Source organism: Wyeomyia smithii, chromosome 1 (genome assembly GCF_029784165.1).
Source record: "Wyeomyia smithii strain HCP4-BCI-WySm-NY-G18 chromosome 1, ASM2978416v1, whole genome shotgun sequence".
In the NCBI taxonomy this organism is placed as follows: Eukaryota; Metazoa; Arthropoda; class Insecta; order Diptera; family Culicidae; genus Wyeomyia; species Wyeomyia smithii.
This window is the reverse complement of record NC_073694.1, coordinates 6,604,413-6,675,909: the sequence shown is the minus strand read 5'-3', so window position 1 is coordinate 6,675,909 and position 71,497 is coordinate 6,604,413. Positions and strand designations below refer to the sequence as shown.

General features: G+C 39.0%; 7 protein-coding genes across 11 annotated transcripts in view; 2 read left to right on the top strand and 5 right to left on the bottom strand.

The window, feature by feature from the left end:
* LOC129720579 (uncharacterized protein K02A2.6-like) overlaps positions 1-1,485 on the bottom strand; it is a 4,975-nt gene extending 3,490 nt beyond the window's left edge. Inside the window, exons 1-3 of the mRNA XM_055672068.1 lie at positions 1,272-1,485; positions 127-758; positions 1-70 (exon numbers count right to left, since the gene is read on the bottom strand). The exon at positions 1-70 is cut by the window's left edge and continues 246 nt beyond it. Of these exons, the coding sequence (XP_055528043.1) occupies positions 1-70; positions 127-758; positions 1,272-1,274 (705 nt within the window). The 5' untranslated portion in view covers positions 1,275-1,485. The remainder of the gene's footprint in view (positions 71-126; positions 759-1,271) is intronic.
* Positions 1,486-12,303: 10,818 nt separating this feature from the next.
* LOC129729132 (uncharacterized) lies at positions 12,304-13,947 on the bottom strand. Its single transcript, XM_055687618.1, has 2 exons — positions 13,663-13,947; positions 12,304-13,388 (listed from the first exon to the last, which is right to left on the bottom strand). Exon 2 carries the CDS (start codon positions 13,302-13,304, stop codon positions 12,627-12,629), a length of 678 nt encoding a protein of 225 aa, XP_055543593.1. The 5' UTR covers positions 13,305-13,388; positions 13,663-13,947; the 3' UTR covers positions 12,304-12,626.
* A 161-nt stretch (positions 13,948-14,108) lies between these two features.
* On the top strand, positions 14,109-49,474 carry LOC129717644 (G2/mitotic-specific cyclin-B3-like). Of its 5 annotated transcripts, none has more exons than XM_055667705.1 (6): positions 14,109-14,380; positions 35,503-36,006; positions 46,761-47,073; positions 47,127-47,918; positions 47,979-48,309; positions 48,378-49,474. In XM_055667705.1, the coding sequence occupies exons 2-6, from the start codon at positions 35,939-35,941 to the stop codon at positions 48,710-48,712; spliced, it is 1,839 nt and encodes a 612-aa protein (XP_055523680.1). In that variant the 5' UTR covers positions 14,109-14,380; positions 35,503-35,938; the 3' UTR covers positions 48,713-49,474. The 5 variants fall into 5 exon arrangements, with proteins under 5 accessions (XP_055523680.1, XP_055523679.1, XP_055523682.1 ...); XM_055667704.1 differs by lacking the exon at positions 14,109-14,380 and adding an exon at positions 22,402-22,678; XM_055667707.1 differs by lacking the exon at positions 14,109-14,380 and adding an exon at positions 22,743-22,881.
* On the bottom strand, positions 49,461-50,507 carry LOC129717646 (steroid receptor RNA activator 1-like). The gene is made up of 3 exons (XM_055667709.1): positions 50,299-50,507; positions 49,752-50,240; positions 49,461-49,693 (listed from the first exon to the last, which is right to left on the bottom strand). Exons 1-3 carry the CDS (start codon positions 50,330-50,332, stop codon positions 49,527-49,529), a joined length of 690 nt encoding a protein of 229 aa, XP_055523684.1. The 5' UTR covers positions 50,333-50,507; the 3' UTR covers positions 49,461-49,526.
* An 18,501-nt stretch (positions 50,508-69,008) lies between these two features.
* Positions 69,009-69,385, bottom strand: LOC129733178 (histone H4). The gene has a single exon (XM_055694806.1). The coding sequence runs from the start codon at positions 69,345-69,347 to the stop codon at positions 69,036-69,038; it is 312 nt and encodes a 103-aa protein (XP_055550781.1). The 5' UTR covers positions 69,348-69,385; the 3' UTR covers positions 69,009-69,035.
* A 390-nt stretch (positions 69,386-69,775) lies between these two features.
* On the top strand, positions 69,776-70,281 carry LOC129733003 (histone H3). Its single transcript, XM_055694537.1, has one exon. It carries the CDS (start codon positions 69,805-69,807, stop codon positions 70,213-70,215), a length of 411 nt encoding a protein of 136 aa, XP_055550512.1. The 5' UTR covers positions 69,776-69,804; the 3' UTR covers positions 70,216-70,281.
* An 889-nt stretch (positions 70,282-71,170) lies between these two features.
* LOC129733079 (histone H2A) overlaps positions 71,171-71,497 on the bottom strand; it is a 451-nt gene continuing 124 nt past the window's right edge. The window contains exon 1 of the mRNA XM_055694647.1: positions 71,171-71,497. This exon is cut by the window's right edge and continues 124 nt beyond it. Coding sequence (XP_055550622.1) covers positions 71,211-71,497 — 287 coding nt within the window. The 3' untranslated portion in view covers positions 71,171-71,210.

Sequence of the window (71,497 nt, the reverse complement as noted above, 5' to 3'; positions counted from 1 at the left end):
GTTGCCTGCTGCCCGTTCTCCATACTTCAAATTATTCGGGAAATTTTGACGGTTCATTGATCGGGGATTCCTCGCTTGTATTTTATTGAATAAATATTACGATTGTCAGTTGGTTGTCGACGAGACCATTTTTGTTTCACTGATGCTATTGTTTCCTCTTGTTTAAACGATCTAGTCTTCTCCCTCTGCTGCATCAGAATCTCTCTATTAATCGCATATCCGGTCAAATCATCAAGGTCCATGACACTCTCCAGACCTTTATCCCGAACTCGCTCATCTCGGGCACCCATAGTAATTTGATGCAGAATTTCCTTTTCTTCATGTTCTCCAAACTCGCATCGGGCTGCTTGTGCACGCAATCTGAGCACGAATTGGTTGAACGATTCGTCTCCCGTTTGCTTCAAGGAACGAAAAACTTCGAGTTCCACACGATCATTTCGTTTGCCCACAAAAAATTTGTTGAGTCTCTTGACCGCATTGTCATATTCCGGGAACTCTGGTGGCATCAAAGGTATTTTCACTGGTTCAAAATTAACTTCCTCTGGGACAGGTTTCAGGTTATAAAAGATACGTTGCAATCCTCTGCCACCGTATGTCAACATTGTGACCAACCTCTCGTGTTGGGATTGAATGTTCTTCATTTCAATTAATAGCTCGAAGGATCTGTGCCATTCCTCCCACTCTCTTCTTAGATCTTGTGCATCCACTGTAGCGTTGAACGCTGCCAACGCCCAACGTTGTCCTTCATCGCCATTCATCTAAAACGATTGCAAATAGAAGAAAAACAATCAATAAAAAAACTTCTTCATTTCAGAATTTTTTTCAATTTTTTTTTTGAACTTCGCATTCGACCCGTCTTATTTGAACCACCTTCAAATTAATCTGCTTTTCATCCACATCTATATCATCCACTTCGTTTTTTTTTTTTTTTTTTTTTATCCACATCAGGTAAATTTACTTCATATAAATCCACTTCATATAAATCTACTTCATATAAATCCACTTCGTTTGAAACCACTTCGCTTCAATTCAAAAATTTGGCATTCAATTGAACTCGTCAGTATCTTACATCGTCGCTCCGCTTCAAGCAGATCCGCCATCTTTCATGCCAACTTTGCTTGCAAAAATACGCCATTTGTATTTTTTCCTCTGTCGGTAATGCGGATTTTCCTTTTTTTTTTTTTAGCTTTATGCAACTATGATTTTCATCGTCAGACAACTATTTCATAAGCCAGAAAATGTTTTGCTTAAGAAAAGAAAAGAAAACTTACCATTGATCCTACCGACTGTGCCAAATTGTAGGTTTTCTCGTTACCGGCTTGCTTCGTCTAATCAGGACTCGCGACCGTTCACCCTCGATATTCGCTTTTAACTCCCCTGAACACTTCTGTGCTTATTGCCACCACCTCGTTATTCTAGTACCACCAAAACTCTCCACATACACAGTTAGCGTTACTCACTCAATTTATCTTACAGCATATACACATTGCTGAGTTTGTTTCATCACAACTCTACACTCCCACTTTACGTATTTTCCATGAGCGCTTATCAACTTCTCAAGAACTGCTTAGCAGTGCCTACTTCTTCGAAAATGCTCGTAAATCAATTATCGCTTGCAGCTCAAATCACCCTATGTCCGCCCCTGCGATCAACAATGTCTAAGTATGGTTCACGACAGGGGAATGGCAACATGCTATCTCTTTCTATGTTGAATGAGTGAAGAGTCTTCCCGACTAAAGTAAAGTAAAGCCTGCCTCTGGGCCAGCGATGCCAGATTGGAAGACATGTCTTCAAATGGAAGACATTTACCTTGCGGTGAAGACATCTTTGTTTGTGAAGACAAATGGAAGACATTCGAAAATATGTGAAGACATTAGAAAATATGTGATATGACCCGCATTTTGCAGAGGTGGTGACCTTTTTTTTTTTTGCTCGACATTTTTTGATTTGCCGGTAACTTTTTCAGTCTTTGGTGGGTCCTAACGCGCCATCTCGGGATTGGAAGACATGTGAAGACATTTTTTACTAGAACGTGAAGACATGGAAAAATGACCTGGCATCCCTGCTCTGGGCTTTATTTTTTAATGTGGCCCCGATATGTTGGCTACTGTCAAACGTGTAGAGTTTAGATAGGGCTGCCATCCCCTTGGGTTCACGAACAGGGATGCCACATATACAGATTTTTCTGTATTTTACAGATTTTTGAACTGAAAAAGATATACAGAATCTGTACTACAGAATTACAGAATATTGCCAAAAATACAGATTTTTTTGTTATACCGACGAACTGAAATCAATATCAAAGGTAAAATTCGATTATACGATTTTTTCAAAGTTTTGTAAAAAAAATAACAACATTAGAATTATGTTGGTATCGATGCTGAAAAAGTGGAATATGACTTGAACGAAGCGCGAAAATTAACGTTTCGAAATATTTGTCAGGACTTCTATGCAAAGTTCGTGAGACAAATTGCAAAGAGATGCGTTTCCACCGATCCTGTTGTAAAAACGGCAGCCTTAAGTAATCGCAAACCGTTCGTGAAATTTGAAAATTTAAACGATTTGATGCGTCAATTTACCAAATTTGTAACAGTAACTGACTGACAAGGCTATCTAACGAATTTTGCACGCTTGAAAAAAACTTTTTGACCGGAAGATTCATTGAAACAAATGATTTAACTTGGTCTGAGTTGTTGAACACCACTATAGGCGGTATGGCAATTTCAAGTTTCCGTTACAGATCATTTGTGAGATTTGTTTTAATAAATACACACTCTTCTTCTTATTTAGAACGCATACTTTTAATATATAGTTAAAACCAGAAATTGTATGGCCTCTAAGCTAATGATCTCAATTTTAAAAGGCTGAAAGCTACGTTGCAGACCAAGGAGGAGATACTTATATTAAATAAACGAAAACTTTAAAAAATGAATTTAACAAAACCTGTATTAACATCACGTAGAGAAAAATGAATCTGTTTAAATATATTCTGCAAGTAAAAATGTTTCCACCCAACATTCTGAGTTTGCTCGATACAGATTTTTAATAAAGATTTTTTGGCCCGAGATACAGATATATAGATATTTTTAAAGGAAAATACAGATATAAATGTGACAACCCTGTTCACGAACTCCAGTAAATGACTGAGAATCAGCTTTTCGAACAGCCTCGAGCTGAGTGATAATAGGTTGATGGGGTGGCTTTCAGAGGGTTTGTGAGTTCATATCACTTTAGCTAACTTCCAGCGAGCTCCGGACACTCTGGAAATCTCAGATTGTGTGAATTGACAAAATTTTGACCAAGTACACTGTTTTTTTCAGCCGATGTTAGAAGGGAATGTCCGTGGATTTATGTTAGTAGTGATAGAGGAGAAGGACTCGGGTCTCGGCTTATTTTTCAAGATTTTTGAGTTGAGACTGAACGGGAGCAAAAATGTTGAGAAAATTTGAGACCATTGATGTTAGTCTTCAGGTGATGTGGACCAAAACACTGGAACTGCCGTCTCATCGTTTGGTTGTGTTGTCTAGGTTCAGAGGGTCACTTACCAGTCTGGAAATCGGCACGTGTTGATCCCGGGCCTGATGGCGTTAGCGATCGTAACGCCGAGAAGCTTAAAATCGGTTTTCTGAGGAACCAATTCCGACTACCACTGGGAAGTGGTTTGAGCTCAGTTCCTGGATGAAAGCTTACGCTCAATTTCATAACTTTCTCACAAAATCTTCTGGTTTCCGTTTCTGTACTGTAGGATTGGTGACAAAGGGTCGAAAATAGGCAATGTCCATCTCCCGGCATTTTTTAACTAGCACAGCACTTTCACTCTATATCACAACTTCCAATTTTGAAGAACGTTAAATCTCGTTCTAACATGAAAAAGCAAAAGAAATAAATTCATGCATTAGTAATATGTGATAGTTTAGTATGAGTAGCAGCAGAAATAAAGTAGGAAGATGTTTTTGAATAAAAGGGTAGATATTAGTTGATTGTCTTTTTTTGAACCAAAGATGACCCGTAGATAAGCATCATGTTGAAAGATTTGTGACTATGCAAATACATGAGAAGTCATTCCGTCCCGAACGCTCGGCAATAACGGACGCATTAAGTGGTTGTCTCGCTATAAAACCGATATTGTGTAGAAAATAACAGGAGGGTTGTGTGCAAAGCCACGACCGCAAGGTTGAAGTAGTATACTTTTACAAGAAAGATAACCCGGCTGCTTGCGTGTCAGTCATTTTTTCTACACAGTACCAAAATATGAAACTTACAACTAATACAAATGAAAGCACATAATGATTTCTAGCACATAAAGTGAAAAACATATACAATTTCACACCGTTAATAATGCACAATACAGAATCATTTTAAACCATGTAAATTTGTACGTTAATTGATATAATTGTTATAAGCTGCGAATATAAATATGCATGCAAATTCACAATATATTCATTTACTTTGCATGTGAATATAATGCCACACGGAATATTACATGGTTTCCAATGCTCCATTTATGAGCATTTAAAGTAATGTAACTTTTTTACTGTGTAGTAAATAAACGTTGACTAATCAGATCAATCGAATTTTGCGCTTCAACAAGGATTGATAATTTTCAATAATATCCCGATCAGATGAGCATAACTAAAAAATTACAAAATTCTATCAACGTGAGATACAAATAACATATTTTGATACAGTTTTGTAATTTTCCATATAATTTTGATAACAAAATAAAATCTGAATGAGTTATAATAACAAAACGTGGAATGAAAAAGTTCTAAAATAAGTCTAACTAATTTTTCGTTTTCATCAGAACCTGTTGTTTCTAACAATGTTTGTTATTATATTGTTCTATATACTATCTTATTTTGTTAGTAAGCTGATATATTAGTAACAAATTTTAATTTGTGTTTGATACTAGTAGAATCTTTCGTGTTATAATTTCTGTTATTTTAACACCTAACGGGACCAAATTGAAAACACAGCCTGTAAGGTTTTCCCAGTAACAAACTAACAACTTCTGTTACATTTTTGTTTTTTCTTTATGATCGGGATAGTAAGTTGCTTGTCATGGTTGGGGCTTGACAATTTATTAAATTTTGAGATGAAATTTTTTCGGATGTCGTGCTCATGACTGAAGGAAAAGGAAAAGATAATTCAGTACGTTTTGAGACACGGAGATGAAGTAAAATTTATAACTTTTACAAAATTAAAAATGTGAATTAACTCATTATAAAATATTAACTCTTCAATCAAGTTTTTATTTCATCCTGAAAAGGACAATTTGTTGTTCATTTTAGTTTCAGATAAGATGCCGATCACATCTTTGCGTTATCACTGAGAGTGTGAATAAAATAATCCTCGTGATAAAATAAACAGTGGAAAGCTGATTTAACACTCAAAACCTTCTAGCTCACGTGTTGTCAAAATGAGTCAACTTTTCATTGAATGCATTTACTAGTGCCCACTATCGCACAGAGACTGCATTTCACTGAAGTGCCTCACTGCATCAGCCGCTTTCGATGCTGAGATCCGCTGCAACTAGTCCGCTATCCATAGCCATGCCACAGTTGTGGCCGCTATACGCTGCTATTGGTATCCACTGTCCCTGCATCAGCTGGCCCAGCTGCTATCGTTGCTGGAATCCGCTGCAACTAGTGCGCTATCCATTGCTACGCCACAGCTGTGGCCGCTTTCCACCATCGCTGATATCCACTGCACTGCTGTGCTGCTAAGGGAGAATGACTGCTGTTGTCGCTGTCTAGAACTATTATGAGCGGCTTCGGCTGAAACAGGCTATAATATAGGCCAAATAGCATGTTTTAAATTGTAAGGTATATGATTCTGTCGACCGTGCTTGGGAAGCAATCATACAACGACCAATCAGAGTTCGAACTTTTCGTTTTGACAAGGCTTGACTATTTTCAATAGTATAATAGTGTGAATAATTGAATTACAATTATCTTCTTTTACGAAGAATCTTAGAAGATTTTCCAATCTATTGCTGCAAGAACGAAGGAAATCCATCGAATACTAACCGATTTATTAGCATTTGAAATTGGACATATTTTTCACTTTTTTCGGTTTTAGATTTTCATTTCGCATCCCTATGTAGCCGAACTTCCTGAGAGAAGTATTCTACTTCAAAATCGAAAAAGGCATTGCTTACCTTGTCGCGTTTCAAAGAGTGCGAAGTGCGGTGTGGAGATAAGCTGATAATCCGCATTGAAGGTCATCCAGCTATTGTGCTTTAGTGGTGTCGCTGCGCAGCTGCCCGTTCCAGCACCGAAAGACTCGGTGATTGTTCTATTGAAGAAAACAAAGAAGAGGTACGTGTTTCTTTGCCACTGTACTGTTGCGCTAGTTTGAGCGCAATGGATGTGGATCCCTTAGCCCCCGATCCCCCGTCTCCAAACCCACCCGACCCTGTCCCTCCTGTTCACCCCCCCTCTGTCCCTGCTTTAGTCAATCCTCGTCCCAGGCTTTACCCAGACGGATCAACGGGTCCACTGGTTCTCTACATGAGGCCCAAACCAGGAGGAAAATCACTGAACACGCTACAAATCGCGAAAGATCTGACGTCACGATACAAGGCCGTGACCGAAATCGCAAAAGTCAGACCAAACAAGCTCCGTGTCGTGGTCAATGATCTGGATCAGGCTAACGATATAGCTCGCTCTGAGCTCTTTACACGCGAGTATCGCGTGTATGTACCTGCACGAGACGTGGAGATCGACGGTGTAATAACCGATTCGAGTCTGACTGTTGAGTGTATTCTGGGAAGCGGCGTCGGCTGCTTCAAAAAATTCACTACCGAGGCGAAAGTATTGAATGTTAAGCAATTACGGTCCATGTCGCTCGTCTCCGGTAAAAAAGTATACACTCCGTCAGACTCGTTTCGCGTTACGTTTGCCGGATCTGCACTCCCTAGCCACGTTTCTATCAACCAGGTTCGTCTGCCTGTGCGTTTGTATGTGCCCCGTGTTATGAATTGCACCAATTGCAAGCAGTTAGGCCATACAGCTGCCTATTGCTGCAATAAGGCACGGTGTGGCAAGTGTGGGGAGACTCATGCGGAAGATTCTTGCAGTGTTAATGCTGAAAAATGTATTCACTGTGGGGAAAACCAGCATGAGCTTTCCGCATGCCCGGTGTACATGCAACGCAGAGATAAAATTAAACAGTCTCTTAAGGAGCGCTCAAAGCGTTCTTACGCTGAGATTCTTGTGAAGACCGTGACCACTTCTACCATAACATCGAACCCCTTTGATCTGTTGTCTTCAAATGAAACCGACTCTGACGAACCACTAGAGGGAACTTCTTTTGCCTGTCTTGGGGAGACTAGAAGAAAATCTTTCCTCTCCTAAGCTTCCCAGGAAAGGACCTAAGGTTTCTCAATATGGAATGAATAATACGAACAAATCTAAAAGTGCTGCGGAAAAGCCGAAGCAAACTCCTCCTGGGCTTGCAAATTTAAAGTCCCAGAAGGAGTTCCCAGCACTTCCTGGAACATCTAAAACCCCAGTTGTTCCTTTTGCACACCCAGATAATCAAATTAACTCTGGATTGGTGAATTTTTCTAACATCGTGGACTGGATTTTTGAAAACTTCAATATACCTGATCCAATTAAAAATTTCCACACAGTACTTCTCCCAACAGTTAGATAATTTTTGAAGCAGTTGACTGCCCAATGGCCCCTCCTTGCAGCGATTGTATCCTTCGATGCCTAATTCAACTGCGTATATGAAGGATTCTATCTCTGTCTTACAGTGGAATTGTAGAAGTATTTTACCAAAAATTGATTCACTTAAAGTTTTGATAAATAAAAACAAATGCGATGCATTTTCCCTTTGCGAAACATGGCTTACTTCGAATACTGATCTTAACTTCCATGATTTTAATATTATTCGCCTTGATCGAGACACCCCATATGGAGGAGTACTTCTAGGGATTAAAAAGTGCTATTCTTTCTATCGTATTAACCTCCCCTCGATTCCAGGCATCGAAGTTGTCGCATGTCAAATGACAATACAAGGTAAAGAGCTTTGTATTGCCTCAATATATATTCCTCCCAGAGCACAGGTAAGGCAACGGCTGCTCTTTGATTTAATAGAACTACTTCCCTCGCCACGTTTGATTTTGGGAGACTTCAACTCTCATGGTGTGGCTTGGGGTTCCCCTTACAATGATACCCGCTCCTCTTTGATCTATAACCTTTGCGATGACTTCGACATGACTATTTAAAACAACGGTGAAATGACACGTATCCCGAAACCTCCAGCGCGCCCAAGCGCTTTGGATCTATCCTTATGTTCGACGTCGCTACGGTTGGATTGCACATGGAAGGTAATCCTCACGGTAGCGACCATTTGCCTATTCTTATTTCAATTACTAACGGTTCAACTCGCATGCGACCAATTGATATTCCGTATGACCTCACACGGAATGTCGATTGGAAGTTATACGAGGAAATGATTTCAAAAACGGTCGATTCGATTCAACATCATCCACCGCTTGAAGAATACAACCTCCTCACGGGCTTGATTCTCGACGCCGCGTTGCAAGCCCAAACGAAGAAATACCCTGGCGTAACGATCAAAGAACCGCCTCCCACTCCGTGGTGGGACAAAGAGTGCTCCGATGCCTACACGCAAAGATCCGACGCGTATCTGACCTTCCGGGATACAGACGATGCCGACGACTTTAAACGTTATTCGGAGCTTGATACCAAGTTTAAAAGCTTTACTAAGGCAAAGAAACGCGGATATTGGCGTCGGTTCGTGAACGAGACGTCGAGGGAGACATCGATGAGCACTCTTTGGAACACAGCCCGAAGAATGCGGAATCGCGTAACGGTCAACGAAAGCGAGGAGTCTTCGAGTCGGTGGATATTTGATTTTGCCAGGAAAGTATGTCCGGACTCTGTTCCTGCGCAAAACTTTGTTCACGATACGTCTCCGGGTCACGACGCGATAGAATCACCTTTTACGGTGGCAGAATTTTCAGTTGCCCTCCTGTCCTGTAACAATAACGCGCCTGGGTTAGATAGAATCAAATTCAACTTGTTGAAGAATCTACCCGGCAATGCCAAGAGGCGCTTGTTGAACTTGTTCAATAAGTTCCTGGAGCAAAACATTGTACCGCAGGATTGGAGGCAAGTGAAGGTGACCGCCACCCAAAAACCAGGGAAACCAGCTTCTGATCACAACTCTTATAGGCCGATTGCAATGCTATCCTGTATCCGGAAATTGATGGAAAAAATGATACTCCGTCGCTTAGACCACTGGGTTGAATCAAATGGTCTGCTATCAGATATTCAGTTTGGCTTCCGCCGTGCCAAAGGGACGAATGATTGTCTTGCGTTGCTTTCAACAGATATTCAGCTGGCGTATGCTCGCAAAGAACAAATGGCGTCTGCGTTCTTGGACATTAAGGGGGCTTTTGATTCCGTTTTAATTGACATTCTTTCGGGTAAACTTCACCGACAAGGATTTCCCCAATTTTGAACAATTTTTTGCACAATTTGTTGTCCGAAAAGCATATGCATTTTACGCATGGTGATTTGGCAACTTTTTGAATTAGCTACATGTGTCATCCCCAGGGCTCATGTTTAAGCCCCCTTCTTTACAATTTTTATGTAAATGACATCGACGAATGTCTGGCAAATTCATGCACGATAAGACAACTTGCCGACGACAGCGTGGTCTCTGTTACAGGAGCCAAAGCTGCCGATTTGCAAGGACCATTGCAAGATACCTTGGACAATTTGTCTGCTTGGGCTCTACAGCTAGGTATCGAATTCTCTCCGGAGAAGACTGAGATAGTAGTTTTTTCTAGGAAGCATGAACCTGCTCAGCTCCAAGCACAATTAATGGGTAAAACGATTTCTCAGGTTTTGGTACACAAATATCTTGGTGTCTGGTTCGACTCTAAAGGCACCGGGGGTTGTCACGTGAGGTATCTGATGAAAAAATGTCAACAAAGAGTGAATTTTCCTCGTACAATAACCGGACAATGGTGGGGAGCCCACCCAGGAGACCTTATAAGGCTTTACCAAACAACGATACTGTCTGTTATTGAGTACGGGTGTTTCTGCTTCCGCTCCGCAGCAAACACACATTTGATCAAACTGGAGCGAATACAATATCGTTGTTTGCGTATCGCCTTGGGTTGCATGCAATCGACCCATACGATGAGATTGGAGATCTTAGCTGGAGTACTACCATTGAAAAACCGCTTCTGGAGCCTGTCTTCTCGTATTCTTATCAAATGTGAGGTCTTGAACCGTCCCGTGATTGAAAATTTTGAAAGGTTAATCGAACTTAATTCTCAAACCCGTTTTATGACATTGTATTTCAATCACATGTCCCAAAATATTAACCCTTCTTCGAATATTCCAAATCGTGTCGACTTATCAAATACTTCTGATTCTACTGTGTTTTTCGATACATCCATGATAGAAGAAACTCGTGGAATCCCGGATCATTTACGCGTGCAGCAGATCCCCAAATTTTTTTCCAATAAATATCGAAACATCAACTGCGACAATATGTTCTACACTGACGGATCACTTCTTGATGGGTCCACTGGCTTCGGTATTTTCAATAACAATTTAACCGTCTCCCATAAGCTCGATAATCCTGCTTCTGTTTACGTCGCAGAATTAGCTGCTATTCAGTACACCCTAGGGATTATCGAAAAAATGCCCACGGACCATTATTTCATCTTTACGGACAGTCTCAGTTCTATTGAGGCTCTTCGATCGATGAAAGATGTTAAGCACTCTCCGTATTTCCTGGGGAAAATACGGGAACATCTGAGTGCTTTATCCGAAAAATCGTTTCAGATTACCTTAGCGTGGGTCCCTTCTCACTGCTCGATACCGGGCAATGAGAAAGCGGACTCTTTGGCTAAGGTGGGCGCATCAAACGGTGAAATTTATGAAAGACCAATTGCTTTTAATGAATTTTTCGCATTTGTACGTCAGAATACGATCATCAGTTGGCAAAATTCTTGGACCAGAGGGGAACTGGGAAGGTGGTTACATTCCATTATACCCAAGGTATCGACGAATCCGTGGTTCAAGGGGTTGGATGTAGGTCGAGATTTCATTTGCGTGATGTCTCGGCATATGTCCAATCACTATAGATTTGATGCGCATCTCCGTCGTATTGGGCTCGGGGAAAGTGGTATCTGTGCCTGTGGTGAAGGTTATCACGACATAGAACACGTTGTTTGGTCATGCCCTGTACACCGTGACGCCAGGTCTAAATTAATAACTTCCCTCCGGGCCGAGGGTAGAGAACCAGCTGTCCCTGTTCGTGATGTCTTGGCGAGTCGCGACCTACCCTACATGTCCCTTATATACATTTTCCTGAAATCCATCCATGCCCAAGTCTAGTCCCATTCCTTTCCACCCACATTCAACAAAACGGCAAGAACACGTCGAAGACCTCGATTTTGGAACCAGCAATTGAACCCCACACGAACTCGCCAGGAAAACCCGAGGCCTTTTTTTATATCTTGGCTCAGCGGCACACGCCATATGGCAACTTGAACACCAGCGAACAACAACAACGAAACAAAACCAGCAACTAGACCCCGCACAATACCCTCAGAACCCGAGGATAACAAGCCCCTGTCCCAGCTAATGACATCGTGGCTTAGCAGAACAAATCCATACATGCTGCATATTCATTCGATGATCATCAGACGACCATTCAACTACAAAACACTGATTGAATAATACATGCTAGTTTTAAGATAGACTTAATTTCAGCTCGTGGTCGGCAGCGAGGATAAAAAATTTGCTTATAGTTTTTAAGTTATCCGATATAATTGGCGCCGTTAAACATTGAATTGTATTTGTGCCGTGTCAAATAAATGATTTGTGAAGAAAAAAAAATACATGAGAAGTGGGAAGGGTTAGGAATGCAGCTTTATGTCTATGAGTAGATATGTCCACGGCACGAGCCACCCCGGCTCTAGGCTGCTGAAGTAAGTAAGTAAGATATGTCCATCGGTAGTTTCGATGTTTGGGTTAGTAGCCCTCGATTGAGCCCGTTATGATACCACCAATATTTAGTTTTGTGAAGTCATGCGAGTTCAAATAGCTATTTAATGCAATATTGATCAATACCATCATCTATAATTATTTATCATTTTTTGGGTTTAAAATTGAGTACTTTTCTTCTCTCCGAAAAATCTTGTGACTGCGAAAAAAGCGTTACTAAAAATGAATCAAATTATACGATACAAGACGGAGTTTTCGGCATCAAATTTTATTTCGTGCAAGCTAATATAAACTGTCGATCTATATGTTTTAACCAAGCTAAAGCAGTTATATATCTTAAATTTATTCTATTAACCATCTACTGAAGCCTTATTCTAGCAAACTCTATATTGTATATGAATTTCTCTGTATAACTCCACGCTGGTTTTTCACAAAAGTACGCAAAAGTTTAACTTTCAGTAGGCAGCAGTTTGTAGAGAAACTGGTTTAAAGCTTTTAGCAAAGAGAATCTGAAATATTCTACCTATCACTACTGGAATTGTATAACGATTATCTTTTTTTAATTCTTCTAGAGCTATAAACAACGTCGTGGAACGAGCTTCAGGTTCAGTTTTTTACCTGCTACTGTATGACCAACTCGAGGCGGTAGAGATCGGCATCGACAACCACATTGACGGCGAAGATTTCGAAAAATCCTAACCCGTACGTGTAGAGATCTACAAACGGAACGCTGTAGCGAGCCGCCAGTCCTGGCAGCGAGAAGTGCTTCATCCCGCAGGACACCGCCAGTCCGATGCCCCAGTAGTTTTCGTTAACAAACGAAAGCCATACCAGCGTGGCCAGGTTAACGAGGGCTGTAGCAGTCGTTACGTACTCGCTTTTGTGTCGTTGGCTCAGTTCCGAGTAGAAAGATCCGGCCAGGAAAGGCACCAGAATACTGGTCAGTAAGTATCCGTAAACTAATAGTTGTGATTCGTTCGTTTGATACTTGAGGTATAGTTGTGTGTTTAGCAATGGCAGAGGGCATACCGTAGCCAGCAGTGCGGACAGCTCGTAAAGTTTGCGCAAGTTTTGTGGTGGGTCCGGGTGACTGTACCGGAACATTCCCAGCAAGCTGTGGCTTAGTAGGAAAATTAACAGTATCAACATGAACGGAATTGTGTTGTCCGCTGGTAACGCACTGTTAATCGTTGGGGCGGCACTGCCGCTGCTGGGAAGATGCTTTAGGGACCATCCCGTTACGCCTGCCAGAATTAAATGCGCCAAACAAGAGGTTAGAGAGGGCTGGGTATACGTCATTACGGAGCTTAGGTTGATTCGCTTTTCGTGATATTTTGAATGGGGAGAAGTAGTTGAGGAAGCAATCACATCGAGAGAGAAGGTCTAAAATAAAATATTCAGGGGTTAGAAAAAATTGATAGATTTCAGGGAGAAATAGTAATTTAGCGAGTAAAAACATAAAAGAAAATGTAAATTGATCTTATGAAATTATAAGGTAATTTTTTTCCGTGTGGTTTAGTGGGTTCAAAGAATTAATGGGTGCAATTGGCGACCACCTGTTTTTGTTATTTATGAATTTAATACACTTTTCATCTAAATGAACTGTTTTCATCAATTTAAAGCGTTTAACAATGTTTGGTGGTAATATAATACTTACTGGCTAGAGAATTCTGCGGTCTCCTTTCTTTGTGCTTAAAACAAAATCACCTACATGGAGAACCAATGGAATGCAAACTATCACGATAACACAAATCTTCTGGCTTGATTTTATCAATCGCACAAAATTTCGAAGTCTCCACGGAACCGGATACATAAATTAGAACTCAATTGTAAATCACCGAAAGTTTCTAATTGTTCATTTTACGAGAAATAAAAAAAAACAAACACTTTCCTGGCCTCTACGGAAGCCGAAACGAAACTGTTGCGCATTTTCCTTCTGCAGCAATCAAAACAAAGCAACAGGAACAATTTGACAGTTTTTTTTCTCTTCTATAACTAGCACCCACCTAAAGTCTCGCTCACACGGTTCGTTAAGCTTTTTGCTTTCGAGCTTTCCGCTTCATTACGGATCAAAAGAGAACAGACGAAAATAATAGAGCAAAAAAGAACGAAGATTGCGCTGAAAATCGTCAACCACAAGCGGAATACGAATGGAATAAAAAAATAGCAACGGTTTTCTATGCTATTTTTCGGGTGATTATTAATATTTTAGAGCATTTTTTGTGAGTTAGCAATAGAACATTTTTAATCTTGTACGTGAGACAAGTGTGGGAACAAATCGAAATAATAAAAAGTGCTAAACACCGCAAGAGTTCGAAGTTAGAATATAGAAAATTTGCTCCAGTTTCTCGATGTCTTTCGTCGTTCTTAGATGGGTGAGTGATATTTAATTAACTTTTTCAATCCAATGTCTAATCTGCTAAAGCATTTAATAAAATGTGCGCTCGTCAAGCACTAAAGCTAAAGCCTTTATTGAATTCATGGTTTCACAAATCTGTTGGATGCATTTAAATTTCGCCTAAACTCTAAATCAAGTAGCACACTGAGCCAGATTATTCGTTATTGGTTGAAATAATTTATATGTTTCGATATAAAAAGTGAAAAAGTTTTAAGTGAACATTTCACATATCAGCTATGGAGTTTTACTAATAATTATATAAATATTTTAAAGCTTAACTTTCTTTTTATAAATATATTGAAAGTTTAATTTGTTTCGACTACAGTGTTATTATAGTTATTACCAGATGAACACAAAAAATACTAGAAATTAACAGATGATTTTGTTGTTAAAAAGACAAGAATCAATAAAAAAAAATCCTATATGAGAAAAAATTTTGTATAACAATGTTCAAAATTTGTTATAACAGCTCAGGTTCTAGCATTTCGCTCTTGAAACATGACCTTTCTATTTTGACTTTGCAGCCAACTAATAAGTATACAGGATAAATTTTAAAATCCTTCGTAAAATATTATTCGGGGTATCTAGCGTCTAAAAAAAAATCAATGATTTTACCTGACAAAAAACTGGAAAAGTCAGGTAGTTCCTAGCTATTAATTCGGTACATTTAGTGCATGTTCTGCTAAAAATGCTGAATCCGTTTAGGAAAAACTCAACACTTCATTAAGGTTAGAAATTACGCAACATAACAAAGCTAAGAGAATGGTTTATCAAATTGAAACTGTGATCAGATTCCGCTACAGATACGCAATAGTAACATTCATCGCAACTCGATAGTACTGTGAATCAAGAAAACTTCATTTAAAAGTGGCCAAAGAGTTTTCTTTTGAATTTCAAAATTTTCTAACTAAAGTTAAAGTAGCCGAAAAGTGTGAAGGGGAACGTAAACGAAAATTGGGATTGAAAAAGTTAAACCAACTGCCTCTACGAAACAACAGTAGTAGAAAGGCAGCCAAAGTACACCTCATTGACGACTTTGTTGCCAATAGGTCTTCGTTCGAGTTTTCACAACCCCAGCAAAATCTTTTGAATATGGGTCTAAGTTTCGCAATATTGAAAAATCGATCATTGATATCAAAGCTGGGATGGACAGTTGTAAACTATCCACAGAACAAGTTGGTGAAGTACGCCAATTTTTTTCGAAAATTACTAAGACGCTTCCACGTCATGAAAATTCATGGAAATGATATAGAGACATTTGAGGAATTACGTAAAAAACATGTTTTCTATTTAAAAGCAGATAAGGGGAACAAAATCGTCATCATGGACAAGTCTAACTATGATGAACAAATGTACCAAAAAAATTGATAAAGGTCCATATTGTCAACTGCAACTTAATCCTCTTGCTGATATGGTGAAACGTGTCGAAAATACAATCAAAGAATGCAAACCCGTTTTGGGTAATGTTTTACAAAATCTTCGTGTTTCAAATCCAGTTCTTCCAAAAATAAAGGATCTCCCCAAAATTTAACAAACCTGGAAATTTAATGAGAGAAATTATCTCAGCAGTAGGAGCTCCCACAGAAAAATCGGCTAAATGGCTGGTAAAAGAATTTCAAGCTACGCCAAGAAATTTTCAAGTCGATCAGTTAAGAGCACCGAAAATTTCGTTGAAAATTTAAGATCCTCGGGTAACATCGATCTGATTCCCTAGCGTTCCCGTGAATGAAACCCTAAATCTTTTAGAGGACTGGCTTCTTTCCCAAAATTCTGATAATACTTGGAAAAAGAAAGTTGACAGTTTATTGAAGCTTTCACGCCTTTGCATGAGAGAAAACTATTTCACATTTCGTGGTCAATTTTACAAACAGACTAAAGGGGCACCAATGGATAATCCGCTATCTCCTTTGTGAGCTCTTCATGGCAAATATAGAAAGTATACAGAAGTATGTAGATGATATTTTTTGTGTTTTGAAAGGGGCGGATCCTTAAACTTTTTTCATATCCCTTAATAATACCCATAGAAAAATAAACTTCGCAATTGAAAAGGAACTCAACAACAGACTCCCTTTCTTGGACGTCGTTGTAGTCAGAAAGTCTACGAACTTGGAATTTGAAGTTTATCGAAAACCCACGAATACAAAACGGGTAATACCTAACACTTCAAACCATCCCTTCCAGCATAAAATGGCATCTTTTCATCATATGATTCACCGCATGGAAACTTTACCTCTAAGTAAAGTACCCTTACTAACACGCAGAGAATCCTGAGTAAGAATCCCCAGGATACTTTTAACTCGGTGACGGAATCGTGAAAGGAATCGCAAACACGATCCGGAGGATTTCCACTCAGGATTCTTATTCAAGAATCCTAGAGCCATATACAGGGCATTTCTGAGGATTCTTCTTTCAGGAATCATTTTCAAGGACGCTCACGAATCCAATGTGAGGAATCCTAGAGAATCTATGCGAATCGTATGTGTTCGTTTGGTAGCCAAGCAAAAGGAACTGGAATATATTTTCGAAATTGCCAAACTTAATGGCCATAATGAAAGTATCATTCAAGCCATTTTTGATACAAAGAAGCGTGCTCAATTTCGGAAATCTTTTACAACACTCACCCTAACAACAGAAGATCTGAAAAGGGCAGCCGTTGAATATGACGTAAACTTGACACGCCCACTTCTTTTAAAAGTTAGAAAACAAAATTGGGGTCTACCAAACACCTTATTGATACCCTGAACAAAGCTGGAATTTATAAAATTGCATGCAGTCACTTTGATATGGTTTACATTGGACAAACTAAACGTAATCTAGGGATACGCTTCTAAGAACATTTTGCAGAAGTCACAAACCACACCTTTTCAAATCAACAGTGGCTGAAAATATTTTTAACGAGGAACATCCACTAACGTCGGATAACATTCACCTGCTCCGCCCCGTTAATAATTTATGGAAATTAGACGTAGCTGAAAGTTTAGAAATTCACAAACAACACTCATCAACGCTTCTCAACAAAGACGCAGGTAACCACCCCTCATGGCTATTCAATCTTCTTTCCAAAAACCCTAGACATGATACGGTAAACGACCGACCGCATAATTCACTACCTAACTCCAATTTAGAGGGCTAAATTTCATTTTTTATCTACTACAAATAAGAAAAACTGGATTTACGCTTTGCTCTTTACCAGTCCGCATAAGCACTGATGATGACGGTATGTCGCAGTCGAAATATGTATTTGTACGGACTAGTAATATTTTCAATATTTACTTCTCAAATTTCTAATAGAAAGGAAACTTACAATTCTTTTTTCTGAAGAAATTGGTGTTCATAAACCGTTCAGTGGCTATAAGAATTTTAGCATAACATCTGTTTCAGCTACAGTTTGTGATGCGGTGAAACTTAATTAGCCAGAAGTACATATCGCAATGTTCTTCCTGCTCGTCACAGCTACGAAGGGGAAGCGAGCTTGAGATTGGTCGAATGTACACAATTTGAACAAGTTTGGTATTGTAAAAATATTTCAGTTATTTGGGCAATGGCTTAGCTGTCGACCAATATATCGGTGTCTTAAATCTAGTCTGTGACAGAAACACTGTAACATTTGTTACCGCTACAGTGTGCGACGCGACCTAATCTTTGAGAAGTACACATCCTAACGCGGCTCAGTCGTACAAAGTGAATTGAGTTGATTTTTTTACATTGAATTACATTTTAAGGCTCATCTTTATTTCAATTTCACCAGTTCTATAGTACAATAATTGATTTTTTGTTCGTTAAACTGCTCTGTTTTTAGCTGCATAGCTATTAATTGATTGAATTACTAGTTATATCCTATGTAACTAACTCATCAAGTGTAAAGCTCTTGGATGAATTTAATACTCTATTTTTAAAATTTTTCATGTACAAATCTACAATGTTTTCTATCAGATTGACGTTTGCTCGTTGATGAATGTCTACCACTCTTGTTTGGAATAGAAGGTTCAGAATCATCTGAAAGAAATAATTCTGTACTCTTTGTAGCTTCAGAAGATGAGTTTTGCACAGTTTTTCTAGATGGGTGAAGTATATAGCATCGTAAGTTGAACTACCTGTTTATATAGCACCTGTTTTTTTTCCGTTGATAACTTCGATCGTCGGTTAATAAGTGGATTCGGGAGAAGTTTTTGGCGACTTTACTGTCTATATGCAAACAATAAAGCAGCTTCTCGTCGTAGATCAGGCCAAGATAGCACACTTCTTGGGACCATTCAATGTTCACATCAACCATCCTTATCTGTGAATTTTTCCACTTTTCCAGGTATTCGAAAACACTAGTTCCGCGTGAAGTTTCATAACCATAGCACGATTACTCTTCCGTTGTATAGAATCGCAGTGTCGTCAGCAAACAGTGAAGGTAACCCACCACCAGGTAGTGTAGGAATGTCTGAAGTAAACAGACTGAAGAGGATGGGTCCATAAATGCTGCCCTGAGGCACACACTTCGGATTTTCTATCTTTGAGGTAACTTTGGATTATATCGACTAAATAGGTTGGGAAATTAATCGAAGGCTTTTTCAATATCTAAGCACGCAATCACTGTAGATTTTGACACTTTTCTGTTCCTCAGGATTATGTTGGATACGCGCTGTAGTCGGTGTATGGTTGAGTGGCTTTTTCGAAAGCCAAATTGTTCATCCTTTAGTGTGTGCTAGGATTCGTGAGTAGATGGACTTCTCGAAGATTTCGACAAGTGCAAACTAATCGGACGGTGGCTACTGTGACAGGTTGAGTCCTTGCCAGGTTACAATAATGGAACCATTTTGGTTGATTTCCACTCAGCTGGGACGTGTTAGGAAGCCAAATCCTTTTGGTCCAAGTCTTTTGAGCACTAGGTTGAATAAACCGTCTAGTCCAGAGGTTTTTATGTTACGGGTAAACTTCATGTTTTTTTGCATCTCTTCGGCGGTCTTCCTATCTACCTGTGTGTGGCAATTCACTGGGAGTATTGACAACATCACACATAGTTTGCGCAACAATTGGTTCCATTGAATTCACTATATTTTGACCAAGACTATTGGAGGCCGGAAAGTGTACTGAAATCGCGTACGCTTTTTCACTTTGTGTTTAACTAAACTTGCCCGTTCACTGTGAGAGGAAAGACATAACTTCGTTGTGTTGCGTGATGAGCAGTTCGCCAGAAGGGTCTCGAATAATTTGGTAGACTTTCCATATCTGAGAAAAACTAAACGTTTCTAATTTTCAAAAAAATTTCACTAATGTGTTTCATCACTTTTGTTACGTATAACCGAAGCCTAGTCTCCTCATGGCAATTCGCAGGGATATAACACGTTTCGTATTTATCAAATACATCAATCAAAATATCATCAATTCTGTCAAGTTATCTTCAGGAGATGTTTTATGGGCAAGATGAGGACATGTGAATTCATAGCATTTATGGTACCTTTCTCTCGCCTGCTCGTCAACGAAGTTATGATACTAAGGCTTTGTTTTACTCAATATAAAACTACTAACAGCTACATATATTTGCAGTGGTGGGCACCGCTTACTGAAAATTTAGCGACGCTAATCGCTAATCCGCTAACTGGAAAAATCAGCTCGATAATCGCTAGACGCTAACTTATCAATGCGTAGATTGTCATATGGTTATATTTATTACTCATAAAAGCCAATGAAAATAATAACTCGAGTACTGTTTACATTTATAGATTCAAAATTCATAGAACGGTGCTCATGCTCGATGGTTTTGTAAAAACAATGAGCAATACAAGTGATTTTTGCTTGTATGTAAAATATATACTTTTATGAATGTTTTTTTTTTTAATTCATTTATTATTTGATGCGAAGAAGTAGAACTGAACCAAACTGAAGTTGCCATAAACTCAAGCGCATCAGAACTTATAAAAGTTTATGGCATGCCGAAAATTTAATCTAGATCACCTTGAGCCTGTTCTTCAGGACTCCCATTGGAACCCCATTCTTGAGTAAACTTGTGTCGTAAAGAGAGGAACTCTAGACAATTATTACAATTAAACGTTGTTAGAATGAAACATACGACCTAAAAGTAACTTTCGCAGTAAAATAAAAGGTGTACGAAATCGAATTGCATCGTTCTCAAATAGCTGTATTTTTTCAATGTGTATTGTTGAGTATAGTGTATAGTGGGTAGCTCAAGCTTTCATGAGAAATCCGACTTTCGGCAGCTTCTGGGACTTTGGTACTTCACCCCTCATCATAAATTCGAAGTTCCTGTGGACATTAGAAACCGTATTTAACCTCGTAACGTTACTCTAAAGAGTGGTACGAGTCAAGGAAGTCAATTTCGTACTGAAGCATCTCAACCCCCAGAACGATTTTTCAATGTTTATTTATTTCAAAACTTTATTACTCTTAAAAAATGTGCCATAAAATTTTTATATGGAAAGGGAGGAAGGGTTTTTCTCCCTCACCCCGTAGTAATTAATCATCGAAACTTCGAAAATCGGTCTAGCGAATAAATATTGTGTTTTCTGTACTCCGCACTTCATATTATTATATCAGTATTGAAGTAAGTGACACCCTTATCATTCATATCCGTGCTGTGTGTGAGATTTTTACCCTTCCGTTTCAAGATTACTGCTCTATGAAAACGAGTCTCTTTGCATCCTACCTATGTCGTCAAGTTATTGTTTCCTAGAAAGATATCAGCTAACGTTTCTCTGTGGTCAAGTTGGTTTTAATAGGGACTTATTATCTCAAAAGAAAGGAGTCTTATCAAAACCTCATTCCCCGTAGCCATATCAAGTCACAATCACAATTCACTGGAGAGACTCTTATTACTAAGCCTCTGATCAGTTCTGTAACAATGACTTATATTTTGTCATGAGAAAGATGTCTTATCAAAACTTCGTTCCTCCAGCCAATGTCGTGCCATAATTACGATTCCTCGAAGAGAACGGTACTCAGTGTTATTATAAGAGGGACTTCTTTTTGTTAGGCGGACTGTCAGGGTGTGTGGTACCTGAGAATAAACCCTCGTTGAACCAAATGGCCTGATTCTATTAAGATTTGAACCCACGACAACCCGCTTGTCAAAGCGGAATAAATAACAACCTTATTGCGATTTTCTTTCATTTGAAGTGCAATTTAAAATTGTACTTTTGGCATTTTTATAGCGACCAAACTTTCATAGCAACCTTCCGTACGGCTCTTAATTTGGCGCACTTCGTATCAAAACGTTGATACCGTTTAGTGAAAAGGAAACATAAACAGAAAGTTGACAGTCAATATATAGGAAATCACTTCCAAACATCACTTTTGACTATCTGCTTTAATTTGATATTTTATTTTAGGGCACCGCACGTTAACTTTAAATCAAAACTAGACAATCCAATTCAAATTCAATCAAAAACCACTGTTAATGATATATCGTTGGTCGTAATCTTCTGCAGCCCTCACTATGATTCCGTTAGATGAATAGTTGATGAAAATCTAGAATTTTGTCCAACCGAATGGCGGTCCCACTGTTTCGCCTTTTCCGTCGTTCATTTAAATACCCTGGTAGTCGTGATCAGATCGTTTGTTTTGGTTTGCTCTGCCGCACCGGTAGTCCGATTTGGTACGATTGTATTCGTAATTCATTGGTCGTTCCAGTAACGATAACGAACACCACGAAGAGTGGGAAGTGAAAGAAAGGAAGCAACAATTAAAAAAGGGCGAAAAACCGAGGCTCGGGGCGATAACAGTTCCACCGATGTTCTAATGAAAATATTTCCGTGTAGTGTACAAAACTACTGTGTTTAATGTAATAAACAATTAGAAATTTTCTGATGGATTGATGAGTAGTAGGTTTTCTTCAACTTGCTAGCGCAAGTTGTAGGAATTCAATCAAACTTCTAACGTCGAAGCACACATTCCGTTCGCAACGGTCTTTTCGCTCATTTCTCTTTCGTTGCATCGTTCCGCTTTCTGTTTCTCTCGTTCTCACCAGTGACGTTCATACTTGTTTTCTTTCTATTTCTACGTACGAAACGAACGTACGTGCGCCGCGCACCGCCTGCTTGGTTGGAGCGAAGCTGAGGCAGTAGAGTGAAGTGCGTGTGCGAGCGGAGTACACATTAGAAGCAAGCAATTGTAACGTCGGGAAAATAACTGTCGTCACGAAGAAAAGGCACGAGGCAGCGAATTCTACTGAATGTTCGTTATTTTGTTTTTTAAATAGTCAAAGATTGTTTGTTGATTACCAGTGGACTCGAGTGGTTCCGGTTGTTTGTTGCACGACGAGACATAGCAGGTGAGAGTGGGTTAAACAGGAATTAGAACTCGCTTAGACGCTTTTCAATTGTTTGTGGACCTTTGAAAGTCCGTTACGTTGTCTGTGTTGATAATGCCGATTGACGGTTCACAGTGCTGCTGGCGCTGGTGTGCTGGAAATAAAATGGCCATCCTTCTAGCCTAGTTGGGCGAGTGCAAACAGTCACATGTGATGTGTTTTGTGTAAGTGCATAAAGGATAGTTCTAACTGGTAAAATTATCCATTGGTTACAGTTTTCAAAGTAAACAGTTCAGGTACTGCTTTGAAAATACTGTATAAAATTGTCAATTTATGGTATTCGTTTTGTGTTCCATTCTTAAATTATATAGGTAGGTTTCACTAAGAAAAACTAGAGTATTTTTCCATAAGGAAGTAAACAAATCGAAAAAAAATCGTATATATTGTACTATAAAAAAACTCGAATTCTGATTGTATTTTTTATAAAAAAAACTCATTTTTTATATTATTTTCCTCGCCTTCGATATTCTAACGATTCTAACGCGCATTGACACATGACAGTTCTACCCATCGGTTCGTTAGTCATAAGATTGATAAACAATTCAAACGCTCGAAAAGGATATGAAGAAAAGGTGAAGAGGCAAGAAATGGATTCAGTCGAGAAAAACGGCCTCGAATGATTTCAAATTCAAAATGATTTTATTGGTACGTGTTCAAAATTTTTTAATCGAAGTAAAGGCTAAATTGCGCAAACTGGTATCAAACATTTTGCTTTCTTGTACGATAAAAAATCAATTGAAAAAATACAGTTTTCATTATATCAAAGAATTTCTTACATATATACTGTTTCAACAGCTCTGAGTGAGAAAGTAAAGATCATATTCTGCTCATTTGATATAACAATTGATCGAGTTTTCCTTACATCCATAGTAACAACATTCGCACAGCACTGGAGACGCTAGTAATCATCAATAACTGTCACAGTTCCGATTTCCGGATTTGCTCCAATTGATCCGTAGCAGCTATAAATAACATAAATTTTAGCTGCAATTGCTGTAATCAATGTCAGTTCTAGCAGCAGCTGCTGCATTCTGTTTGAAATCATGGATTGATGTATCGAACGAATTGGTTTCTCGCTTTCTCAAGACAGAGACACGAGACGAGACCAGGAGGATGGTCGCTAGTGTTTGCGTTCAAGGTGTTCATCTTTCCAACGCCCTTCGCTATGCTGTGGTGAAGAACCTACAGGTAGATTCTATCCTCTACACATACGTGTAGCAGCCTATGTACAGCAGCAATATTCTGCGGTCCGACCCGATTACTTACCTGGGATGTTTCTGGCCTATATACAAAAAGCAGGCGCTAAGATGTTCCAAATCACCCCTCAATCTTCGGTGGGTTCTGTGTGCTGTTCAAAAACAAATGATAATTATTGCTTTACCCATCTATGTACTAAGACAAATTCAGGGCTGATTTACAGCTGGAAAACTGTTCAAAATCACAGCAAACTAATGTACGTCAACGGGGACAGTGATGACACCTTTACCCCCGTCAGTAAATGGGACCGATCCTTCCGAAATCATGGGAAATTCTTCGATCTAATTTCGTTCACTCGCGAGCTAAGGGGACCGACAGCTAAGCTCTTTAATTTCTGCAGGCCCAGAACCAAAACCGGTCCAGCGCGATGTCTGTCAAATTCGCGAAGTACCGCCACAACGCTTCCTGGTTCCCTCTTGAATAAAATGACACAAGCGCAAAAACCCGTCCATCCGAACAATAGTTATTTAACTGTAGCGCATAATTAGTTCGCCTGGCGGTAGTATTTAAATTTGTTCGTTCCCTCCGTCTTGGCGTTGATTATGGGAAACTAAAACTGGTCGCTCGCGAAAATCGAGCGATCCGTTTCACCGACAAACAAAAAGTCAGTTTTTTTCTCCTGTCTGGTGGTTTGGCGCATGGTTTTCCACTGGCCTGGAGAGTAACAAAGACGCATGTATCAATCCTCCCCGAGGTGAATTGCATTCTTAGTTGACATGCCTGGGCAGGAATACACTTTCTTTTGGGTTGATAAGTCGATGTACATAGACGAGGGATGAGATATGGTCCCTCCGATGTATGTGCGTCAATTGAATGATTATATATCAAACGTTCGTTGTACAAAAGGAATTTTAATTACGATCCTTTTGACTTAGTTTTCTTAAGGGCGCTATTTGCAGCGTTTGCTTGAGTAATATTATGTATTTTCGAGAAAAAATAGTGACGAACATGATAGGAGTAATATTTGTCAAATTTAAAGAATTTGTGACATTTCACAGATTCGGTTCTGTCAACATGATTTTTGAAAGCTAGTATCATGCATAGTGAAACAAGCATCGGTCTCGGTCGGGAGTTGCGTGCCATCTCCCTAGACATGACCATGTTTGGTAATTTCTCTTGACCACCAAAATTGAATCTTCCTAATTTGGACTGCTGAAAAACTGCCAGAAACTTAGATAGAGAGTTGACGATTAAGAACGAATTCAAAAGCGGTTAAAAAGTTCAAATTTAACTAAAAAACTAATGTTACCCTCGTTTTTTGTGAGAAAATATTGAAATACGTTTGAAACAGTATTACACTTGAACATTTTTGCTTACGAAACGTTATCTTTTTACATTCATTCAAACATGTGCAAGAACCAATAGAATTGCTTTAGGTGGTATACACTTGAAACTGTAGCCAGTTTATAGATGAGTTTTCAAAAAAAAAACTTAAAAGTTGAATAACTCCGAGTAGAATAGAATAACGTTAAACCATATGCGTAGAAGAGTTTTAAATCAATTAGGGCGCTCTCTATGCAACTGAAGCGACAATTGTCATTTTCGAGCCTTCCTATTAACTTTAAATGATAGTTAGGAAATTGAATAAATAGTGACGAATTTTAGGCAGAATTAGGCTTCTAAAATTTCGTCTTCACGAAGAAATTCAGCATGCAAAATTTCAACCGATATTCACTTCGGAAACAACTTTTTTGACAAGTCATTGCCACCTTAATCATCAAGCAATTGTATCGTCCCAGATCCTTTTTTTAAAGGTTTGACAATCTCTGTGCGATCGAAGCCTTAGGCTTAGGGGTGGGCGAAACGGCTCTTTTGCTCCGCTCACTCACGATTCTGAACCGACTCATACGAACGGCTCTTGGTTCAAAATGATTCACTAGCGTTGGCAGTTCGTGTTGTCTCGGTTCGCGCGAACCAAACAGTTTTGGTGCGCTCAAAGAACCGTGGTTCTTTTTCGTGAGCCGTTCGTTCTTTCGCTCTTTTTTAAGAACCGGTTCATATGAACGGCTCGTGAGCCTTTCGCCCATCCCTACTTAGGCTTGGTCCTTCGTTTTATGCATATAGAGAACGGCTCAGGACTAATATGTTTTATAGCTGATGCAACTCCTGGTAATTTATCCGCTTGTTCATTTCCTTCGATGCCACAGTGTCCAAGAACCCAGTTAAGGTTTTTCTGAAACAAAATGGTAAATCAGATACAAAATTCTGAATCTAGAATTCTTGATTCCGTACTCAAAATCTCAGTTCGGAATCAACACACAACGCGATTCTTGTGTGGGAAATTTTTACACCTCGTATTTTCAAGGTCGAAATATGAAATTTTGAATTGAAAATAAAAAGTTCTCGACCTGGGTTCAAACATGTCTAGGATTCAAAGCCAAAATTAAGAAAACAAAATTCTAGAAATTTAAAATCTAATGCTCAAGGATTTGAATATCAAAGAAAACCTCTCGTAGCTTAAGTTAATAAACAATCTGGATAAAACTGGCAAATCTATACCTATAAAATGCAATCCTGTCTGTCTGTCGGTCTGATCCATATAGGTACGGAAACTACCGAACCGATCGACGTGAAAATTTGTATGTAGGGGTTTTTGGGGCCGAGAAAGGTTCCTATGATGGTTTGAGACCCCTCCCTTCTCTGGAAGGGAGAGGTCCCATACAAATAAAACATACATTTCTGCACAACTCAAGAACTAACCAAGCAAATGGAATCGAATTTGGCATGTGGATGATTAGGGGTAACAAATATTGCCACATTAGTTTGACACCCCTCCCAATTCTTGCCATACAAATGAAACACTAATTTCTGAACATCTCAAGAACTAACCAATTAAATGGAACCAAATTTGGCAGGTTAATATTTTAAGGTGTAAAAATATGTCCATAATGGTTCGACACCCCTCCCTCTTCTATAAGGAAGGGGTCCCATATAAATGAAACACGAATTTTGCATAGCTCGGAAACCAATCAAGCAAATACAACCAAATTTGGCATGTGAATGTTTTCAGGGGTAACAATTATTTCCGTAATGGTTCGATACCCCTCCCTCTACTGAAAGGGAGAGGTTTCGCACAAATGAAACACACATTTCTGCATATCTCAAAAACTAACAAAGCAAATGGAACCAAATTTGGCATGTGGATGTTTTCAGGAGTAACCAATATGTCCATATTGGTTCGACACTCCTTCCTTTTCTAGAAAGGATATGTTGATATGTTGAGGTTTTTGAGAGCAAGAAAAATTTTCATTGTGGTTCGACACCCCTCCCACTTCTAGATGGGAGAGCTCTTATACAAATCAAACACAAATTCCTATGGTGGTTTACAATTTAAACAGTTATTTCAACCAGGTTTTCCGAAAAACAGCCTAAAATGATGGGGTCTATGTTCAGGAGCCAGAAATCGACTCCAGACGCCATTTTTGAATTAAAGATGAAAACTTTCGGTTTCTATTTGGAAAATGTCTCCAAATACCATTTTCAAATCCAAGATGGCGACTACCAGTTTCTGAAAAACAACGGAAAATTACTAAATACCACCCAATATGGGTTTTTCCGGAATCGTAATGATGCACTGAAGCCACAAATCGACGTCAGACAACATTTTGAATTCTAGGATGGCGACTTCCGGTGTCGGGAAAACAGCCGAAAATGACCAAATACCACCAATTATGAGTGTCTTCAACCAGCATGACGCTCAGAGGCCGGAAATTGTCTCCAAACGCCATTTTGATGTTCAAGATGGCGACTTCCGGTTTCTGAAAAACAACGGAAAATTACCAAATACCACCCAAAATATAGGTTTTTCCGGAATCGTAATCATGCACTGAAGCCACAAATCGACCTTTTTTTCCGTGTTGGGTATTTTATCACTGCGACCAATTTTTTGATCTTTTGTGACAATCGACCTCAGACACAGTTTGAATTGTAAGATGGCAACTTCCGGTATCTGGAAAATAGCCAAAAATGGCCGATTTCCGTCCAATATGAGTATCTTCGGAACCAGAATGATACACAGGAGCTAAAATAGACCACAGACACCATTTAGAATTCTAAGATGGTGACTTCCGGTGTCTGGAAAACAACCGAAAATGACCGAATGCCACCCAATATGAGTATCTCCGGAACCAAATTGAACACAAAAATGGGCGAGACGAAGTTTGCCGGGTCAGCTAGTACCTACATAAAAACTTTTTTTATATTTTAAGAATAAACTGTTTGAATGGATTGCCAAAAAACTGGTAGAATCCAGTTCAAACTGGAACATTGGAAACTCTGGCTGCTGCTGTTCCTCGAGAAATGGGTAGGTTGATTGCTCCAGGAGAAATCATCCACTTTACCGTTCAATAATCGATCGAGCAAATCGGTAGTAGTAGTAAGCTTTTCTTTATTTCCTTGATTTTGTTTAGTTTTAAACATATAAAGTTACAAGTGATTTACATTAATGTGGGGGCCGTTGACCGGCTAACCCGCCGGATGATGAGTGTGGAAGATCAGCTTGCTTACGCGTACTTGATTACCCTGCTTGCTGAGAGGAACGCCGATAAGGAAAATTGAGCAAATTGGTTCAATGGTGTGCGCTTTTATAATCGACTAATATTTGCCTAATGACTTTGACTAATAATCTACGCTCCTCCTCCGATCCTCCGATGGGGGACGTTGGGCAGATTCGTCGACTTCGGTACCACATCCATATTCAGCCGCTCCATCTCCAACGATCGTTTCGAGTAGTTCCCCGTTCATGGTCAGCCCGGAGCGAAAGAAGAGCGGCTTTGACATCCCCTTCTCGCTGATTGTCAGCCACAGCAGTACCTTCTTGGGGAACTTGGTGTGTGAAATAAATTTCACCTCGGAGCTCATTTCCTTCGTGGGAGAAGTGAAATACGAAGTTTCCTGTCAGTCATTGCCATCCAGGGTGAGATAGGTCTCGACGTCCATCACCACTGCTACGTCGCGATTTGCCGGGAAAATCGACTTGACCGTCTTATTCAACCGCTGTCGCAACGTCATTGCCATCTGGAGAACATGGACATACATGTCAGGGACTGCCGCTTCCTGACATGTATGTCCATGTTCTCCAGATACTTTTTCACTGTTTAACCGCATGCACCAGTTTTCCCTCGCTCTTCCTCTTCAGCATCCTTTGAAGCTCAAGGTCGTTGGCCGTCCGGAACCGGGCTTTCTTTCGATGCTCTGATCGTTGTCCAATAGTGTCAAGATGTTGTAGATGCCGGGACGGGCATACCCGGCGTCCACAAAGTGCCGCACGATGTCCGTTTTTGACACAGCGGGGTTCCGTTCTTTGAACGCGCACACTTCTGAGCGGAGTAGCTTCACTTTTTCTGCCATCACAGTTAGAGTTTGACTGATAGAGCTGTCAATTTTTTTTTTTGCAGACTTATGGGTTAGGGACCATCCATTAATGATGTCGCGCGTTTAGGTGGGGGGGGGGGGGGTTTAAATTATTGTGACATGGGGACATGGGCTTGAATGTGACATCTCATTTAAACTCAAAAAAAATAAATAAATAAAAAAGTCACATACCTAACCACAGAGTTTAACTCAGAACTATTTATGATATTTGCATCATTTATTTATAGTTCTACGATCCCTTTTTTGCCTAAGATTTGCTTTAGATAAAATAAATGACAATTTTTTTTCTCGTTAAAAAGCATAATGTTCGTTAATTCTGTTTTACCGTGCATGTTCGTTTATGAATGACAGCGCAATTTCATTAATTTTCAGTGTCTCTCAATCCAATCAATAAATACAAAACTTGTGATTAAACGTAAATAACTAAATATTGATGGTCTTTCAAAAATCAGCAATGATGCTGCAGTTATTGTCTCGGCTTTCTATGTCGTCGATATGCGACTCCATCAACAGCATCCTTGGACTTAGAACTAAACGCTTTCTAGTTATCTTCTATAATCTTCTTTTCCTTTTAGTTTCAGCAAACGTTAACTCGCATTCTTACATAGCAGCTGGTAAAGCAAACCGTTAATTCATATGGTCGGTTTCGTGAAACATTAGCACAACTCAATTGTTTGATGGGAAACGTTGTTAAATCTTGTTAAGTTTCATCCCACGAACTCCCGTTTCAAATTTCACTAAAATTCCAGTGTTATGAGTGGTTGCACGAAATCGTCGATATTATAGTATCGAATCAACGTCTGGAATCGTTTCATTCACTTTTTTAAGTATCTGCGTTAGGGAAATGCACAAACCGTGTGGAACGGGTGTGGGAATATTTGACCTTGATTTTTTTTCGTTATTTGCACTATGTAACAAGGTCATTTCTCTCAAGCGTTTTATTTTTTTTCTGCGATTTTGGAATCAATTTTGAATCCTTTCTTATTAAGTTCTATGTTCTAAAGCATATCTCGTCGATCTGTGCCTAATTTGAGAACTTTCTTGCCTCTTCTGACCTTTCAAAACATTTCTCGTCTCGATAATTTCTTTGGCGTTTTCTACCTTTCACAAACATTTCTTGCGAGGCTGACTTTGATTTGGGATTTATCGGGTCTTCAAAAGTGTTTCTTTTGACGTAGGACTACGTCTAACCGCACTATACCGAGATACATTCCGCGAAAACTAAAACCAAGATGTAACGACGGAATGAAAGATTTCAAACGGTTATACTGATGTAACCACAAGATGGACCACAATAATCGATATGTCGTTGGATTGATAAAATGATGGACAATTTTGTGATTTTTCAATTTTCATAATCACTTCATTGTTAAACAGTGAAAATTGAATAAAAGTTTCAAGGTCGAATTTTCACCAACAATGTACCAATCATATGCGAGCACGCCTAGCACAGACTTCATGAATAGACACCAACTGCCTGCAGTGATATCCTGTACAGCAGTGGCAAAAAAAATTTGACAGAATCTCCCCGTCCCAATAGGTCAACTAATGTTAGCTTCCATCAGCCTAGACTAAATTGATGTCTTGAAGGTAAAGCTTTTTCGGAAAGTTCGTAGCCACCTCCACTACCAGACAGTTTTACGTTCTGCTGTTAACAAATATGTTAATGTTAATAAAACTGATGTCTTGAAGGAAAATATGATGGCACAGGCAACAGTACTGCACCAAGTAATGTATAAACAGAGCGCTGGTTCCTCGTCGTCTATCAGTGCAGGAAAACTTGATATTCATTTTTGTGCAGTCAAGCCAAGTGAAAACTACATTGCCACTGTTGACGCACAGTGGGGCGTGGAACACAATCGAATTGCCGTTTAAATTGTCTTCTTCTTCTTCTTGTTTCGTAAAGCAGCAAATATCAGAATTCAATATGATTTTTCGGATGTCGCAAAATAGGCTGCGCCGCCGGGGACAACAAAATGCGTTGTTTATTTTTGAACTCTACACTCTGCCTTTTTTTAGATTTATTTAAATAACTGAATATAGGGTATTTAAAAGACAATAGAAAACCAAAATGCTCCGTACAGATCTTTGAATAGGTAGTTAAACGAGCTGTACTGATGATTATATTTTACTAGCTAAATGAATTTAGTCCAATATGACAATACTAGTTGCATCACGCGGTGGCGGTTTAGAGAAACACCAAATTCATTTCATCTTGATATTAGAGTTCCGACGTTAGTGTTTGTATTTTTCAATTGAAATTTTTTTGAATTAGCATTTGCAAGAAAATATTACTTTCCATAACCTTACTTGTAATTGAACAACGCTATGCAAACATTAATTGCTGAGCCTAATGTTGTGCATCACTCTAGTCCAGTTTATTTTCGAAGATAACGGACATATAACTTTCAAATATGGTATCTTCGTTGTTCTTTGGTATCTTGAAACTGATCAAACTTTTTTCTGATTGATTCTGTATACTGATAAAATGTTTAAATTGACCTGAATTGAATGTTAACATGTTCATAAAATTCTATGTCAATTTCAAATTTTCTGTGAATATACATTTTATACTTAAACTGTAATTCGTTATCGATATTTTTTCCACGAGCTCGTAATTACAGGAAAAAAATTTATGTGACATCTTTGCCGCTTTGTGATCGGTGAGTGAGCCAACTTCAACAAGACAAATAGATATAGAAGGAAGTTTAATTTCTACTAAATCGTACTCAATTAAATATTTTATAGAAGGTTGCCTTTTCGCGCATTAAAGAAAATTCGCTGTATTAGAATGAAAGGTATTCATCAATGGTCCAGAAACCAAATTTAGGGGAAAATCAAGTAACTAACTTCTTTATTTTTGTAGATAGAAAACCTTGTTTTACAATTTTATAGCTCCAGTAATTTTAAGTAACTTTGTAAAATAAAGTTTTTTTCTAAAACATTGCTATAGAGCTCTAGACCCAAATTTTCTCCTAAATTTGGTTTCTGGACCATTGTGAATGTTAAAGAGAATATTTTTTATTCTAAGATAGAGTGCTGCAAAGAAAAAATCAAAATACAGACCCCGTTCGATTTTGGCAACACCTCAGAATTTTTTCTGTTGCCAAAATCGAACCATGCCAATAATGAACGGTTTTTTTCATGACTTTTGGGACTTTTTAAATGGTCAAAGACGACCTTAACAGTAGAAATGGCCACCAATGAACTAGTTTTAGTTCCAAGTCGTTGGAGGTGTCGCTTGATGAATTTGGGCTGACGACCTAGATACTTGATATTACCACCGGAACCAAAACACCTTCCTTTTGGAAGATGTTGAGCTTGAATTGGTAAAAATAAATCAAGCAAACTACAAAAGTAAAACTAGCTCAAATCAAACATTGTCAAATAAAATTATAAAATTATTGTAGTCCTACGTCAACTATGCGGTCGTGTCTTGGTTACCACCCTCCTACTATTTTTTTTGGCCATTTTAAACCTAATTTAGAAAAGGAATGTTTATTGATCATTTTAAACTAATTTCTTTACAACTAATTTTTACCCGTCCACATTCAAAAGGAGGACAGTGTGTGCAGCGAACTGAAAATATACAGTCTTGAAAAAATATACCGCATCCAGACGGGACTTGAACCAGCAATGTCCTTGTATCCGGCATGGTAGTTATTGATCTTTGTTTAAAAACATTCGAAAAGGCTTTCCGTTATTAATTTTAATTTTGTTCAACTCATCGTTTCTGAGTGCAATTTGGTATCTTTTTTTGCCATTCTGAGCTTAATCTGAGCCTTAGAACGAGTTTTTTCTTCATCATTTTGAGTTTAATTTGAATTTTGTGAATCAATTTAATGCGGAATTATTTTCATTGCTCTTTGAGAAGCTCTTTACGGCATTTGGGTGCGTTTAATGTTTTTTTTTATGTTGGCCGGATTGAAGCATTTTTTCACTATCCTGTTTTCGTTCTGAATCGGTATTTGAAGGTATTTTTTCGTAATTCTGAGCTCAGTTTTTACTTTTCCGTGAGGTTTCATTTTTATATCTTTTGAAACCGTTTTCGATCATTCTGAGTTCAATTTAAACTCAATTTTATTCCGGCTTCGAAAGCCGTTGTCCGTTATTCGGAATTGTATTGGGTCCAATTTCTTTTAATATTATTTCACAATTTCAAGCTCAAATTGTTAAATTTAAGATCATTTTCAGTATTTTGTTACTTTACTATTTCGTTGTTCTGAGCGTAATTTGAGGTTATATTTACTAGCCCCAAGTAGAGCTTTGTTGTATTGCTCAGCTTCGAGAATTCGCAATAAGATTTGAAAAATCGATCAAACATATTTTCTTTTGGTTTCCAAAATAAATTTGACGACATTGAAATACCGTGCTGGATCGAAATCCGTACACCTAAGCACGTGATAATCTTCGACGGTCAATATAAAATCAAGAAATCACATATTGCTTTGAACTGTCATGTTTAGTTATAGGTCTACTTATATTTTATCACTATTTTCCAGCAAAATAATTAAAATCACTCCGAAACTCGAAAAAATCATGTTTAAATAGAACATGTTTTGAATCGAAATCCGTACACAGTTTTTTGTCTGAATCAAAACCCGTACACTTTTGAATCGAAATCCGCACACACGCGATATAGACTGGATCAAAGTCCATACAACAATGGAATGAAGAAGTACAAAAATGAACATCTTTTATTTATAATTTATCTTTAAACTACCGAATAAGTATATTTTGAGGATCAACTGGCTCCTAAAGTTTCACACGGTTTCCTAATTTTCGATATCGGCCGAAATAGTGCAATTTTCGTAGCGTTTCGTAGTAACCGGAACGCCGGAACCTCTCGAAGCTTCCCGGTACGACTTTCCCTTGCGCACCTCAGTCACAGCTCGTTTAAAATTGTTTGCCGTATATTTATACTTGTTTTCTTCCATTATATGCTGAAAACAAGAAGAAAGTTCAACAATATATGCATGATACACACGCTGTACGGATTTCGATTCAAGCAAAAAACAAGAATCAAAATCCGTACGGCACAGTTTTTGTTGAATAAATACAACTTACACTATTTATTAGACAATATACAGCTCGAAAATGACAAAGACTTACCTTTTCCAATAATTTTAAAAAGATTCACACTTATATCCCACTTGAAAATCGTTTTTATCTGAAGAACGTTTCCTTAGAAAATTCTCTAACGATACGATACAATGACAACTGAAACCGATGTTTCATGGCCTACTGGCGCATAGTTTAATTTAACAGAAGGCCAACAACTCAACGGATATGTACATGTAACTATCATATAAATTTTCACTTTTATAAAGCTTAAAACTGAAGAAAAACATCAAGGTGTACGGATTTCGATACTGTACGGGTTTCGATCCAGCACGGTAATGCAGCAAAGTTTGAACGATGAGTAATCAGATAACCCACCACTATCTGTCGAGTGTCGAGTGTGGCGAGTGTGTGAGCCCTTTGGCGGCAACCCACCATGGTAAGGCTTACTGACTGTGAATCAACATAAGTGTGGGTCCTTTTTACCGGATTTGTGGCGCGTAACAAGTCCGTGCATGCAGCGGGTCTCACCCGGCGGTTCTTGGTTCTGGATTGTGTTGTGTATTTTTTTTTTCGTACGTTTGTGTATGTGAACACCGTCGTGTAGAAAGAAGGGAAAAAAGGACACGAAGGATCGCACAAGGAAACATTCGAAAGGAAATAAGACGATTGTCTTGATTCCGACAGTTCCTTCAGCTGGAGTGGAGTAGTGTACATAGGATCTTTCATTGTAAGGAATATTTTTTGGTTATTTACTTGCTACTAGAGTGGCACTGGTGTGACCGAGCGACAAACAGTGGTTGCATCTCGCTCATTCTGTCTACCAGAGGACTAGTCTGGATTTGACGGAGCGTAAAATGCGCGCGCCTAGACAGAATAGCCTTATGGCGATCGAAATAGTTGCCAATCGCGCTCCCGGCTTGACGATTGTCTCTGCCGTTGGCATTCGTTGGATGCTCGGTTGTTGATGTTTTTTGTTAAATCCTTTTGTTTTCTAGTTATATTTTAGTCGTTAGTGTGGTTCGTTCCTCTGAACTGTGTTACTTTTGTACAATGATTTTAACCAATTTATTTTTTTCTCTTGGTTTTTTCAGGCCATAATCGATACGGTGCTAAACTCAACAAAAATCGTTAATTGATTGGATTGTGGGGAATACTCAAAAAAAAAAACAGAATCGCTTTGCAATATATTTTGGCTAGTAGATGAAAAAAAGAGTGTTAAAAATGAATCCGTTTAATGGTCTCCGGTGACAAACCGTGGGCAACACATTTGGGACTTTCGGTATCGAATTTGCGAAGAACAGCTGAAAAGTGAAAGGCGGTTGGAAAAGCCGTTGTGAGTTGTGAGCGCATTCCGTTTGTTGATGTGTGTACGTGTTTTTTTAATGTGATCTGACGTCACACTGTACAGCTGGAAACAATTTAAAACAATAGTTAGCTGGAAACGTACAGGAAGGGGAACTCCAGTAGTGCACTTTGGACAAAACGATATAAGTTTTTCGGTGTTAATTGGTATTGTTCAGAACGAAGATGGCCCCTGCCAAACAGAACGGAGCGACTACGGCCTTGTTGCCTTTACTTAGGAAGGTGTCGACTCGGTAAGCTCTGTTTTGTGATGCACTCTATTACTAACAATCTCTGGTCTTAAGCATACCACAGTAACAAAAAAAAATCTTAAGGTAATATGAACAGCAGTGTAAAACATCTATGATCATATATCTGACCCTTTGTACTGAAGCAGATATTAAACCACTTCTGCTAGTGTATCTGTGATTGTCAATCTGGTTATACCGCAGACATACTTTCATGCTGAATTCTCAACATGTGTAAAGTTTTATAACCATCAATTCAAAAAAAAAAATACCTACTAGAATACAAAAACAGATAGCGCTACCAGCAACGTCAACCTTGTACACCTGTGGTTTTGTTGTAGCAATAAGCTCAGCATGCACGTGATTCATAACGTATTTCTGTTTAAAAATTTACCCGGAATTCTCGGTATTGTTTTTACTTGAACGTATGTCTGTAGTTTTATTTTAATTGATCCAGTTTATGAGTTCCAAATAACTCGAAATGTCGCATTGAATTCTTTGATACCGAGAATGATATTCGACAAGAATACGAGAATGACATTGCTAAAATATTCGATAATCTAAAAAAGTATAGCAAAGTGATCGTTGGAGGAGACCTCAACTCGCAGCGCTACGCATGGGGAGATGAAATCTGCGACAAAAAAGGGAAATTAGTCATGAAAGGTATGTTCATTACCAACCTGTTAATTATAAACGATGGAACATAAACTTATATGCCTCCACAATTGAAAGTAAGACCCACAGCAATAGATATAACGTTCTACTTGTCTGCTATATTTGGTTCGCTGGAGTAAATAGTGGCAAAGAAAAAAACAGAAAACAAATAAAATAAGACAAAATAAGAACCCAAGTTCTGGTGATCAAAAGCAGTTGACGAAGCATAGCAGGAAAATCAACAAAAAGTTCAGCATAAAACATCTAATAAACTTTAAACGGAAATCTACGGAAAAAATGAGGAATTCTCTGACGAAATAGAATCGTTTACGAGCTCCAAAGAATTTGGCTGAAAATTAGACGCCTTACAGGGAAACGCACCGTACGAAAACAGAATAGCACAATAATAGATGACAAAAACTTAGCTGAAACATCTCCTGCGAGCTACTAAGACATCTTCAACCCAAAGGGATCGACAACATAGTTGGGGATATCAACAGCATGTGTAAGCACTGTCTAAATGATTCCCTTAAAGTCAACCAGTCAACGACCTATCTCTCACAATAATGGCTAAACCAGCAATCCTAGAGCGACTTCAACAGTCACTGGGCAAACGTAGAATATTACCAACCATGTCCTTCGATTTCCGCAAAGGTTTATCATTGCACACATGTTTATCCTTTTTAGCTGAAGAGGTCAAGGAACAAAAACGAAATCGCCAGATCACAACAATCATATGAGTTGACTGAAACTTTCAATGCTGTAATAACGAGTAAGCTAGAAGAAAGTTCAAAGCGGCTGCTATCGAACCAGTAATTGTTATGTGTGTTGTTTTGTTTTTGCGAAACAGGAAATTGTGTTTACCAATTTGAGCAGAACCATCAGCAATGGGCTCCCACACGGTGACGTGCTATCACAGAGAGCAGACGTTCATCTTATTTTCAAAGGATGTGTAAAAACTTGAAAGCGTTATTTCAAACGTAAAGCTCCCGCTATGTGGCGTTCGCGTCACAATGTTTATGCAGTGCAACCACAAGACAGATGTCGTAAGTGTATTAACGTAATTCGATTCAAATTTTTACACACGATTTTCTAATGCTTTTATATACGAACATGAATGCCTGTTTTTGTTGTGCTATCAACAACGTTGTTTGACGTTTATACAATGTGACTCTAAAACCTGTTGAAAATGTCGCTCTAGCCGACGACTTTGGAATTCTCGTGAAAAGAAAAAACCTGGAAGAGGTAAACGAAAATGCCCAATCGCATTTGAACCGATTTTCGGAAGCGACAAAAGAACTTCAGTTAGAAGTGAACCCGAATATAACGAAAGCATTGCTACTTCAAGATAATGACAAAATCTTAGATATATCTATTCCCGGAGTAAAAATAAACTAGCAGTAGCCAACAATCAGTGTTTGAGAATAGTCACGGGTGCTACTCGTTCAAAACCGGTCAATGTATTATCAGCTATGAGTGGACACGGTTTCAAGTACCACATCTACTACAGTGCCTGTAAAACAGCGGAACGAGCGTCGAATTAGGGGCAAACTACAGTTTATTCAACACCTACGTCAAAGATGAGTTCTATGAAAAGCTGGAACGAACCTATGGCAAGTGCCCAAAATACGACTTAAAATTCGTCATCAGAGATGCAAACGCATAGGCATAGCCTCCACTCGTCAACCAAAGAAAACGGCATGAGGCTGATAAGCTCAAATATTTGGAAACACCTGGATGGAGGCATCCAAATGGAGAAGTCTGCTCCCCCCAAATCGATCACGTACTGAGCAACGGTCGGTAAGTTACGGATGTTACTGATGTTAGGTCTTACCGGGGACCAAACATTGACTCTGACCATTATCTCGTCGTTTGTAGGATCCGCGCACGGTTGTCGAACGTGTTGGAATCTCGCACAAAGACGACGATGGGTTTCAACATACAGCCAAGTGGAAAGATCACTTTCAGGCGCTATTAAACGGTGAAGAGCGAGAGGAGCAAAACAAGAACAGGATGAGGATTATGAGCGACGCATTCGACGCCTGGGTTCGAGTCCCACCGCCGACATAGGTGTCGATGGTTGTGAGGTGGCGTGATCCACTCACAACCAACCCAACTGGTCTAGATTCAATCCTAGCCGGCACCGGGAGATTTCCTGAGGCGAAAAATCTCTGGGATCACGACTTCCATCGCATGAGGAAGTGAAGCCGTTGGCGCCGGTCCGTTAATAAACGGGTCGTAAGTTAGGGTCCTAGGTGGAGTTGCCTCCCTGGGCGTCGGTGATTGGCACAACAACAGTGGCGGAACTAGACCGACGGAAAATAAGCGAGAATAAAAAAAAAATATGAGCGACGAACAAGCTTTGGAGCCACCAACACAGAAGGAGGTTGAAAAAGCGATTAATGAGCTGAAAAAAAAACTAAAAACGGGAACGAGCGGCTGTACTATGCGATCTACCAGATCATACTGAAGATCTTGGTAGATGAGCAAATGGCGAAAAACCAGTTGATGAAAGGCCTCATATACCCAAGATAAAAGAAGGGCCATCGACTGGATTGTTGCACCTATCGGATATTACGTTGCGCAACTCCGCACATAACGTGCTCTCACGTAGCTTGCGTTTCAGATTGAGACTGTTAATGGAATCCTTCGTTGGCGAATACCAGACTGGTTTCGACAGGGGCATGCCTCGATAAGTTCCGAGAGTATAATTTGCAGACTCACCATCAGTTTGTAGATTTCATGGCACCTACTAATCAAAGTCGCTCTTGAAGGTACTGTACTGCCGTTCTACGCATAGTTGTCCCATGTTACTTTTGGCGATTTTCGTTTTTTATTACCAATGAGTCTATTTCCATATATGTTTTTTGAAAAACTATCAAAAATAACATTGTTTGTTCCGAAAATCTTGAAAAACCATGCCAAGTCTGTTTGTCACATCTCCCATAGATGATTTTCTACACATATTTGTCCCACTAGATTTTTCCTATTCTAATCCATCCCACTAATTACTAATTCCCATATTTACAACTTGGGAAGTGCTACAGAGCGCTAAAAGCTTCTCCTCACGACGTTTGGCTACATTACGGGTTTCAGGAATTCGGTACCGAAAATCTCTGCTTGATTATTTAAATGCAATACGTTCATATCTTTGTTAGGAATACCTAACCCTGTGTGCTAGTTTGTATTCTGAATGCCTTTCCGTTTCGAGCATAAGAAGATAAACGCATGAGATTCATACTATTTGAAGGTTGTAAGAATTTTTTTTGTGTAGCCTAGTGGTGAAAGGCTAGTAACGTTCAACTATGACTGGAATGGGCAATCTAGAAAAACAATTCCACTTTGTAATTGCTAGTCATCTGATACTTATTCAACTTTCATCTGGACTATCATCACTTGCGTATAAAGACAACACGATTAGCGTGATCGTTTTCGTGAAAAATTAAACAGCCTTGTATCCCCAGTACGAACTTTGTATTGGGAAACATCGAATGCACGTGGTGGGACTGATATGCGTAGAAATGACCTATTTGAAGGCAAATTTCTCGGCATTAGTGTCCTAGTGGGTATTTTTATGAAAAAGTATGTTAAAACGCAAAACATTCAACTAGATTTATTCAAAACGGTCTATTGCAAGGTAAAACTGGTTAAAAGCCCATAATTGCATTTGCCACATTAACGCGATGCGTAGAAGTATTATAAAACTTTAACATCGTTTTTCTCATTTGCATGATTTGAAACATGGAACAAATATGCGTAGAACGGCAGTGTACGAAGAGCAAACGTGCAAAGAAACGGTATGATCATCACGAAATCTCACATGCTCCTTGGTTTTGCGAACAACATTGCCAAAACAAAATAACTGACAGGGAGCGTGGGAGTCCTGGTGGTGTTGGTGCTGAAATGAGGATTGGTGGGGAACGATTTGAAGTCGTTGATGAATTCGCTTATCTTGGTACGCTTGTGACATTTGCGAACACGACCTTCTACGGACTACGTAACCAGCGATGATATTTGGCGGTGAATTGGAAAGATGAAGTGTGACACAGACGCATGAAACACGAGTAGTTACTGGTATACAAACCTGCTGATATAGGGCAGGTAATACAGCGGAACAGGCTTCAGTGGGCTGGAAATGTGGCCAGAATGCCTGACGAAAGAGCCACCAAAACTATATTCAGCAGAGAACTAGAATGAGGCCGTGGTAGGCCTCGTACTCGGTGGAAGAAGATGCACGATCTGCTGGTGTACGAGGTGATTGGAGAACGGCTGCCCAATACAGAAGAAGCTGGACACCTCTAATTCGTTCGGCCTCAGACCGGTCAACGTTCCGTCGGCCAACAAAGTAAAGTTTGGGTGGACAGGAACCTTTGGAGCTTCGACACGAAATTATAACTGCCAAGGAAATCGCTCGAAACATTTCAAGAGACGCAGTGGTTGCTCGACCACTGAAGTTTCCGAAGAAATTTTCGAACAAATAAGTCCCTGAACTGCTATTGATCAGAATGAACCGGTAGAGTCATACGCATATCTGAACATGGTTTACAAGTTGAAACATAACTGCAATCTAGTTAAACTAAAAATAAATGCGCTCTTTGTCGGAAGGACCTTTACAGATGCTTCTAAAAATGCGGTATAGGAGTTATCGATCGCATCAATCAACGATACAGCAACCGCTTGTTGAAGCACGAAGTCAGTATTACGTCGGCGAAATTGCTCGCTATTCGGTTGGCAGTTGAACAGATCGAGACATCACAATGTGATTTACACAGATTCTAGATCAGCTTGCGCGATGCTATAAAACGCTCAACCGTCCGGCGGATTTTAAGTGACATTTTATAATTCTGCAGACGATGGAACGTGTCAGGTCACATTGGAATATTTGGTAACGAATTAGCTGGTGAAGCTCGGTATTGACTCGAAGATCGAAATGAGAAACAATATTATGCTACAATTTTTTGCTTTGCAACCATCATTCAACAACAAACCGTGGTATATTGGAGTAGATTTGAAAAGAGCGGAGAAAAACTAATAAATCGTCTGATGCCCGGTCACGATTTTTTCAAACTTTGGCTAATGCGTATGAAAATTGTACCTAGTAGATCCCAATTGTGAAGCATGCAAAATTCAAGAAACTGCCGAGCATTTCATAATGCATTGTCCGAGATACACGTCCCTACTGAAAACGCTGAAAACACGGTGTTGCTCTGCGAGGTAACTGATTTTGTAAACAAGGCGAAAATCTCACTGTGATCGATAACTGTTGCCGAGGTGGCCGAGGTTTTTTCTCTGTGTGGACTCATCACTGCACCTTGATCTTTTTCCGTGTTCGTAGCCTAGGTCTTTTCCGATTGATCCGTTCCGTATTTCTAAATTCGTTGTTCGTGGTTGAAGAAAGGTTTCGGTATGCTACCTTACCAGGGTCGCGATACCTACATCCTGCTGATGGGGATGCCATCTTAGGTGTAGCTGGCGGGATACAGCCTTTCATAATTCAGCCGCCCGCTCCGGGTCAGACGCTGTTGTACGCCGCCCCTATGGGGATACAGCCGCGTACGACCCCCTTCCCAGTCAGCGGACATGAAGCATGGACGCTGAAGGAAGCTGATCGACGAGTGCTCGGAGTTTTTGAGCGTAAAGTTTTGCGATCGATACTTGGCGGTAAACTAGAAGATGGAGTGTGGCGTAGACGCATGAATCACGAGTTGTACCAGGTATACAAACATGCTGATATAGTGAAGGTAATACAGCGGGGCAGGCTTCAGTGGGCTGGACATGTAGCCAGAATGCCTGACGAGAGAGCCGCCAAAACTATCTTCGGTAGAGAACCAGGAAGAGGCCGTCGGCTCCGTGGTAGACCTCGCACGCGGTGGATGTGCGCGGTGGAAGAAGATGCACGATCTGCTGATGTACGAGAAGACTGAAGAACGGCTGCCCAAGACAGAAGAAGCTAGACATCTCTAATTCGTTCGGCCCTAGACCGGTGAACGGTCCGTTAGCCAACAAAGTAAGGTAAAGTAAGGATTCATCACTGCGACCAGAGACATTTGATCTATTGTGATATTGTGTTTTCTGTACTCCGCGCTTCATATTATTGGCAGTACCACTATTGAAGTAAATGATACTCTTTTTCATTTATATCCATGCTTGTGTGAGAGTTTAACTTTTTCGTTTAAAGCTTACTGCTCTACCGTACCGAGCCTCTTTCTATCCTACCAATATCGCCAAGATACAATTCCCTGGAGTGAGACTACACCTGTCGTTCCTCTCTGCCAGGTTAATTCTAAGAGGGACTTATTATGTCAAGAGGAAGGAGTCTTATCGAAACCTCGTTTCCCCAGCCCAGACCGCGCCATAATTACAATTCCCTGAAGAGAACTATTTATACGTTACTCAAACCAGGTTTCTTATAAAAGGTACTTATTTTTTTTGTAAGGATGAAAGTCAGCAGGGGTAGTATAGAATTCCGCTTAGAGGAAGGGTATGTAATGGAGAGGCTGAGAATAAACCCATGTTAAAGTCCTTTGACAACCAAATGGCCTGCTTCTACTAAGATTCGAACCCACGACCACTCGCTTATCACAGCGGACTCTGTAACCGTGCGACTACAAAGCTCCCTAAAAAAAAAAAAACCAGGGGTTACACACTTGTACATTACATCAAGTGGGCCGAATCGTAACTATACTCGCCTGCTGAAGCAGGTTGGAAGACCCCGATCCAAATCTGCCCTTAGGACCGAGACGACTGTGATGAGCGCTGCATTCCAATATTGGGGGACTCGTTATCGACGCTAAAATTTGGAATAATATCAGGAACTCTGATGACGAGCCGAGAGATTGTCGATTTTTGAAGATCGTTGAACCGACAGAATCAGGGGACTTCCATTGAACCTAGTTACATGCGTCCCAATATAGCCAAATAAGGCACTAACTGAATATCGAAGATGATGGATCGGTCCCTGTGGTATCTACAAGCTGGATAGATGGATTCAGTGATTCGTTCGGGGTAATCTGTTGATGTCTCCATTGACTACGCAACTGTGAAGGAGTGATCGAGGGCTTCCAAAATATTAGCATGAGTACGTCCCGGAAACGTATCTGTGATTAACCCTTACTTTACTTTCCCAACCTTGATGTAGCCTTTGCTGTAAGTAAGAATTGTCTCAACTCTATTAGGTCCATGACTCGCCAGCTAAACAGTATGCTTAGGGACCATAGGCCGTCTTACACCTGAACCGAACTACCTTGCTTGTTATGCAGCTCTTGGACTCGTCTGCCGTTCTACATTCTTACGACATGCCCAGCCCACCTCAACCTGCCAATCTTAGCGGTGTGGAAGATAGATGACTTCACAATACGTGTCCAGAGCAATATTAAACAGTAGACACGAGAAGTCATACCCTTGCCTTAAACCTCTTCGGGTTTCGAAAGAGCCTGAGAGTGTCCCCGATACTCGAACCACACTTATAATTCGATCCATCGTCGCTTTGACCAACCGCGTTAGTTAGTCCGGAAATCCTGTGATTAACCCATCATATTACTACTCACTTTGTACAGAAAACCGTTAAGAAAAAAGATCGTAGAGATTCTATGCCGGATCCTGGATATGCGGTCTGTCTCAAAGTTCTCCACCTGTCTATAATGGACACTGCTAAATGATACGCCACACCACATTTTCTAACTTGCTACCGCGTATTAATCGCTCGAAGACTCCAAGCGCACGCTGATCTAGCCACGATTTCTGTCCGTAGTGTCCACCGGGAGTATCAGCGTCCAGTAGAGTGCATATCTGCAAGATAAACAAATTCATCAACCACTTCAAAAGTATCTCAATCAGGTTTGTTGAGTTGCACTGAATCGTACGCCTCTTTGAAGTCTATAAAAAGATCCTGCGTCTCCAAGTTGTGTTCTCGAAACTTGTCGAGGATCTGTCTCAACGTGAACAATAATTCCGTTATAGACCGTCTCGCTCGAATGCCGCACTGGTATTCATCACCGGATGCTTCCTTCCGCAACGGCCTCAGTCTATGGAATTGAGGTGGGCTATGCCTCGATCACTCTGTGTGAAGATAGGAAGTCATTCGTAGGGATTTAAACCTACTTGTCAGAAAAGGGGAAGTAAACTTACAACTAACTTAATTTCTAACTTATTGGCTATAAAGAGAGCTTATCGTAGCAATTGAGGATTGCAACGATTTTTGTCGAAAATTGTTAATAATTTTATTTGACATAGTTTCTAATGGTTCAACACCAGTAAGTCTATGTAATTCGAGTGTACCAAACCAAGGAGGAAGCTTCAAAATCATTTTCAGAATTTTATTCTGAATCCTTTGGAGCGTTTTCTTCCTTGTTGAACAGCAACTTGACCAGATCGGTACAGCATGAAGCATTGCTGGTCTAAAAATTTGTTTTTAAATCAAAAGTTTGTTCTTTAAACAAAGTTTAGAATTCCTGTTAATGAGAGGATATAAACATCTCGTATATTTGATGCACTTGGCTTGTATACTCTCAATGTGCTCTTTGAAAATAAGTTTTCTCTTCAAAGTCGTGAGAAATTATGCGGACTGCGTTGAGCTCCAGCAAGTGGTGAATATTTTCAGCCTATGGTGCTCTAGAAACCTTCTTTCTGTAAGCGTTCAGAAATGTAGTGTCATCTCCTTCTATCGGACAAGGAAGCCAATCTTATTTGATTATACTATGTCCGGTCAGCCTCTATCTAGAGTGACACAAATTCGAGACCTAGGAGTTATTTTGGATACTGCGCTATCTTTCAAACTGCACTACAACGAGATCATCGCTAAAGCTAATCGACAACTCGGATTCATGTTTAAGATAGCCAACGAGTTTCGTGATCCGTTTTGTCTCAGATCGCTGTATTTCTCTCTAGTGCGGTCTATCTTAGAATTCTGCTCCGTTGTATGGTGTCCATTCCACAACTCCTGGATTGCCAGAATTGAATCCGTACAACGTAAATTTGTACGATATGCGCTGAGATTCCTCCCTTGGCGCAATTCCTCAAATCTGCCAGCCTACACTGATCGCTGTCGGCTTTTAGGAATGCAAACTCTTGAGCAGAGACGATTCGAGGCGCAAGCTGTATTCATTGGTAAAGTTCTTTCAAATGAAATCGACGCCCCGGAAATCGTCGGCCACCTGGATATATATGCCCCTGAACGATCTCTCAGACCAAGATCCCTGTTGAACCTGCCTCAACGCAACGCACAATATGGTCAATTCGACCCAATACGCTTTATGTCGGCCAGCTTTAACACAGTAGCAGATGCGTTCGATTTTAATATAACTGGCACAGCTTTTAGAAATAGAATTCGCGTCAGGTAACCTTTTGTGATAGTTTATTGACATTAGTATTAAGTTTTTCATTAAGACACACACTCTGTCAGATGAATTTTAATAAATTATAACAATTTTAACAATTATAATTGCGACAGTCGAGTCTATGTCCTTCCAACCAGTCCTCAGACTGAGTGTATAATGTCGCTATCTCTGGATGCTCAGACGTATTTTCCTCGCTTCCTCGGTTTAAATATGTTGGACAATCTGGCGTGAATCTTGCCGCATGATGATCGACGGCCAACACTCTACAGACCGCACATCGAACGTTTGCATCGCGTTGGTCCATTAAACCATTGAGGTGCTCCCAGGTGTGCTCCCCAATGTTCAAATGTGCGTTATTGGCGGTGGAGGCTTCCAAACTCATCCAGTCCGGATTCAGTGTTCATATTTCCGATAAAGATCTTCATGACGCCTATGCGTTTAATTGCAGCTTGGCTGAAACAAAAAAAAGGGGTTTCCTTAACGAAATAGCAAATAGGACTAAGTGAATAATAACCCACGAAAAGCTGATTCTTTTATAAGTAACTTTCCTTAAATTGTATCATTCAAGTTGGATGCGGTGAAGATATACAATCGATGAGAAAAAACTGAAGTGAACCAAAGCCGTACTACCATCAGCTAACATCTGATAGCCCACATCTACTTATCTTGTTTTCAGTTGAAGTTCGTAAGACTGAAATTTGGTGGAAGACTAAAACTGCAGTTTTTGAATGTTATATTAATCTCGCTTTCCATTCTCGTTCCATTGCCCAGATCCAAAGCGACCAACAACCAAAATCACAACCCCGACGATCAGCAACAACCGGTGCCGCGTGGCAAGCGGAAAGCCGAAAACAGCCCACTGAAGAACGACCGAGGCATCAAGCGATCTGCTCTCGGCAATCTAACGAACGCCGTCGTGAACCAGGGAGAAAATGATGGCGATCTGAAAGTCGGTCTCAAGGGCTCAAATGCCCCGACTGGGGGTGCCACTACTCTCAGCAAGCAGGCTTCTCAGTTGATGCACCAACTGACGAATAACATCGTTAACAAAAAGACTACAGCCAGCAAGGCAACCGCCGGAAAGGTTTGTGTTTCTAATAATTCTTTCCTATAAATTGTACTTACATTTTGTTTTAGACTGAAGTGTTTACCAAGCCGGATCCGGATGGGCCAAAGACCCGTGCGGCTACAAAAATTCTAACACGTGCAGCAAGCCGTCAGCAGCTGAGCGTGAAGAAAAATGCCACCACTACTCGTACCACAAAAGGGCAAATATCCGTCGGTCACACTCTTAAATCGGAGCTTTCCGGTGTTGCCAAAACCATCATCAAAGCAGATGACTGTTACAAGGAGGAGAAGTTGCAAACTATTATCACCACAGCCAACGCGGCCGCTGGTCAGGTGATCAAGCCAAAGCGAAGAATTTCCAACGACTTCGAGAAGACTGATGAGAGTTTGTATGTGTCTGCCCTGGAGGATATCACTTCCAGCGGATCGCTACGATTGTCGGACAACTTCGGAAAAGCTCCCTCCCAGACGAACACTCCCAGTGAAGAAGTCATTACTATTAAGGATACACCGTCACCGGAGAAGCGGATACCGAAAGGAGTGGAAGATTACGATCAGGCGAACTGGAACGATGTCTTCCAGGTGTCCCACTATGCACATGAGATTTTTACCTATCAGAAGGAACGCGAGCAGCACTTTGTCATTCCGGACTACATGTCCAAGCAGCCGCATATCAACAAATGGATGCGAGCGCTGCTCGTCGACTGGATGGTGGAAATTCAGGAATCGTTCGAGCTTAACCACGAAACACTTTACCTGGCGGTGAAGATGGTTGATATTTACCTTTCGCGGGCCGAGATCCAGAAAGACTCACTGCAATTGCTCGGTGCTGCAGCTCTGTTTATCGCCGCCAAGTTTGATGTAAATCGAATTCGATTAGGATTGTGGTCTGATTTGAACTGACGGTTTTTTTTTTTGCAGGAACGAATCCCACCAACAGTGGACGATTTCCACTACATCTGTGACGGCGCGTACCAGCGGCGCGAAATGATTCTGATGGAGATGACCGTGTTCAAGGTTATTGGGTACGATTTGGGCATACCGTTATCCTACCGCTTCCTGCGGCGGTACGCTCGCGTCAACCGGATCGATATGCCGGTGCTGACGCTGGCTCGCTACATTCTCGAGTTCAGTCTGATGGATTACGCCGTCATACAGCAGCGGGATTCGAAGCTGGCCTGTGCGGCACTCTTCATTGCCATGAGGATGAACAATATGCCCGGCTGGAACAAGACGCTGGAGTTCTACTCTGGTAGGTTTTACGGTATGTTCTATCAGAGTATGATTTGCTAACATTTTTTTTTACTCCCGTCCCGGTAGGCTACAAGATCGAAGACTTCGCCGAGATTGCCATCCTGCTGAACAACATAATGACGAGCAAGCCGAAGGATTCGCTCAACACCGTTCGGCACAAGTACTCCCACGAGCTGTTCTTTGAGTCGGCCAAGAAGCCGTTCATCACCGATCTGAGCAAACTATTCGACACAACCGGCTATCAACTGCCGGTTTCGGGGAAAAAGACAACGACGACGACAGCCTCTTCCAACAGCGACCATAATGGTGCAACCCACAGTCAATCATCGACCGCTAGTTCACCAACCGTTACTTCCACCATGGCTTCACCCGCGGTGACGACAGCCACAACAACGGTATAAAATTGTCGTATCGATGCGTGCGTATGTGTGTGTGTTACGAGTCAACGCTTTTTACTCCGTTTTCTGATCGCCTGTAGCCAAAGCCAGGTTCGAAATGTTTAAATTGAAAATCTCTCTTCTTGAGCCACACTTTCCTTTATTTCAAGTTGTAGTTAGTCGAAACGAAATTCACTTACTGAACATATTTTAGGCGAGTGCGATCTTTAAAAGCAGCAAAAAAAAACTGAAAGTAGGACGCAACAAACGCCTCAGCAGAGGTGGTTTGATTTTTTCGTTTACTTTATTTCTATCGAAGATTTTTTATCCTATCTTGTGTTAGCTTTTGCAGCTTGCTGATTTTGATTTTTTTTATTGAAGTTAAGTTATCCTAAAAAACTCGAACGTCGTACCACAGCCGGTGTGGCTATGAGAAGTTGAAGAATTAAAAGTTTCCGCTGATCTCAAAATTCGAAACAAATTGTTAACAAATTTCCGATTGGATTGAATATTGAAATTAAATTAATTACAAGATTTTTAAAACTTAACTTGGGAGCTAGAATTATTTATTCACTAAGAAACCTAGGACTCGAATTTTCGACCAAAACTAAGCGGAGAAAATGTTCGATAAACCAAAAGACGATGACTTGTAAATATTGCTTGATTCAGTCTCGATCGAAGAGGCGCGTACCTCCCCGGGTGTACTATCCGAGTTTCCCCTCCCTGTCTGAAGCAAAGACTAAACCTTTTTAGGGCGTCAGTGAAATAAAAATTTTCGAAAAAATATAGAGCTTTATTCTTAGCGAAAGAAATGTATAAATTGGCTACATAATTAACTTTAGATAGGTTTCATAATTGTCTCTTCAGTTAGAACTTCGTCTGGTTTAGGCAGTGTCATCACCAGCTGTCTCAGGGCTGGTGCCCACTGAACGCAGTCTCGCCCGTGGTCCACCACTATCGAACGGTGGATTTCATTCGCTTCGGTTGCCTTGCAGTCCGTTAGTGCTAGCGAAGTTATAATCTGATAGTTTATAATTTTAAAAATAGTTTAAAAAAAGCTAACCTTGTGCAAATCGATACAATTTTTGTGCCAACGGCTGGCTGAGCTTCTCTTCCGTCCAGCTCCGTTCGATGGCAGACAATCGTTTCCGGATATCTGCTTGCTTCGGGGTTTCTAAATTCAGCACACACTTCTCCAAAGTTTCGCTAACGTACAGAAGCATTTCCGGCCCTGCCGGATACTCATTGCTATCCTGAGAACTGCACGTCTCCTGTGAGACCAAAGTTTGGCTGGCCCCTTTTGATTTGGGTGGTGTCCCTATGATGTGTTGAGGATTACTACTGGTGGACACCGGTGGTGGGGGCCCTGAAGCAGCGGGAATAAATTGTGGAAGCGAACTCTCCCCGGATGTTGGTGGAGGTGGAACACTGTTAGCGGTCGCCACGGGAAAGGCAACTCGCTTGTTCAGATTTAGCTTCGTAGGTTGGCCCGGACTAGCCACCGAGGGACTGTAGCCAAGCTTTGGGGGATCGTTCCAGCCTGGATCGTGGGCTACAAAATTTAAAAAAAAAATTTAAATGGTTTGATTTGCGTAATGAACTTTGCTTACATTTGGTTGCACTACGATAGTTTTCTCCACTCATATTTTTTATGTATGTAATGCGATTAACAACAAAGGAGCCGAAATCAAAAGTGAAAGTTTTACAGAAAATTAGAAATCAAAAACTTTACTAGAAATGAACAGGACCGTCATTTCTTTTCTGCAATGTTTTCGAATTTATGCCGCATCACACATAAACATTTCCTTCGGTACAGGCTAACGCTTGTTGTGTTATGTCCGTTATGCGTATTTATAGTCAGCGTAACGTCCGTAGACATTCTTTGCTTTCAAAGTACGTTGAATGATGTCATAGGTATGTTGAGTTTTATTTGTTGGAATAAATCGGGCAACAAAATATATGAACTGCTAAATATTTTTTCGCATAGATACAAGCACCTGATGAATTGATGGAATGCAATGAGAAAGTTTCCGTCAACATGATGAAATTATTATCAGTTGTTATTCAACTTTTGGTTCCTTGCTATGCAGTTCTAGTACGAGTGAGTCCTGTGATTATATCGTCAGTTTCGTGCAACAATGGCACAGCTCAAAATTGGTTGTTTAGCTATTCACGGATTTCCGATTTTTATATATCATTTGAAAGAGTGTAATTTTCTGAGCAAAACGTGATTTTTTAAAATTTTCTATCATTATTCTTCGATTTTTAAATGAAGAATAAAAATTCGCTCCAAAACGCTACAATGACAGTTTAAAGTTAAAAGTTTTCTTGAAAATGAAGACTAAAATTGACACTTATTTTTAAACACATTTTTCTCGAAACTCTGAATTGGGTTGTTTAACTATATCAGTTGTTTATGTCATCTGAAAGAACTGCATTTTCTAAGCAAAACGTGATTTCCAAAAAATTTCTATCGTTGTCCTTCGCTTTTTAAATCACAATTAAAAACTGCTCGAAATCTGCCTGAAATCGCTACAATGACAGTTCGCCCACATACCAACTGTCATTGTAGCGATTTAGAGCGAACTTTTATTCTTCATTTAAAAATCGAAGAATAATGATATAAAGTTTAAAAAAACACGTTTTGCTCAGAAAATTACACTCTTTTACACTCTTTTTCAAATTACACAAAAATACGTGAATAGCTAAACAACCCAATTAACAAAACTTTTAAAACTTAACAGTATTTGACATCTTTTGCCATAAAAAAACTCAAAAATGCTAAATTTTTAGTTGTGCCGGTGATGTACGAAATCGTCGATATATTGATTCGATATAATGATATCGTCCCCTCAATGCTACAACTAGATAACTCGAAATTAGTCGATTTTGAGTTTAGTATGGCATCATATTCATCGCGTCGAGCTCTATAACATGTCCAAAACTCGTTGAAATACGATTACAAGAATAAGTGTCAATTACGAAACTAGATACCCAACAAACAATTGGGCTGAATAAAACAGCTAATAATTTTTAAATAGCTGAATAAAGTCTGCATACAGATGAAACCGATTGCCACAACGCTCAGGTTGATTTATCAGCTGAATAAGCAAAAAATTCAGGTTAAAAAAAAACTTGTGAAATAATCCACGCCATTATTTAATTGTTGGCTGGTTACGCACTATTTCAATTTAAAAAATTAGACAACATCAATTAAACACTGAACAAACTGGTTGAATAAACGCTTCTTGATACTTTCCAAGAAACATTTTTTGGCTACATAAGCTTTTAACCAGTCGGTTTTGGAGAACTAAATCAGCTACTTGTTACATTCGGCTTCCTTGATAGCCTAACAAGGGCTTAATAAGAAAAAACTCAGCCATTTGAACAAATTTTATACATACTGATCGATTCTGTAGAAGCAATTATTCGTTCTTTATATAGCTTGTAGAAAAACTCTTTTACAGCCAACAGTAGCTGGCTTATAGTCGAAATAAGTGCCTATATGACAAATCCATGGCTAAAATTGTATACTCTGTCGTTCTAAAAAAGTGCTTCTGCAGCATTATTACAGCTACGATAAATATAATTCAAAATATATATTCGTCTTAATTAGACATTTTTTTATTGTTCAGGTGATTCGTTTTTTTTTTCACTTTGTGTGTATTTTCTATCGTTTATTTTTATATTACTGTTAGTGAAAAAAACTTTGATATCCAATTACTTCACTGCCGGTCTCGAATCTCGAACTCATGCTTATGAAGTTGCTGATAGAACGCATTGTCGATTCGCCTATCTTGACATACTTGCATACTAGGGTGCCAATCATCGTATGGAAAAAGGTGACCAGAAAATTAAAAAAAAAAACCCTATACAAAATGTTCACCTGCTCGAAAAAACACTCTGTGCAAAATTTCAGCTCAATCGGACTTAAAATGGGGTGGCGCAAAGCGGTTGAAGTTTGGCCTTTTTGAAAACCTTAAAATCACCTAAGAGTACGTGAAATTTCGGTTTTCGATTTTTTTTTTGATGCCAAATGACTTAAAAATGCATGAAACGTCGAGAATTGGTGTCATATGACAAAATTTTTTTTTGCAAAAATCTGCTCTCTGGGACTTAGTCGTTTTTTCAATTGTGGAAGGCGGAGTTCAAAATGTTCAGAGTTTATCTTTTGGAATTGATCACTAGTCTCTTGAAATAGCTTGTATAATGATATACATTGGTGCTTATTACGGGAGTCACTTCACGGTGAAATCAGAGTGAAGTGAACAAAAGCCTATTACGGGACTCACGTAAGTGAGAAAAACGTCGCGAAGTGACATCTGCCGTGGAATCTGGGTTATTATGAGTGTCATATCAGTGAAGTGAGAACGGAAAAAGCGACGTTTCACGTGGAATTGTTTCACGACCATTTTGAACGGTGAAATGATTCCACGAAGCTGCCATAAGTCTTAAAGTTGATTGATTTGTGATCTAATGGTAAATATTGGATTTATTCTTCAGTAACGAAGCGAATCAGAGTTTGATCCGTGCCATAAAGCGGTCAATTTTTCATTTTTTTGCCCGATGAAAAAAATGCAAAATAGTTCAGGAAATTTTCGATACCGAAAAAACCTTTTTTTTTTATGCCGAATGACTTAGAAATGCAGAACATGTCAAGATCTGGTGTTATCTAAAAAAACGACTTTCTGGGACTTAGACATTTTCGAGCTGGGAAACAATCTCATTTCACTTGTCCTGTTCTCAATTTCACTTCACTGTCAATCTCACTGCACGGAGGTGATTTTTGTCACCTCACTTGAGGTGGAATCGGGAATAGGTCTAAAAAAGTGAAGTGAGCGTGAGGGTGAAATATATTTCACCGTGAAGTGACTCCCGTAATAAGCACCATTATAACTAGCATCGAATACATTATGTTTCATTAGGGTGGTTCATTTATTCGACATAGGGTGGTTCATAATATTGTGTGAAAATGAGTATAAAATGAAAAAAAAAATCACTTTTCACTGAATACCAATAGAAAAATTCCTGAAAATATAATGTAAAATGGCAAGATATTACAAAACAAATTGACAAAATATATCAAAAAACTACTCTGTGCAAAAAAAAAATTATCTCAACCAAAATTAAGATTGTGTCTCGCGGAAAATGTTGAATGCTTTCATGTCATTTGCAAAATCACACACGCGAGGTACATGGACTTTGAATATTTGAAAAATGTTTTCGATTCCAAGTGTCTTAAAAGTACATGAAACGGTGGAAACTGATGGAATATGTTTTATTTTATTTTGTTTAAAAAATCTACTCTCTAAGACACTTGTACTTGTTCTTTCGAATGTTGTACCAGACAGTTTATTCGTTTTATTTACCACAATAATTTCCTTTGCCAACACTTGATTGAACACACAGTGTTCTGGCTTATATAATCGGACAAAAGACTGTATCGATGTTATTCAGTGATAATGAGAGTATAGGGATCTCAACCAGATACGCAACACAATTGACTCGTTGTTTCTGGGTTTGCGACGTTTTGACAGTTCGACCGTAAATTTTCTGTCAAGTTTACATCATCAGAACATGAACGTGCCCATTGGCTGAAACTTTGCATATACGTTTTTATAGGAAAATAATGCCGTTTTGTGCTATTGATATTTTGAAACACAACTCATTTTTGAAAAGCTATTGGAAAATGCTATTTCGGATAGGTTTTGATGATTACAAATATTTTAGAGCCAACACGGTTCGTTTGAGCGGTGTGACGTCTTCGGCAAAGTTGTAGATAATAGTTTTGTTTAAAAAAAAATACACTCTGAAAACAAATTATCAAATTCTTGAAAAAAAAAATAAAAGAAAATTATAAATGTATTATCCAAAACAGCCCATTTAAAAAAAAATATTTTTTTTTATAAAAACTGCGAAAATTAACAACGAAACCGGCCATGGAGAAATCAGAAAAAAGTTACGTTTTTTTTCACAGGGTACATTTTTTTTGGAAGAACAAAGTTATTATTTACAACTTTACACTATGCCAATCAAATAAACCGTTTTGACTGTAGAAATATTCTTAATTCCTCATAGAGCTCTATTGGAAATTAAAAATATGTCTACAGTCGAAACGGCATAGTGTCTTCCGCAAAGTTATAGATGATATTTTGTTCTTCCGAAAAAGAATATGCCTTTAAAAAAAAAAATTATCGTAGGTTTTATTAAAAAAATCAAGTTTTTAAAAAATGAGCCCTTCTGAATAAATAATTTTTAATTTTTCTTCTAACTTTATTTTTTGAATAAATAATTTTTTTAGTGTAATTTTTTTGAAAAGACAGAATTATTATCTCAACTTTGTCGAAGACGTCACACCAATCAAACGAACCGAAGTGCTTTTTCTTTATTTTATACTCATATTTCACAATATTATGAACCACCCTATGCCGAATAAATGAACCACCCTAATGAAACATAATGTATTCGATGCTAGTTGTAGTGTATATCATTAAACAAGCTATTTCGATAGACTAGTGATCAATTTCAAAAGATAAATTCTGAACATTTTGAACTCCGCCTTCCACAATTGAAAAAACGACTAAGTCCCAGAGAGCAGATTTTTGCAAAAAAAAAAAAATTTCAGATGACACCAATTCTCGACGTTTCATGCATTTTTAAGTCATTTGGCATCAAAAAAAAAATCTCGAAAACCGAAATTTCTCGTACCCTTGGGTGATTTTAAGGTTTTCAAAAAGGCCAAACTTCAATTGCTTTGCGCCACCTTATTTTAAATCCGATTGAGCTGAAATTTTGCACAGGGTGTTTTTTCGAGCAGGTGAACATTTTGTATAGGTTTTTTTCGAAATTCGAGATGACCATTTTGGCACCCTAGTATGTATGGATTACTATTACACGTGCACGCTATAGCGGGCGTTTATTGAAGATTTAGTATTTTCTCGTTTATTCTCGTTTATCATAATTAAAGCAGTTAATATATTTTCCTGTCACTCGCCAAAACCTTAATAACAACTACGCAAAAAGCGTGTAATTGCGTTCTTGCTTTTTTGAGTTATCGAAGTAAACGTAATTTCCTAAAATACATGAAGTTATATGCTGGGCTGAAGCTAAAATTTTTCTGAAGTGAAAAACGAGTTTGAAAATTTGACCTATTTTGCTGATGACGTTTCAAATACCGTTTTAAATGGCTCAGATTTTAAGAAACGCATCCATATCATTTTCAGCCTGTTATAGCAACAAAAAAAAAACAACAAAGAGCCGAGCTATTTAATATTAGCACAAAACACACTTGTTTCACGTTGAGATATCCAAGAATTATTTTTTGGCTAAATAAGCGCTTTTATAACTAATATTATTCAGCTGACGGCTGAACATAGACCGATTAATGTATTTTTATGCGTTTTATCAGCTTTTAATCAGTTTTGAAGAACTGAAGAACTAAATCAGCTACTTGTCACATTCGACTCCCTAAATTGCCGAACAAGGGCTTAATAAGAAATAACTCAGCCATTTAAACAACTTTATACATGCTGAACGATTCTGTAGAAGCGATTATTCATTCTTTGTACAGTTTGTAAAAAAACTCTTCTACAGCCAACAGTAGCTGGCTTATAGTTTAAATAAGCGCCTATATGACAATCCAATGGCTAAAATTGTACATTCTGTCCATCTGAAAAAGTGCTTTTTCAGCTTTATTACAGCTACGATAAAAATAATTCAAAATATATATTCGTCTTAATTAGTCTTTTTTTTTACTGTTTAGGCGATTTGAACATATCTAAAACTTTCGATTTTTTGCACTTTGTGTGTATTTTTTATCGTTTATTTTTATATTATTGTTAGTGAAATTACCTTTTTAGTATCCAATTACTTTACTGCCAGTCTCAAATCTCGAACTCATGCTCATGAGGTTGCTGGTAAAACGCGTTGCCAATTCGTCTATCTTGACATACATGCGTACGTATCAATTTAACCCGTACATCTATTTCCAGTTTATTTCATGAACAATTTTACATTGGCTGTATATATACTAAATTGTAGCTAAACAAGCGATTCAGTATTTGTATCATATTACTTAAACATGATAGAACACATTTTGTCAAAGTGACGGCCCTCTCTAATTAGTCGATTGTATACAAGGCACTGTTGAATTTTAATATTAGTGGGTGTGGCTAGCCGTGCTGCAAAAACTATCATTAGTTTTAGTTTGCACTGTGGATAAAATAGCGATAATTTCTACACTTTACGGATATGATACAAATGCTGAAACGCTTGTTCAGCTACAATTCAGTATATATACAGCCAGTGTAAAACTGTTTATAAAATAAACTGGAAATATATGTACTGGTTAAATCGATATGTATGCTACATACGAACGAATGAGAGATTTAATTTGATAGCGTGCGCTTTTATAGGTGACCTATATTTGCCATCACCCGCTTTCTGCAGCTCCAGAAAGAATCGTCCGCTTTGCTGGTCAACGCACGAATAAGAAATACAACTCGGTGGCGTGGGAATGATACCGGTAGAGTTTTGGAATGTAAAGGATGCGGTAATTTTTTTCTTAAATTCATCTTTATTTTAGTTTTGTTGGAATCTAGTTTCTGCCAATACATTTTAATTTATGTGATATAATTTTACTTTTCAACTTTTTTCTTTTTTTTTTTGCTTATACATTTTGGAAAATTTGATCATACAGACATATTAGTTTTGTAATACAGATTTTAGCGGTTTCTACGGAATTTATTTCAATTTAAATTATATACATCCTAACCTAATATTGGCTTTTTAAACCTAGTAAAGTTGTCGGATTAAGTCCGAATCGGAAGTGGTACATTTTTCTATTAGCTTTACATTAATTTTACAGAAGTGCTTTGGAAGCAGGTCCGGGCCGGTAGTTTCATGGATCGATGAGAGTCTAATATCATGCGTAGAGTTTTGTTCTGGAAAGTTTGCAACTTCTTCAAGTGGGTTGCAGCAAAGGTTCCCAGATCGGAGATGCATAGCCAATAACAGAGCAGATAATTTGCTTGTATGTTGTTAGTTTGTTCATTCTGGATAATGTAGATTTGGGGTTCAATAGGCATATACTGTATGATTTATTTTACCAGTATCAAGCATTTGTTCTGAGTTTTCTCGACATGTTGTCGAAAAAGAAGCTTGGAGTCTAACAGTAGACCCAGATAGACTGCCTCAGATGTTCAGTCAATTTTTGAGCCGGCCAATTTTAGTTTACAATTTTCAGTTAAATTCAATCTGTAAGTCTACCGGTGTTTGAAGATGATGGCTTGAGTTTTCTGAAGGTTGGTGCGAACTTTCCATTTGGTCATGTAGTCCACGTAGATTTCCAAACAACGTTGCAATCTGCTTCGAAGTTCTGAAGGCTTTCTACCTTTGACTAGGATTGCTGTATCATCTGCGAATAGTGATAGAGATCCTACCGGAAGAATCAGAATGTCCGTCGTATATATATTGTATAATATGGGGCCGAGCAGACTGCCTTGAGGTACACCAGCTGGGATACAAGAAGCTGCGGACAGGTCATCATTTAGTGAAACTTGGAATGACCTTTGATGGAGATAGTTCTGTATTATTTTTGTGAGGTAGTCAGGAACGCCGAAATTACACAGTTTTAACACTAAACCCTCATGCCAGACGTTGTTAAAGGCCTTTTTAACATCTAGAAGCGCCATGGCTGTGAACTTGGACACTTCTTTGTTTCTGTTGATGATCTTTTTAACTCTCAGCAGCTGGTGAGTTCTAGCGTGGCCTTTCCTGAAGCCAAATTGCTCAGAAAGAAAGATGTTACTATCCTCAATGACTACTAACAGGCGATCAAGTAGGAGCCTCTTGAATACCTTGCTTAGTGATGATAGCAGGCTAATAGACCTATAGCTAGCAGGCGATGTGGGATCTTGGTCTGGCTTAAGGATGGGTATGACTTTGGAACTTTTCCACCTTAGTGGGAAATAATGTAAACCCAAACACTTGTTAAAAATTTTAGTCAATAAGGATAGTGTTCTATCACTCAACTTTTTAGGAATAGGGTTGAAGATACCATGAAATCCCGGAGCTTTCATATTTTTCGTGCACTCAATGGCTGAGCGAACTTAATTTATGATTATGCTCAATAACGTGGTCTTTTTGGTCAGATTTCCAGTTCTTTGAAACTGACGGAGGAATATGTTTCTAAGGTAGATTGAATATTTGGTATGGTGATCGAGTTCGATTAACTTACCCCTAACAGTCAGCTTCATCAATGCCACGGTATCAATCGCAGCGTCTATGTCGTCAGTAGAAATAAGCTGGCGTTCATCGTTGTTAAACGAGTCCAATATCTGCTGAAAAGTTGCCCAGTTCACTCGATGAAAGTCTTTTCGCTGATTTATCGGCACAGCCTTAGCATTATCGAGGGTAGATGATATTCCTGTTGGAGGTAGAAAAGTTGGCTCGTCTGGAAAGTGAACATTGTAGTATCCAAGCTGCACATCATAAAATAGCAGTTTTCCGTTAATATTTCGATGGTTATTCCGCCAAAGCTCATGTTTGACATTCAGATCGCCACCAATGATGCATTTGTTTTGATTACGTGTCAATTTAGCTATGTAATACTTAAATTTTCTCGATTCAAAATTGCTAACAAAACACTGATGAGGGCAGTAAACGGCATAAATTTCCAGCTTTCCTGATGATGTAACTACCTCTACTCCCACAACTTCGATGATGGTTGAATGCGGGTGGGAAAGAACAACAAACTCTATACCCTTCTTGATCCTGAAGGCTACTCCTCCACCACGAGAGCGGGACCGATCCAGCCGTACCGTCAAGTAGTCGGGAACCGAGAAGGAAATATCAGGCGAGGGATGCGTTTCTGTCAAGATTGGTTCGTATTTGATAACCAAGGTTCTTGGTTACCTGCTTGAGGTACTCCTGGAGAAGTGGATGAATGCGGCTGGGACCAGTGGTGGAAATTCAGCTGGAACAAATAATGGAGTTTTCCCCGTCCTTTTTCCTGGTTGCTTACGTGTAGATGCCTGCTTACGTTTCAAAATTTTAATCCCTGTTTCAGTTATTCAAAATGGTTTTATTCACCTTCTTTGATTCAAATTAGATTTAATCGGGGAGACCGTCTGTGCATATTCGTCCGCAAAACGCAGATTCTCGGAATCAGTAAATATACTATACATTTGTTCACTGTAAATAAATGGCACGATTACTTCAAGTGCTTTTGCACTTGTGATTTAGTGTTGATTTCACAATGATTAACACTTTCCAACGAAATGATCTTGCGTTGAAAACTATTCAATGGAAATCACCATCATATTATAATGAATATCTCTTGTATTTGCACCACTGTTTAAATCAATTGAATTACAGCTGCAATTCCAATTGACAAACGTCAAAAACATAAAACGAAACAAACATAGTGAGCGCAAGCAGCACATTTTCCCCACAGAATAACAATTTGTTTGAAAGTACGTTTTATTGAACCTTTGATATTAAAACAACTATAAAACAATTCTTTTACAGATCCTGAAATCGATTGCACCGACACGGTGACAGAGATCATTTTGTATTTAAATTGAAAATCTAAAATAAAATAAAATTGAAAAATATAAAATAAACAGAAATCTTTGAATTTATTGTGATTAGCTGATAACATCCAAATGACCGACATTCCGTATCTCGAACATAGGCATATCAAAAAAGATGAATTTAATAACAGAAAATCAAATGGTTTGCTGTTGATTTCATCGTTTTTTGCATTAATATGTTTCGAAGAATTTTCCTTTCACTTTGAAATGTTAGGCAAGTAGTACGAATTCAACAGCAAATCACTTCAGTTTGACGTGAAATTTTTTTACAGTGAAGTTTGTGCAGATTCATAAATTTTCGAGCAGTTGCAAACATTTTCAAACACATCTGGCAGTTCTGGATTTAAAGCAAACCTCGGTTACTATGGTAACGCATGTGTGATGCACATGTAAAACTACGTCGAGGCACCCCTCGTTTACCGTTTTTTGAATATTCGAAGTTTTTTCCCCTTTTTTTGAGGGGGCATAAAAAGTAACGCCACGCCGTACGGCCGACATTCAAATGTGAAACGTTGCACGAGATAGTTAATAGTTAATAGTGTTAAAGAGTAGTTTTATTTTAGTAAGAGTAAAAGTGTTGAGTTAAGGATTAAATAAACGTTGCACGCGATGGCCGACACGGATTGCCAGTCGGTCGACGATGCCAGCAGCTGCGATCTGCTGGCATCTAACAGTTCCGGTAAGCAAAGCTAACGCGCTGCCATTTTTGGTTATGTAACAATTTTTTTCATCGGTTTTCAGTTGCCGAGACGGATTTGTCGACGCTTACTAGTGAGAGTTTTTCTGCCGAAGAAAAACGTTCCGCGACGTTTCCGCGTATTCTAGATGTTTCGGTTCCAAAAATTTACCGTAGTGATTATCCGGTTACACAGATTAATGGCTGCCGGCAGTACGGACCACCGAGATCGTGGATCGGGTCGAGTCCCGGCTTCGGTTGTGAAGTGTATGTTAAGCGCATTCCGCCGGAATTCACCGAAGCGGAATTGGTTCCGGTATTCGAGCGTTTCGGTCAGATTTATGAAATGCGCTTGATGATGGACTATAATAACCAAAACCGGCGTTACTGTTTTGTTCGATACACCACCGAAGAGGATGCTAAAGTGGCCATCGAAGTGCTGAACCACTGTTTCGTCAAGGGCAGCCAGGTGTTGGAAGTGCAAAAGTCTTTCGAGAAATGTCGCCTGTTTGTGGGCAATCTCCCAAAGGATCTCGACCGAAAGACCATTGAAATCGCTTTTCGCTCACTCTTTCCGGAAATGTCCAGATTTGTGATGCACAACCGGATTTCCGATGGGGATAAAAACCGCGGATTCGCTTTTATGGACTTTCCGGACCATGCTGCCGCTTTGCGAGCTAAAAAACAAACCACTCCCGGGTGCATGAAGATTTGGGATCGGGATATAAAAATTGTTTGGGCGAATCCGCAAAAGTCGCTGGATCATTCGGGGGTAGACGACGTGAAGACGCTGTTCGTACGTAATATTGATCTAAAAGTTACCACCAAAGACCTGTACGCCCTTTTCACTCGGATGGTACCCCGTAGCGACATCATCAAGATTTCTCGAGTGCGAGAATTTGCGTTTGTAGAGTTTGCTCGTCGAGAACAAGCGGAAATAGTGATGCATGCTGTTCAGGGTTATGCGCTGAATATGTTCCAGCTGGACATCGAGTGGGCTATGCCCCCGCTAAGGTAAGATCGTTATGAAATATGTTTCTATGTTGTGATAAACATCACTGATCTACAAAATATGTAACTCCTAGACCAACCCGCAGGAATTCGTTCCATAATATGAAGAATTACGACTTCAATGCACTGCTTAAAACCAAGTGCATTGCTAACGGTTGGGACCCTCCGATTATCGTGTATGGGCGTGTGTTCCAGCTCAGCTGCCTGCAGTACGCTGCGATTATTATGCGCCAAAAGGAAAAGGTGCATGTCTATTTTGTTGAGATTTATACCACTGGTTTGTCCGATGTTCAAAGCCGCATATGCGAGACTATCATTTCGATAATGTTGGAAACTGGTAGCCTTCCGGAGCCTTACCTTCTCATGACGATTAAGCAAGACTTAATGACGATTGGTGAGTTTTGCAATGCTTTCTATGATACTTGTTTTAATTCATGATTTTTTCCCATAGTTGGATCAATTTCATCGCTATCCAATCCAACCCTCCACTTGGCCCGAGAAGTAGACGAGTCGATTGTGCTCTTTTGGAACGAAATTGTAGACATTTGTGAAGCAGTTGACCAGCTTGTTCGGTTCAGTTTTGATGATCTGTACACAATGTACTGTAATGAGTTCGATTTTCTACTGCTCTTCCCCTATTTGGAATCGATTATGCTCAACGATCGTATTCTTGGATGCCTTCACCCATCGTACCGTAACCGGCCACCACTGAATTCGAAGCTGGACAACCGGGAGATTATTTTGGTTCTGTGCGATCAGCTCACACTGACCAATTACAATTTCACTAAAAAAGAAACGTACATAGCAGAGCCACTTGCGACGTTTAAAGCAAACGGAAAAAGTACCTTCAGGTGCAAGGTGGCACCCATGTTTCCGTCGAATATCGTTCAGGCCTGCTTCGGACGCGGGCTGAATATAAATGCAGTGTATTTTGGTGTGAATCCTTACGCATTCGCAGAAGTTCCGGACGGATTACGCATGTGCATGGCTAAACCGGAAAGGCAGCCCACAGCTGTTGAAAATTGGTATCGCTACAATGACCAGCAGCATCCAGCAAGGTTAGTGCTCGTTCTATTATTATTTATACACATTTTTAAATACGGCGGGGCAATAACTTCTGTGGGGCCTAGAAGACCATTGATTTCTATTTGCGATAGCAAATTCAAAGGAATATGTAATGTGGGAATTTACCACTAGCGCCTAATAGACGCAAGAAGGCCATACTAATTTTATTTTTGACTCCAAAAGTAGGCAGGAGTTGTGAAAGTTAATAAATTTTTAACAACAACTTTTTACCCGTTAACACACAAGTTCATTAGCAGACAGTATGTGCAGTAGGGAAAGCGAAACATAAGCGAACTGGAAATATGATACAGATTTGGAAAAATATACCGCATCCCGCATACAGTATTACCCGGAACATTTGATTAAATTTATCTTGCAAAAAAGTATACCTATGTCCGACCTTACAAATAACCCTCATATTTTGTAACCATGTTCAAATTACAAATTACATAAATCAAATGAGATGCCGCAATTTTGAAAACCCCCTCAACGCTTATTCTTGTTTTTCGACAAATCAAGAAGTATTTTTTATAGCCAAACTAGATGTGCAGATTTTAATTCTAGTGTGTGGGATGAGTCCAAAAAAATTTAACTGAAACTGACATGTAATTTGAACTAGGTAAAAGCCGTAAAAGCATTATGAGGTAAAACCATTCTCTAAAATGGACATTCTCGTACCAAGCCAACTGTTGAGCGCTTCGAGTGGTGTAGTCCAGAAAGCGGTGGAAAACAATCACGAATAAGAGCAACTCAAATAGTTTTGTCACAAGTGTATGCTGTTTGTCTAAATGACAACAGTTGCACATATTTTCTACAATTTGTGTTAATTCAGTACAAATCCTCTAGATTCATGCATTCTCGTTTTTCCGCAGATTTCAGAGTAAATATTTGCAGACTTGTCCAATCAAAGGTCAATTTTTTTAATTATCAAACTTTGCCTTTGGTCACTCATATCACTTTATGTTGTTCTCGTATACAAATTGAATATTTTACCATGGTACTTTTTTCTATATGTTGATGTATAGCAAAATAATAGGAACACATTTTAAATAGAACACAAAGAAACAGCTAGAAAATGTAGGTTTGCCAATATGAACTCGAACGTGGAGTAAATTTTTAGGCTGTTGATATTAGTTTTATGTCTCTTTCACAAGTTTTCTCTTTCGTTTGTTCTTTTTTTTTATTAAATGTCCGTTACGGAAACTTTTTTTTCCAAATTTTCCGGTTTTTGTCAGTCTTGATTTTGGTTCTGTTCTATCTGGTTTTTATTCCGTTTGAATAATTCAGATTTTTGTAAAACTTTTCTGTTGTGTTTTAATTGTAAATTATTTGTTTCTTTTTTACTTGTTATTTTTATCTGCTTAATTTTGATGTTTTGTTCTTTTGATTTTTTTTTGTTTTTTCGGTTTTTTTCGCATATCAATAATGCGGATACAGTTTTAACAGAAAACTTGAAACCATCTAGAAAACTGAGGGTTTAAATAAACTCGGTTATCAAATTTGATGTTCGAAAATTTTCCGTAAAAGTTGTTTCGCATAGTTTGAAAAGCTGTTAGACAATTTACACTAAAGACGCTTTTAGCGCAGGAAATACATAGCGCTTATCACGAAAACTCGGACTCCGCGTAAATTCTAAACTGCGTAAAAACTACTTGTAAATGTTCGGTTATCCGCTAAAAACTTGGAAGTTATAACAAAAATTTGAATAAACGATTTTAAAAAGTAAAACTAATAAAAATATGAACCGTGTAAAGATCCACTTCCGGCTTATCCGCGTAAAAGCACCTCAGTGCCTAAATCAGCATAAAAAAAAAACAACGTAAACTCGAAAATTCGTCTGGACAAAAACGCGTAAACTCTTAAGCTCATGTAAAAAATAGACACAAAAAGCGACTTCAGTGTAGCACTGTTAAACAGACAGTTTTGATTGTTTTTCCAATATGTTTTTTTTCTGCGTTCTGCTTTTAGATTTTTTTTATGTTTTCTTAAGTTTTTTTTTTTTATTTTATTCTGCACGAATTAATTCTAATTATTGGTTACTCATGTTGTTTTCTTTATTATGTTTTTTTTTAATTTTTCTTTCTACTTTTATTGGGGTCTACTACCAAAGGCTAAAACTCAAAAAGCTGAAAACTCGAAAGGCTGAAAGCTACATAATTCTGAAAAATCATAGGGCTGAATATTTACAAAGTTCGTTTCTAAAAAAACACTCGCGGTCTTCGGCCGACTCGATTGTCTGAGATGTATGCTGTCCTCACTCGCTATCGCTCGTTCGTACTAAACTAGGGGATCACCCCTACGTGTCAGTAGACCTAGGAAAACGAACGAACCTATACAGAGGTGATTTCTGCGGGGAGGCTGCTTCCCCGCAGTAGCTGGTGCTTCAGACGACGGGTCGCCGGCGCACATTCGCGGCCTTCGACCATTTCGCCTTGAATCATCTAGGAAACGTGTACAAGAGTCAAGTGCGTAAAGATTCAAATGTTGCCGAAAATAATTTTCCATTGCACAAACCTATTAACCTACTCAAACATTGAACTCTGTCACCTTATGAAGATTCGCTATTCATGTGCCCGACTTTTTCAACGATTATGATTCAAGTTACAAAAGTGTCAGCCTTTCGTTCATTCAGCCTTCTAGGGTTCCAGCCTATACTATGATACATACTTTTCAGCCTTACGAATTTCAGCCTTTTGGGTCTCGGCCTTTCGTTACTAAACCGTTTGTTCCATAGCAAAAACGATTGCAGGTCAGTCCCATAGCAAAAATCATCGCTAGTCAGTTCCACAGTGGTCTATGGTGGTATGGTCTTCAGGTTTAAAACTCAATTTACCAGTACCTAGTTCGATTTAATTTTTACTTTTTTATTTTACTACAGTTTAAAATAGAAAATATGCTTCCAATAAGAGAAAACTGATTTTAAAATCTTTTTTGGAATCGCTAGTTGATGTTGTGCCGATGCTATGTAGTATTAAATTAAGAGAACACAAAGCTATTTTGAATTAATTTTAAAGTTAGTTTCGGTCTACTTTTCAGATGATTATATTAATGTTATGCGTATCTCCTAAAATTACGCTAAAAAATAACAAAAATCAAGTGTTTGTTCGCTCTTACAGAATTTTTAAGAAAAGATTGTTTTTGCATTGAAAAAGGTGGGGCAAAATGGGTCATTTGGAGGAATAAGATGGGTCACCCTCTCAAACAGCACAAAATTATGATTAAATTTGAATAAACTTTTTATGGATAGCAGAAAAAATGTCTTCTCATAGATAACAAAAATAAAAGCAGAAAGTCCATCACTTCCAAACATCATTTTTGAAAATTTGCTTTTAATTGATATTTTTAACAATTTAATACAAAGTGCGCAGAATTAGGAGGCGCGCAGAATTAGGGTTTACGGTACTTCAAATTTCATAGCGTACGACGAGAGAACACGAGAATCGCCTAAGAAACATAGCGAAAAAATTTTTTTTTATTAAAAACAAGCAATATGCTAATGAAAACTATGAACACGTGATACATAGTCAAAAATACGTTACGCATCATGCAAAATTTTTATCATCACAAAAAACTATTCCACGCTCAAAAACGACACTAATCCATCTTGCCCCACCTCACCCTACTCAGGTGTCCTTCGGTGGTCCCTGAATCTAGTGACTTTGTTCACTGTAACCTTAGGCCAATTACATACTGAACGTGAATAGCGGCGCGAAGCGATTCTTCTTGCCGTTCCTAAATATAGAGTTCCTCTTACAGCAGTACATTAGCATGCGGCAAAGCGAATCGGCCTTAGAGCTGTTCTCACAGCTTCCAATTGCACGAATTGATGTACTGGCAGCAGATTAAGTATTGCATTCAGGGCGTTTGTAGGTTCACTACGCATCGCAAAGCCAATCGTTGCCTTTAACTGAACTTATAGATTGCATATTTTTATTTTGTTTTGTCCAGCATACTATAGTCGGCTTCGTGCAACACTGACACAACTCAAAAGTTTGCATTTTTGAGTTTTTGATGGCAAACGATGCGAAATCTAGTTAAGTTTCATTTCACGAAACCCCGTTTCAAAATTTTCAAAAAAATCAAGAGTTATGAGTAGAAGTGCCTTTGCTGCACAAATCGAAATTTCTCCATAAAGTTAGTAAAAATAAGGTTTTAACTTGGACAACGTGCTCATAATATGTGCACCTAAAAGTGTTGAATGAGGATCTTAAACTTCAAAGTTCTCTTGAAAATCGAAAAATAAATTTTCGACGCAAACTTTCAAACGCGTTTTTCTCGAAACTATGATTTTTGCCAGTGTTGCACGAAACCGACGATATGTTATTCTGGGTCGTATTATAGTCGTATATATTCTAGGGATCATTGTTGATCTCAGTCCCCACTTATTACCAATAGTTCTCTTACTTATTGATAGTGCCTCTTTTGCTTTACTTATTTGACTCACTTGATTCAAGTGGCTGTTTCAGTTCAACTTACGATCGATCGTAACTCTAAGGTCTTTGTCATGCTGAACGCCAACGCGAGCGATCGGGCGAAAAACCAACCGTAGGTTAATGAACAGTCGTAGGTAGAGCTGTTCATTAACCCACGGCAAGCTTCTAGCCTGATCGCTCGCGTTGGCATTCAACATGATAAAGGCCTAAGGCCTGAAACATGCCTGAACGTCGGGGGTCAACGATCCATAGAAAATTTTTAGAATTTATATGAGCAGTTGTCCACGGGGGGGAGGGGGTCAAAAGCGTTTATAATCTGTCCACGTGGTATGTGCATGGCCCCCTTCGCACTCCGAGCTATTTGTTGAAATATTCTTTTATAGCAACGAAAAAGTCAACAAAGAGCCGAGTTCTAGTTTAAGCACAAAATACACTTATTCTACGTTGAGATACCTTTTGTAATTGATGAATAACATTTTTTCTTGTAATCATGTTTCAACGAGTTTGAGTTACTTTATAGAGCTCGACGTGATAAATAAGATGGCAAAGTTAAACCAAAACCGACAAATTTCGTGTTATCTAGTTCTAGCATTAAGCGGACGATATAATAGAGTCTATTATACATATATTCGAGTCCGACCTGTGTAACGATCTACACGCTTTTCTATAATTTTCAACATTATGAGGAATATGATATAAGTGAAGTCTCTTACCTATTTTATTAGCCTCCGGAATACAGATCGAACTTTTCGCCATATTGAAGGCCTGAAACTTTTTTATAAGAGTGGAAGTGCAACCAAGTGAATGGTTTATGGTCTATTTTACTTTTTACTATGAGGAAATATGTTATTCAGCTATGTTTTTCCATCAGATGTTGAGAAACTAGCAGTAGACCTGTTTTTGTTTGACTCGAACTCAGTATTCATCCTTATATGATTTTGACCACTATTCCTTATCTTATTTGGTCTCATAAGAAATTGGCAAATTACTGTTGCTTACCAGTATTGGGCTAAGAAAACGCGTTTGGATCCTAATTTCAAGTGTTTCTGTTTTATCAATAAAATTGCAGTTTTTTTTTACTTTTTGGAATCTCGCGACTACAAGAGATTTTTTTTCTACGCTTTTACACGTATATCTCTAGTCCATGGTTAGATCGGAAAGTTACCCTGGTAAATTGACCAAAATTTTCTTTGATTTTATTAGTAGATTTAATTACAGTTGATGCAATCTGAGATGGCATCATTCGATGCCAAACTAAAACTCAAAAAAAATATATGAGCAACAATAAACAATAAATCTGTTGAATTCGAATTCAACAGATAATTGTTTCTCCATTAGTTGAGAACAATAGAACAATAGAATAGTCGCCTGAACAAAAAAGAGATTTGGTTCTCCCATTTTAAATATACAAGGGTGCCGTAAGGATTTTTTTTATGAAGCCCAATATTCTGACGATATTAAGTTAAAACAAAAGCAGCTTATTAGGGGAAAATTCAAATGAACTCTTAAACCAACAAATTTGGTGGCCCTTAGAAGGGCCGTTTGACACATGCAGTTCGATTATATGATTAGCCGCCAAAACCGTACAGAGTGCGTCCCTGGCGTTTCAGCGCATAGACGACATCCATGGCGGTGACAGTCTTTCGCTTAGCGTGTTCGGTATAAGTAACAGCGTCACGGATTACATTTTCTAGGAAAACCTTCAGCACACCTCGGGTTTCCTCGTAGATCAGACCGGAGATACGTTTCACTCCTCCACGGCGCGCCAGACGACGGATGGCGGGTTTAGTGATACCCTGGATGTTATCACGAAGAACCTTGCGATGACGCTTAGCGCCTCCTTTTCCGAGTCCTTTTCCTCCTTTGCCGCGACCAGTCATGTTTTTGATATATTCGTTAAAGTAGTTTCTTGTTAGGAATGTTTCAAACTGAGATGTTATAATAACGTTGAGTTGTGCTTTTATACGATTCCAAGTTTACATTTCTGCTACCTGCGGGGCACCTTTTATTTTTCTTTCTATGTGTTACAGAGAATATACAGTCACAATAAATCCAATTCCCCTTCATCGCTTATGTATTTAGATAGGACAGATAGAGGTTTTGATTGTCTGTGTAGATTTGGTTCGTTATTCATGTGTTAACACGTACACACAGATAACAAGCCGGAATAATTCCCCTGGATCTTCTATGTATTTCAATAGCAGATGTTAGTGTTCGAAAATTGGCGGGAAAAGTCGTTTTGGTGGGTCCACTAACTTGACTATAAATAGGATTGATTGCCTGCGTTGGCATCATCAGTTTGAAATTTTTTAGAAAGCTATCTAACGTTGTAACGCTATGGCTCGTACCAAGCAGACCGCTCGTAAGTCTACTGGAGGAAAGGCTCCTCGTAAGCAACTGGCCACAAAGGCAGCCCGCAAAAGTGCCCCGGCTACCGGAGGAGTGAAGAAGCCTCATCGTTATCGGCCAGGAACTGTTGCTCTGCGTGAAATCCGTCGTTATCAAAAATCGACTGAGCTCCTGATCCGCAAGCTTCCGTTCCAGCGTTTGGTTCGTGAAATCGCTCAGGATTTTAAGACCGATTTGCGTTTCCAGAGCTCTGCCGTCATGGCCCTGCAGGAAGCTAGCGAAGCTTACCTAGTTGGTCTCTTTGAAGATACCAATCTGTGCGCAATCCACGCCAAGCGTGTGACTATTATGCCAAAGGACATCCAGCTGGCTCGTCGTATCCGTGGAGAGCGTGCTTAAGTTTGCTTAAGAAAAACGCCATTTTGACTGATCTCAACTTATCTGCAAATGTACAAAAAACGGTCCTTCTCAGGACCACAAGTTTTAGTCCACTGAGAGAACATTGAAGTTTTTTTCCGCCTGTTTTTAATATTATTTGGTTAGGTTAAACTCTTATATCCTTTTGAGATTCGCTGTTGGCTTGTTTATGGAACAAATGAAAATAGCCTCAAACAACAAATTGGCAGTTGAAAAAGATTATGGTCTTCCATTGCAAGTTTCAAGAATTGTTTCTTCAATACATACAGCTTTATAATAAAATGATTTCGCACATAAAAGTTATGATGATAACTATCGTCCTGTATCCACATATTTCAGGACTGGTAGCAAAAAAGAGTATAAAGTCTTTTTTTTTCTACCTAAAATAGTCCCTTTTTCACCTAAAAGTCTCTTTATTTGTCGTTGAAATTATCGTTTAAATTTATAACGCAATTCTAATAAATTACCTGTTTAAATAATTTGGGAATACAGTAATAATGCTGCAAGAATTATGCTTATACTGCCTTTTTAAACACATTTTTCATATCGCAAAATTCATCAGCCTTCGTCGCAAATCATGTTTTTCGCTTGTTAGTCCGAATTTCTTCTTTATAAATTTTTCAGGTCTCCAAAGATCCTAGTTTAGAGTAACTCAGCTTTGATATTTCAATGGTGTTTCCAGCTTATTGAGTTACATTAGTTTCTTGTAGATTTTATGAAAGTATACTGAACCATTTTTTTTTCGGAACATGCTAACGAAATTATCAATAAGAATTCGTTTTATTTTGTAGCTAACAAGAAGCAAATCGAAAAGGTTTCAGTAACGAATCATAATATTTGCATAATTCTGTATGCAAAGAATGAAGTTTAAATTTAGTAAAATTAAGTGATGCAGACAAAATTGTATCTAACTCATCGGGCACAAATTTGTTCGTCCTGAAAAGGACGGTTTTTGATTGTTGGAATAGGATGATTGTTTAAGCCTTCTTCTCGGTCTTCTTGGGTAACAGAACGGCTTGAATATTTGGCAAGACACCTCCCTGGGCAATGGTGACACCGGACAGAAGTTTGTTCAACTCCTCGTCGTTACGGATGGCCAATTGCAGATGACGCGGGATAATACGGGTCTTCTTGTTGTCACGGGCAGCATTTCCTGCCAATTCCAAAACTTCAGCAGCCAAATATTCCATAACGGCTGCCAAATATACGGGAGCACCAGCACCGACGCGTTCGGCATAGTTTCCCTTTCGCAGTAGTCGGTGAA

Bases quoted from the DNA above. Each gene is read 5' to 3' on its own strand.
- LOC129729132 (XM_055687618.1), bottom strand. From the start codon at position 13,304: ATGACGTATACCCAGCCCTCTCTAACCTCTTGTTTGGCGCATTTAATT.
- LOC129717644 (XM_055667705.1), top strand. From the start codon at position 35,939: ATGGCCCCTGCCAAACAGAACGGAGCGACTACGGCCTTGTTGCCTTTA. The intron at 36,007-46,760 runs GTAAGCTCTGTT...TCCATTGCCCAG, and splicing joins CTTAGGAAGGTGTCGACTCG to ATCCAAAGCGACCAACAACC. The intron at 47,074-47,126 runs GTTTGTGTTTCT...ATTTTGTTTTAG, and splicing joins GCAAGGCAACCGCCGGAAAG to ACTGAAGTGTTTACCAAGCC.
- LOC129717646 (XM_055667709.1), bottom strand. From the start codon at position 50,332: ATGAGTGGAGAAAACTATCGTAGTGCAACCAAAT. The intron at 50,241-50,298 runs GTAAGCAAAGTT...TAAATTTTGTAG, and splicing joins CTATCGTAGTGCAACCAAAT to CCCACGATCCAGGCTGGAAC. The intron at 49,694-49,751 runs GTTAGCTTTTTT...TAACTTCGCTAG, and splicing joins ATTGTATCGATTTGCACAAG to CACTAACGGACTGCAAGGCA.
- LOC129733178 (XM_055694806.1), bottom strand. From the start codon at position 69,347: ATGACTGGTCGCGGCAAAGGAGGAAAAGGACTCGGAAAAGGAGGCGCT.
- LOC129733003 (XM_055694537.1), top strand. From the start codon at position 69,805: ATGGCTCGTACCAAGCAGACCGCTCGTAAGTCTACTGGAGGAAAGGCT.